General features: G+C 43.9%; 2 protein-coding genes across 7 annotated transcripts; one reads left to right on the top strand and one right to left on the bottom strand.

Moving 5' to 3' along the window:
- Positions 1-640: 640 nt before the first annotated feature.
- On the bottom strand, positions 641-18,176 carry CCNE1 (cyclin E1). 3 transcript variants are annotated; one of them, XM_060254479.1, is made up of 12 exons: positions 18,052-18,176; positions 15,058-15,113; positions 13,809-13,899; positions 13,610-13,678; positions 9,721-9,866; positions 9,494-9,629; positions 8,293-8,439; positions 4,232-4,327; positions 3,231-3,365; positions 3,041-3,152; positions 2,788-2,945; positions 641-1,267 (listed from the first exon to the last, which is right to left on the bottom strand). In XM_060254479.1, the coding sequence occupies exons 2-12, from the start codon at positions 15,069-15,071 to the stop codon at positions 1,145-1,147; spliced, it is 1,227 nt and encodes a 408-aa protein (XP_060110462.1). In that variant the 5' UTR covers positions 15,072-15,113; positions 18,052-18,176; the 3' UTR covers positions 641-1,144. The 3 variants fall into 3 exon arrangements, with proteins under 3 accessions (XP_060110462.1, XP_060110463.1, XP_060110461.1); XM_060254480.1 differs by lacking the exon at positions 18,052-18,176 and adding an exon at positions 16,170-16,273; XM_060254478.1 differs by lacking the exon at positions 18,052-18,176 and adding an exon at positions 15,977-16,176.
- LOC132582767 (uncharacterized protein F13E9.13, mitochondrial-like) lies at positions 16,066-52,084 on the top strand. Of its 4 annotated transcripts, XM_060254483.1 has the most exons (8): positions 16,066-16,109; positions 21,435-21,510; positions 23,974-24,056; positions 37,944-38,124; positions 47,472-47,622; positions 48,296-48,423; positions 51,120-51,401; positions 51,467-51,523. In XM_060254483.1, the coding sequence occupies exons 2-7, from the start codon at positions 21,438-21,440 to the stop codon at positions 51,317-51,319; spliced, it is 816 nt and encodes a 271-aa protein (XP_060110466.1). In that variant the 5' UTR covers positions 16,066-16,109; positions 21,435-21,437; the 3' UTR covers positions 51,320-51,401; positions 51,467-51,523. The 4 variants fall into 4 exon arrangements, with proteins under 4 accessions (XP_060110466.1, XP_060110468.1, XP_060110467.1 ...); XM_060254485.1 differs by lacking the exon at positions 16,066-16,109 and adding an exon at positions 20,518-20,681 and having other exon boundaries at positions 51,120-52,084; XM_060254484.1 differs by lacking the exon at positions 16,066-16,109 and adding an exon at positions 21,046-21,314 and having other exon boundaries at positions 51,120-52,084.
- The last annotated feature ends 18,970 nt before the right edge of the window (positions 52,085-71,054 follow it).

A 71,054-nucleotide genomic window follows, 5' to 3' on the forward strand; every position in this document is an offset into this window, starting at 1 on the left:
AGTTACCCACCCTCAAGAGTAACCAACTCGAAGAAGGTGCGGCCAGGGGTACACGTCAAGCGAAAATGCAGCAGCAGTCACATCTGTCCTGGGGGCTTTTAGGATTCACCCAATCCAATTACACTTTTTATACAGATTCTGCTTTATGGAGCAGAGCAGCCCTAAGGGCAATATGCAGAGCACTCCAGAATCTACAGAAGTGTCATTTTTTGAGAGACACCAAAATGTGAAGGAGAGAGACAGACACAGAGTTTGTACTAACATAGCTATGTAGGGAAGCCCAGTATGTTACACTACCCAGTTACATTGCTGGAAACTAGCAATACCCAAGGCAACCTTGGAGACACTACAATGGAAGTACTTTTTCTCTTAGGAGAAGAATTGCAGATTTACACCCCACCCTTCTCTCTGAATCAGAGACTCAGAGCTACAATCTCCTTTATCTTCTTCCCCCCAAACAGACACCCTGTAAGGTGGGTGGGGCTGAGAGAACTTTCACAGAAGCTGCCCTTTCAAGGACAACTCTTGCGAGAGCTATGGCTGACTCAAGGCCATTCCAGCAGCTGTTCTTTTGAAGAAACAAAACCATTGCTCCTTCTAACCCTGAAAGCTTTTTTTTTAAAACAGGGGACACTGAACATTTGCCTAACCCAGCAAACAGCACTTTATTTAAAAATCAAGACACGTCATAATTTACAAAAAGGCTTTTTAGAAATAGTACCAACCTGTAAACTAATGGTCTGAAGAGATGCTTGCTCTTCCACAGCTAGTTCAAGCTAAAGCATCTCATGTTCAGAGCTAAAAAAGCAGCAGAAGGCAGAGCCCTTCTCTTCTCAATCCATTCGCACATCAAGTATCACCTTCCTTAGCAGCAACTCAAGCAAATGCCTGTTTAGGGGAGTGGTTGGTGAACTTGATCAGTTCATTTTTTAAAAAAGTGTTCAATAAAATACTTCTCATAATGCGGTTTTCTTCCATCATTTTTTAAAAAAAAGAAATGTAAAAGTTTTCCTTTGTTTTAGGAATTCTTAATGTTTTTCAAACATCGGCAGCATCTCCTGGTAGGGGAGAACCAGGAACTGGCGAAAAAGAGAGATGAGGCACTTCAGCCAAAAAGGTCCTTAAGTCTGGGCAGCTTGCATGGTCACAGCTGCTGAGATGTAAAAGATAGTTTCTTACTGCTCTGGGGTGGGGTGAGGACACCAATGGGTACAGGAGATATCTGGTTTCTTGCAGCCACCACAGCTCTTTTTGCTTCAGCTCTATCCTAGAAGAGAAGAATTGCCAAGAGTGAATATCTGACAGTATAGACACGCTTGATTCAACTACACAGAAGGCTTGTTTTCTCTCATGTTTCAGGAGAAATCCTGGAACACAAGATATATAAAAGCTGCACCAAAGGAGAACACGCTTACATGTATCCCCATATATGCATTATAGTGTGCAATCTATGCATGTATATTTGTTTGGTACATATCATTTTAAGCACATGAAACCAAATCCAATCCTGTTCTTTTGTGCTTATGTGTTACAAAGCCTGCCAAATACACATTTCAGGGATGTGCATCCAAACACACACACACACTTTCCCATCTTTTATATAGTGAACACATACAGCTACCTTTCACTCTGTCAGACCACTGGTTCATCTAGGTCACTACTATACTGCATACTCTGACTAGCAATAGTAACAGCTCTTCAGGGTCTACAGAAGAGAAAAGTATTTCCTAGTATCTGTAGAGCAGAGTTTAGATTTGAAAATGGTCATTTGTATTTTACGTCCCAGTGCTTTAGACAATTCCAGCGTGGCTCAATTAACACAGACTAAATCAAGAGATAAATCATCAGTTTATCCTATTTACATTATTTATCTCCCCCTTTCTCTAATGGAACTGTACTTCTCTTTTCTGCGAATGTGATATGTGAGTCTCCCCCTCCTTTGTTTTATCCTCACACTGAACTTGTGTGATAAGCATTTCTAGCTGTCCTCCACTAGAGCCTGGTGGAACTCTCTTCCTGGTGATATTTGTGCCCTACAGGACCTTGCTCAGTTCTGTGGGGTGTGTAAAACAGATGTTCCACCAAGCACCCACGGCTGAGGACAGCAACAGCTCACACCATGGCTCTTATTACAGCTTCCTCCGTTGGTCGATCCCTGATCCACTTGAAGGAGGGAGTGAAGTGCAGTTTTAGGCCATTGTTCTGTTTTTATTGAAAACAGAAATGGATTTTCTGTGTATTTTAACTTCTGCACCACCCTGAGCCCTTCGGGGAGAAGCGGTCTATAAATTTAATTAAAAAAAATAGGTCAGAATGAATTAGCACAAGGTCACTTCCTGGAGGAGTGTAATCTTGAACCTAGGCATTTTCAGTCCTGATTTGATAGTAACCAGTGAATGTATGAAGCTGCCTTCTACTGAGTCAGTCCATTGGTCAACCAAAGTCAGTATTGTCTAATCAGACTGGCAGTGGATCTCCAGGATCTCAAACTGAGGTCTTTTACATCACTGGTAAACTGGTCCTTTTAGCTGGAGGTGCCAGGGATTGAATCTAGAATGTTCTGCATACGAAACAGAGGCTTTACCACTGAGCTACAGGCCCTCCCCCTACAGTGGTTCTTTGGTAGCTTTTTCTAGCAGCTCAAGAAGGTATCTTCTGTTCTTGACAGCTCTCCTCTTGTGTTTCAAGAAAAAATGTACACATAATGGATTTGTCTGCATGTGTTTTCAAGCTCTAAAAGAACAAGATCACTTTTGCCTCTGACAGGCTGCACAGTGTGAGGCTTACCAACAAATCAAAGGTGTTTATGTGCATTTGTATGTTGTGCAAATCTTCTTCGGGGACACCTTTGAAATGCTTGAGTGCTGAGCTCCCCACCTCCCTGATGGCCAGTGCAAAAGGAACCATCCACTTCACACAATCTTCTATATCACACAATTCATAACCTAGGACAAAAGACCTCATTTGTAAAGTCATGACTCAACTCGATCAACATATTAGACCTGACAAGTTAAATTAAACAAAAAAAATGGCAACTTACCCGAAACTTTCTGCATCAGCTCATAAGAAGAGAAGTGATACAAGGCAGAAGCAGCAAGAACACCGTATGTATATTCCAGACAGCCAATATCTAGCACACAAAGGTCCAAAAGCTGCAAAAGGAGGCAAAAAATTAACAGAAAGCACTTCCTAAATATTTCCTGCCATGTTAAAAAAGCACTCTCTCTCACCTCTGCTATTTGCACAAATATTTGTTGGGGATATTGTGGTAGCAGCACTTCACAAATGTCATTTAGGTAGGCAACTTGCATGTATATGTTCAGCCAGGATACAACTGTCAGGGGACTCAAATTCCAATTAAGCGCCTAGAAAAAAGAACATGCACAGAAATCAGAGTATCTCCTATTATTTAAAAGAGGTGCTTTCATCCCCAACCTTGAATTAAAGAGTTCTCAGGACTTACAGAATAAAAGCATCTATGGGATTTTTTAGGACTGAAAGCCAGCGGTCCGTTTTCTACTAACACAAAGCATGACTGAGAGCAATCAACACATTCGATAACTGGAACGGTGACCCTTCATACAAAAATCACCACATGGTCTGTTGCGGCATGCTTTCATCTCATGCAAATTTTACAATGATGTTCAACAAATAAGCAATGGAGCTGACCATCCTAAGGCCTATCTGTGCATTTATAAGCATGCTTTAGAGATGCACTTTTTCTAAGGCCAGTTAGGAGCAGAGCTTAGGACAATGGAATTGTTTGCACAAAACGAAACATCCAGAGCCTGTTTGCTCATCATAAGCCTATTTCAAAGCTTGGAACAGCTCGCTCCCCTTCCTTTTCCTCATGTCACCCCCTTTCTTGCTCTTTATGGCAGTGGCAGCAAACGGTGGGCAAAGAATCTCCCACCTCTCACTTCCCCAGTGCTTTGGATGGGGAGGCATGCCAGGCACCCTGGGAAATGTAGTCTCAGGGTGACCTGGTATCTCCCAAATCTCCCCAAGAGCATCTGAGATAGTGGCAAATCTAAATATAGTAATGATAATGGAAAACAAATGGAAGATGTAGTCAGCTCCATGAAAGCCTACCTAACTTGTGCGCTTTCAGCAACACGGGAACTGAGAGCCCTGGGGAAGGCTTTGCATAGGGTCTTGAAGGGTGCTACTTTTAAGACCAGAAAAACACCTTTCATACAGTTACTTCCTTTTTCATAAGAGCCAAGCCTACCTTCATAACAATGAGTTCCATGCTAAGGATTTCATCTTCTGTACAAGCTCCATCCGTAACATATGCAAACTGATGCAGCTTTGGAGGATAGATTTCCTGAAATATGAAGGAAACATCGATATGTTGTCAGAAATTGTGCTAATCGCAAAGCCAGATGGTTTCAGATGCAACGGCAACTATCACAGTCTATATTTTGGGGGTAACAAGACTATTCCGATCGCTGAGGTCAGGACACCTCCCTTCGTGTCAACCAGTGCAAACATCACATGATAGCAGCTTCACACATTGGAGACAGAGTTCAGTCATCAAGGATCATGCCCCCTTGTGTCAAATGTTGCTGAAAGGGCAAGCAACAGCAAGCACTGCTGAAGTTTGTGTGTGAAAACACATCTTTCCGCAAGGTTCCAAGCCCGTATTTGTTCGCTTCTCCTACGTTTATAGTAACAACAACCTTTATACTGCTGACTAAGCCTCTCCAGTCTCATTCAGCTGGAACAGGATTTAGCTGACTCTTCTCCTCTCATCGTTCGCAGGACTATAAGCTTTGTTGCTAGTTCAGTGCTAGAAGAAGATGAAGCAACACCTGTTTCTGAACTATTTGCAAAAGTAATGAAGAGGACAAACAGAACAAAAATAGAGGATGGGGCAGCCCTTAACTTTAGTACAGGGGAGGCCAAACTTGCTTAAGAACTACATAGAATATGCATCAGATGTTTGAGAGCCACAGGACAGGAAGGCAAGCAGGTGTGCAAGTAGGGAGAGAGGGGTGGAAAGAAAGCAACTTTAACTTGAAATGCATTATCCAAGCTGCCAGATGGCTTGGAGAAGTGACTGAAAGAGAAAAATGCCTTCTCAGAGCCAACTGGCAGACCAGTAGGGGCTTCAAGACCCACACAATATGTGTGAAAGAGCCACATGCGGCTCCCGAGCCACAGTTTGGCCACCCTTGCTTTAGTGCGTACTACATACCGTAAACATTATGTATTAAATACTCCAATATCTACTGATACATTAATTAAAAAATTAAGGTTCTGGTTTCAACACACAATGTGCACAAATTATTCCTCCCTATACACCAAGGTATTAACAGTTACCCAACATCTGCCAGCATTCCAGCTCTAATGGGGGACTTCTTTTGATTCAGCAAATGGGTCAATCTCTGGGAAAATGTCCAGTATCTGGCACTGGGTTCTTAGATTACAGCGACTAAACTAATAGAACAGGGGCTGTGGAGAGTCAGAGAATATGGCAAAAGTTGCTCTTTCGCCCTCTTGTGCCTGTGTAAAAGTTCAATGGATCCAACCTATTGTTCTTTCTACATGTTCCTAGAACGCTTGTGGTGGTTTCAAGCAGACAGGCAACTTTCTAAGTGTGTGTATATGCATCTGTGTAATCCCTCCCCCCCCCCCCCAAAAAAAAAGGAGTTCAAGAAAGCTTTTTACAGAAAAGTAGAGTAATTTTTTAAAGTCATCTCAATAAAACTTTAGCTAGAAATAATAATAATAATAATAAATAATAATAATAATACTTTTTATTTGTATCCCGCCCTCCCCGCAAGCAGGCTCAGGGCGGCTCACAACACGTAAATACAATGTACAATAAAACCGTATACAATAATTACAATTTCAATTATAAAATCATCCTTAAAATCATTAAAAATTACATTAAGATTAACATTATGGTGCTATAGTTAAGATCTTCCATAAAATCCAGTGACTAAAACATATCCAGCAGGACTTTCTTGGCTCGGTATTAAGTGAAGGCTATTTTAAAGAGGTGGGTCTTGCAGGCCCTGCGGAATTGGTCTAAACATCGCAGGGCCCGTACCTCCTCCGGGAGTTGGTTCCACAGTAGGGGAGCCGCTATGGAGAAGGCCCAATCCCAGGTGGTCTTCAATCTGGCCTCCCTTGGCCCAGGGATATTCAGCTGGTTCTTTCCAGCTGACCTCAGCGCTCTCTGGGGTTCATACGGGGAAAGACGGTCCCTCAAGTAGACAGGTCCTCGGCCATATAGGGCTTTAAAGGTAATAACCAGCACCTTGTAACGAACTCAGTAAACCACCGGCAGCCAGTGCAGTCTGCGCAGCCCTGGCTGTATGTGCTCCCATCTTGGGAGCCCCAACAACAGCCTAGCCACTGCGTTCTGCACCAGCTGCAGCAGCCGAGTTCGGCACAAGGGCAGCCCCATGTAGAGGGCGTTACAGTAGTCCAGTCTCGAGGTGACCGTAGCATGGATCACCATTGCTAGGTCCTGGCGCCCAAGGAAGGGGACCAACTGCTTTGCCCGTCGAAGATGAAAAAATGCGGACTTGGCAGTGGCCGCTATCTGTGCCTCCATTGATAATGAAGGCTCCAGAAGAACCCCCAAGCTCTTGACCCTATGGGCTGCTTTCAGCGGTACACCGTCAAAAGCCGGAAGGGGGATTTCCCCTCCCAGGGCACCACGGCCCAAGCAAAGGACCTCTGTCTTCGTTGGATTCAACTTCAACCCACTCAGCCTGAGCCAACCTGCCACGGCCTGCAATGCTAAGTCCAGGTTTTCCGGGACGCAGTCAGGCCGGCCATCTATTAGTAGATAGAGCTGGGTGTCACCTGCATATTGGGGGCACCCAAGCCCAAACCTCCGGGCAATCTGGGCAAGGGGGCGCATGTAGATGTTAAATAACATCGGAGAGAGAACTGCACCTTGTGGCACCCCGCACACTAGTGGGTGCCTCCGGGACAGCTCTCCCCCAATTGCCACCCTTTGTCCCCGACCATCAAGGAAGGAGGAGAGCCACTGTAAGGCGGACTCCCTAATCCCTGTGTCGTCAAGCCGGCAGGCCAGTAGCCGATGGTCGACCGTGTCGAACGCGGCCGACAGATCTAACAACATCAGCACCGCCACGCCGCCTCGATCCAGATGCCGCTGGAGGTCATCCACCAAGGCGACCAGCACTGTCTCTGTCCCATGACCTGGACGAAAGCCGGACTGGTGGGAGTCTAAGGCGGAAGTGTCATCCAGAAATCTCTGTAACTGTGCCGCCACTGCCCTCTCAATAACTTTACCTAAAAATGGTAAGTTTGAGACCGGTCGGTAATTCGCCAATTCGGCCGGGTCTGCTGTACTTTTTTTCAAGAGAGGGCGGACCATAGCCTCTTTCAAAGATGTTGGAAATTGCCCTTCCAAGAGGGATCTATTTATGATATCCCGTACAGACTATCTTAGCTCCCTCTGACAAGATTTAATGAGCCAGGAGGGGCATGGGTCAAGATCACAAGTTGTAGGGCGCACAGTAGAGAGAATTCCGTCGACTTCCCCTAAGCTAAGTGCGTCGAAGTGATCCAAACTAAAATCAGAAGACAGGCACGGAGCCTGGAAGATTTAATGAATCTACCTGGAAGATTTAACTACTCAAAAGTGGCAAACCCAGAACATGCTTATTCAAAATGGCCTCAACAATGAGGTTAGAATTGAAAAACATTACTAAGCTATTCAAGGATTACAAGCCCTTTTCATCTCCCTTAGGATGGATTGTCACTAACAGATAGTACTACCCAACTTCTGTGTGGGTGTATAGTCCAGTGGTTTTCCTTTAGCACTTGCACTAGGGTGGACTATAGTCTAAAGATGTTACAAGCACATTAACATACTGCCAGCCTGGGTCACCTTGGCACATAACCAGAAATAGTTTCTGGTTTTCAACAGCCAAACTCCAGCCTCATCAAGTAATGATTTTCAATAATGTTGAGGTTAAACTAGGCAAAATATTGGTAAATCCATAACCAGTTTGTGGTGAACATTTTTGAATTCGTAAACACCCCCTTCCCCATTTGTGTCCTAGTCATAAGGGGATTTCTCCCCCCCCCCTTTCCTACACTTCAAATAGATCTCCAGAGTTTTATGTTTCCCCAAAATTGGGCAAATAGTTTGGGGAGCATCCGAAGCCTAGAAAGCAAGGTATATGGGAGAATTAACTCCATCTTGGGAAATATATAAGCAATAAACATTTATTACTATTACAAAATATTTACTAGGCATTTTGCAGCTTTTTAAATATTTGAACACTAAAATCATCTCACCTCCAGCTTTGCAGCTATAAATAAAGATGAAATCCCAATGAGTTGCAGAAGTGTCTTTACAACATTGTGCTGTGTTGCCATGAAGCGATCAAAGAAGTCTTGTGCCAAGTAAAATGTCTCTCTGTGGAGTTTGTAGACCTCGCAGACCTGCAGACAGACAGAAGAGCATTATTCTGTCTCTTTGCATCAGTCCACAATGGTTTACATTTTGCAGGACTGCCTTCTCAGAAGACAAACGATAATCCATATTCACCTGGTTGACAACGCAGCTAGATTTTGCTATCCTAATGGATATTTTTATCCTTTGCTGTACAACATGGCACTCTTGAGTTGCTTAGTGAATGAGCAAATATTTTCCCTGATTAATCACAGAGCTATTTGAATCTGGAGTACCTTAAACTTTTGTTTTAGAGAATTTAACTGTCTCTAGCAAGCTCAATCACTACTCAAGGTTTAAAAAGCGCAAAAAATCTAGGAAGGGGGGGGGGAACCCTCTATCTTTCAAGACACACACAGAGCAATATTCCTGAGAAGCCAAAAGGCTACAATGTTCTTTTAGAAGCCCGCCACTCAACTGTGAGAGAGACTCAGATCTTCCATATTTCCTTTGGGAGGCTATTCCATAGTATGGCAACTCAGTACCCACTGTTAGGGCAATAAAAACTAACAACCACCAACCAGAGATAAACAGGAGTTTCTGAATGTGTAGTAGAATTTCTGGGGTTTTAAAAAAAAGTTTAAGAGTTATGGGTGTTTGTTTCTCTCCAGGACCCACAAAATACTGAGAGTCAGGAGTGGCCTGTCTAGCCCTATAATCTTCTAGCATTCTAAACAGCACGTGGTACACATCCCACAACAACTCTTCCTCTCTTAAAACTCATTCTGCACGCTACAGGAAAAGAGAGGTAGAAAGACCTCCTTTATTCCCTGAGCTATACTATTAAATAAGCAGTTTCCTGTTGACCTTGCCCCAAGTCTCACCAACTGTCCCCACAAAATGTTTGTACTACCTAGCCAAGGGCAAAGTGCAAGTAATTAGTAGCTTCCTATTCTATCCTCAGATAGCAGATATTTTTATTCACAAAAAGGAAACTTCAGTTGTTTGTGATGTGCCATGCCCTTCCTTCTGCCTAATAACTTGTGGGGCCAGTTTGCTGCCAACAGAACTTGGACCAAAGCATATACAAAAAGTAAAACTCACCTCCATTAACCAGTCGAGGAGAATTACCCGCATTTTAGGCTGCAAGAGAGGGTGCCTTTGCATATACTGCTTGTCTCTCACATACACCTGTTCTTTAATGATCATGTTTTTCCATACGTCATCTCTATTTGCCCAGCTAAAGGGGAGGAAGGAAGATATGTTAAATCTAGCTTCAACAGAGACCATTACTGCACTGGACTATGAAATGAAGGGAAAAAAAATGTTACCCCAATGCAGGCAGTGGTGAAGCTCTAGCTGAAACAAGCCTCTGATGCATGAAAGAGGAGAAGTTTGGACTCGCCATTTCGTCATCTTTGTCTGGTGTTGGGATCAACATATGGGGATGTGTCTGTACCTCAAACCTGGAGGACAGCTATTATATGAAAAAGAAAGGGGAAGGATATTAAGGATGCCCATGCTTAGCCATATATGACCAATTTACACTTCATGTTGCTTTTTGAAGAGCTATGGTTATCAAAGGAAAAAAACAAATGGTCACAAATATAGAAAGTAGTCTTTCTACACCAGCAATTCCTGTTTCTAAAACAGCAATTTGCTCTTCCTGGGCAAAGATGCCAAGCTCTCAGCTTCAGAACCCCATCTGTTCATTGTCCACCGGATGGTAGCATTCTTGATGGCAGAAACCAACAAAGAAGGAGATTGAGACTTCAGGTGGGGAGGAAACAGACAGAACTCCCAAACTAATATTCTGCTTACTCAGAATTCCTCTATAAATGAATGTACATACACCCCAAAAGAGAAAGAAGCTGGCTTCCTTAAAACAAAACAAAAATGTTATTACCCAGTGCATCCTGCAGACAAGGATCACTTTGCTACTGAAACATCTGCATTATGGAACGGTAGTCTCTAGAAAGTAATTAGTTAAAGTTTAAGTATCCAGCACTCATGGGGAATGGGGTTGCTCGTTAATCTAAGGCAGGGGTGTAAAACATGCAGTTCGGGGGCCGAATCAGGCCCCCAGAGGGCTCCTATCAGGCCCCTGAGAAACTGGCTGTCATCTGCTTCCTTCTCCCTCTCTCTTGCTTCCTTATGCATCACAGCTTGCTTTGCTTTCTCAATTGCACAGCAGAGCTACTAAGCCAAGCCTCTCTTCCTTCTATTGGCTGAGGCTCCCCCCAAGTTCCCTGGGGAAGGAAGAAAAGAGCCAAAGCTTCCTTTGCCCAGTTCCCTGGATCCCATGGGAGAGATACAAAGAAAGGATCTTTAAGACCAATGTGTGTTGAAGTTTTAAGCATGTTTTAAGTTTTTTAAAACATAGATTTGTGTTTGTTTTCTTTATAAAATTTGTATCTCTGCTACCTAATCTTAAATAGGTACACATATGGCCTGGCCCGACATGGCTTGGCCCAACCAGGTCTCATTTATGTCAGATCCAGCCCTCATAACAAATGAGTTCGACACCCTTGATTTAAGGTGTTGCATACTCAAGCTTATTGCTCTTCCCTGCCTTCCCCTGAAAAATCTACAGCTATCAAACCCCAGCCTGTTGGTGAGCACCATGGCAACAGTTCCTATACCTGGGTGGACACTTTCCCTTCTCCACTACCTCCCCTACAGAGCAGGCAGGCAAGTGGGTCAGTTTGTCCAGAACTTGCCCCCCAACAGAGCTGGCTCCGGACAACTTAAGGCAGGCTGAGCAGGAAGGACTGACCCAAGGATGAAACCAACCAGTAAGGAGAGAAGAAAACAGAGGAAGTTGAGGATATGGGGGCTGCCAGGAACAGAGAAATAAAATGAAGAGTTGGACACAGAGGAAAGTGGTGTGCACCCTATCAGTCCTTGCAGGTTCCCCACCATACAATCAGGCTCAGCCTGGCAACCAGGCTGGAACTAAATAACTGGGCCAGACTTTTTCCAGAAGGGAAAGGGAAAGCTGCAGACATGAGGGAAAGGCAATAAAGGTAGGTTGGCTGGTGGGTCGGAAGGAAGCAGGAAAGGTGAAATAGTGGGAGAAGGGAAAAGAGATGCCTCCTGCACGTCCCTGCATATTCCCCACTTATCTATTCTAAATGTACAAGGTGCATTTTACAACTTGACCACAAAGCCAAAGGCAGAATTTCAGCTGCCCCATAAGTGTCTTGAGAGCTAAAGAGGCACTTGCTGAAACACTCTGCTTCCACCAGCTGGGCTCTATAACTATCCTTTTCATCACATAAAAAGTGTAACTGCCTCACAATTAAAAGCTTCAGCTTTACATTATGCTAAAGCCACTAATGAAGAGTACTCATGTGGTATGCAAAACTGAGGTTTAGCTATCTACCAGGTGTATAGAGAAGCACAACCATCAAACAATCTCTTGTGAGGAAGAGTCTTGGGGTGTTTGTGATCTTTTCTTCTTTGCACCTTACTAAAGCTTGTATGATTCTTACACCTCTTACTTTTTCTAGGCATGCTGCTGCTAAAATGGGACCCATTCTTATTAATGGCCAACACTTTGTACTAAAAAGTAGCTTCCTATGATATTATGCTATGGATTAAAAGCTACCAAAATTTTGGCAATATTAACCTACAAAATAATTACTGTGATATATCATGGCATTACCACTTTATATAGCATCAGATGCTGTGGTATTGGCTTTATTTCTGAATATGAGCTATAGAGCTAATATGTTTTATACAACAGCTTTTTTTGTGTGAGTATTGGGAACCTAACCATGTAGCTGTCTGAGCTCATATACTATGATTGGCATTCTGATAACTACTGGAAAATTTTCCAAGGATGTGACAGACAACGGTGGTTCTACTCGAGACTAAGTAACACCTGTAAGCATGGCACATGTCTACTCCAGGGCCCATCTATCTTTCTCCCCTTCCTTCACACTTCCACACAACTATGTTGTTTGTTGTATGCCTCATTTGACTACATTGTCTTATGCTGTATAGAAAATTTAAACTATGAAGAAAACAAATATCAGTAACCTTAAAATCTGTCACCATATAGTCTCTTGATAAGCAAATGGCAACCTCTCTGCCCAGGGTATGGATACAACTAATATGTCTGTAAAACACATATTTTTCCAGTCACATGTTATCCATTTGTATGACAACACCCAAGGCATTTTATTTGTAAATGTAAAAATGCAATCTATGAAGGCCCACAACAAGAGTTGGGAAAGAAAGGAAAAATATCAGAGTGAAAGGTAGGCAGCCTTCATTGTCAACTGAGAAATACATTTCATGTAAGAGAACAAATACAAAGGAAATGTCTTTTCCATGGAGTGTGGGTGTTTATGAAGTAACATGTTTACAGGGTGGATAACAACTGAAACAGGAATTCGCAGCACACAGAGTCCATAAAGGGAGCCCATCTGCTATGACCAGGGGTGGAATTCTAGCAGGAGCTCCTTTGCATATTAGGCCACACACCCCTGATGTAGCCAATCCTCCAAGAGCATACAAGGCGTTTTTGTAAGTTTTGTAAGATAATAGTCATGGCCAGAACAAGGAATGCACATGAAGCTGCCTTATATTGAACCAGACCTTTGATCCATGAAGGCCAATGTTTTCTCAGTAGCTTTCCAAGGTCTCAGGCAGAGGTCCTTCACATCACCTACTACATGCTCCTTTTAACTGGAGATGCCAGAGATTGAACCTGGGACCTTCTGCATGCCAGCAAGGGGCTCTTCCATGGAACCACAGCCTGGATTAGCCCCTATATTAAAAAAACAAATCTGCATTTCCTGATCACTGACTTTTCCAGTTTAAACTAGTGTCTGAAGCACTGTGGTATGAATGACGATGTATTCTTCACAACATCAGCCATGCTTCGGCTTTGTTTACAAGGGCTCTACAAGACTCATTTTTAAACAAAAAACACTGTGTTTCATACAGCCCCATGTATTTGGGCATGATCAAGAAATGAACAGGGACTCTCAAACAAATGTGAGATATTTTTGTTTTCTATTATAGAACGGTGGTAGTTGCCAAGATTTCATTTGAACCTCCTGGTTTAGCAAAGAGGGTGGTTTCATGGAGATCATCTGGTAAGTACATGATGGAGGCAATAACAGCACAAAACTTTAAGTGCTGTATTATATCAGTCAGGACTCAAAGCAATTGTATTATTAGATGCTGATAAAATGGCAAAGGAAATACCTCGCTTTCATTCTGTTTCTTCTTAGACATTTCCACGGTAGAAATTTCTTCATCTGGATCATGTAAAAACTACATTAAAAAAAGACAATCAACACAGAGCTAAAACCTGTAGCAAATTAAACAGAGGCAGCAGCTCCAGATTTACACTCCTTCCTCAACCGTTTCTATGCTATCAAAGACCCTAAAACTTTGCACTTACAATTGCGACATCAGCTTTTCTTTTGCGAGCTCGGGTGGCCAAGTCAGCACCCCCCTCGTCCTCTGGGGGAGTTTTCTTGTCTTTGTGGTCACTGTTAAAGAGATTTAAAAAACTAAGGGTCTACCATCACACACCAGCTCTAGAAACTTATGTGTGTGTGCTCCATGTTAATTTGTTCAGAACTGGTGCCAACCCCCAATGCAAATTACAAGCTTTCTGCTTCACTTTTAAGGGAAAAATTACAAAGTGGGAAGAAAACATGTTTCCATCCAAACTGCCAGTAACTGCTGCAGCAGCCGGAAAACTAGCAGGGCCATACTGCAGTTAAGGTAGACAACCCATAATGCGTTAATAGTAGTGCACTCTAAACCCAATTCAAATCAGTGGTTAGAAATCTTCAATGCTCCAACTGGCTTGGGACCATACCTATAGATCAGCTCTACCCAATCAATTTGTATAAGTCCTAAGATCTCCCAGGTAGACTTTCTTGAGGGAGCCCAGCCTTTCAGAAGCACAGCAATTGGAAACTTATGGAAAGGTCCTCCAAGCTCCAGCTCCTAAACTGTGGAACTCCTTCCCACAGAAAGAATATTTAACACAACTTCTAAAGGTCTTCTGGCTTCCTTGGTAAGCTTACTCAATGAGTAAAGCACTGGAATAGTAGCCTAGAAATGCGCTGGAGTTGGGATCCCCATCCTTTTTAAACCTGTGGCCATGTTTGTAATTCTGACAGGGGGTTGTGGTGCTACCATAAAATGGCTGCTGCACAAGGCCGTGCCAACCAAAAAATGTCAGAGAGTGAGGTTGTGTATAACTCTCCATAGCAACTCTTAAAATTTCAGGCAGAAGCTGTTTACCTGCATGCCTTTTTAAATGAACATATTATGCGAAAGATGTTTCTTGCATACACACAACACAAGTAAACCTACTGAGCTAAGAAATCCCCATCTGGCAGTATCTGTGCTCATTTTGCAAGCATCGAACCTGGCTTTGCATGAGCTGGGAAAAACCCTACCTAGACCTTCCCACTTTCTAAAAAAAGTAGGCCTCATGGCATTCTCACACACCCCTTTGAGGATTGCTGCAGTACACAAACAAATAAGGTGATTCAATACTTATCAATCCATATTATGCACACTTGAAAGCATGGCCTTGCCAGAGGTACCTCTGAGATCTGCCAAAAAGAGCCCCAGAGGCCTACAGGCTCCTTCAGCAAGAGGCCTTGATAAGGGAGAGATATGAAACTCACCTCTTGCTAGGCATAGTAGGAAGCCTGGAAAGGTCAATATAAGGCAGGCTCAGGCCCTGGAAGGGGGGAAAAAAGTAGCAAGGATGAATGATAAATGCTCCCAGACCTGGGAAAGCCAACTGTGATGGAAGAATAGTCATTCTTAGGAAAAGAAAATCCCAATTTAGGAACAGCCAGGACTTGAGAAGGCTAGAAAAAGAGATAAAGTATTGATATGCATAACAAGAAAGAAGAAAACACCCACACAGACTACAGACCTAAATTAAATCAGCCATATGCAAAAAGAAAGGAATGTATGTATATATATATATAACTCAAATACATATAAAAAATAAGCATAAACTACATATTGAAGGGTTTCAACAAGGCCCCAAATTGGGGCAGGGGGAGAGGCACAACTTTTTAAACCATATAGTATTCTCGCCCCACACATAATTTTTCATGATTGCCCCTCTACCTTCCCCCAACCTCAACTAACCTGCCCCCCCTCTAAGAGCAATGCAAGGAGTGCATGGAAGAGCTGCCAAATACATGCATGCATGCATATACACACACACACACACACACACACACACATATAAGCGCATATATATATATATATATATATATATATATATATATATATATATATATATATATATATATATATATAAGCACAAACCCCCACACTGAAGGGTTTCTGCATACAAACTAGGCCCCAAATGGGGGGGCACAACTTTTCAAACTATATATTCTCACCCCACACATAATATTTCATGATAGCCCCTCTACCTTCCCCCAACCTCAACCACCCTGCCCCCCTCCAAGAGCAATGCAAGGCCAATCCTCTACCCATTTACAAAGCAGATCCCCCCCCCCCCCAAAAAAAGAATTACTCTGAACAGAACTTATCCCACAAACTTTCCAAAAATCAAATTACCAGGATTAAACCAAGGGGGGGGCACATCTTTGACCCCTCCCTTGGTAAAAAAAAATAAAAGCCTTCCCCCAACCCTACACCTATGGGGGGAGGAAATACCACCCCCCCAGCCACACCGCAGCAGGAAAGCCAGGTGGGTCTGCTTGGGAGGGAGGGAGAGCGAGAGAGAGAGACCCCCCAGCTTGATCCTCACCCTCTGCTGAGGAGGAGGAGGACCTTCCCCGAGGCGGCCCGGCGCGAGAGTGTGTCTGTGGCGGCGTTGGCGGGCGGGACTGAGGAAGGCGGGCTCGCCGTCTGCCGCCCTGGGCTGGGCGCCTCCTCAGAGCAGAGCAGAGCGCGGCGGATCCCGGGCCCAGCCTGGCCGGCCCTCTTTTTTTTTTTTGGCGGGCCCCCACCCACCGGCCGGGCCCTTTAAGTCTTCCGCGGGGTGGCCCCCGCCTCGCCCCCTCAGCCGGCCGCCCCCGGCCTCCCCTCACGCGGCCCTCAGGGACCCCCATCCGCCAAGGTGAGCCCCGCAGGCCACCCAGCCCAGGTCGAGGGGAGGGGGGGGGCAGCTCCAGAGGAAGGGGTGGGGCCGAGGGAGGGGCGGAGCTTGGGGAGGCGACGTCGCTGAGCGGGAAGAAACAGGCGGGTTCTCTCCCCCAACGGGCGAAGAGGCTGGCCTGCGGCGGGGGGAAGATTCCCTAAGGAAGATTTTGGGGCAAGAATACCTGGTGGGGGTGCCCATTTGCCCCCCCCCACTCTGAGAATACAACCCACGTTTGCCCCCTCAGTCAAATATGTGGGGGTCAACACCAATGATCCCTCTAAGCTGTGGAGTGTTGTGAGCAAAAATGTAACTTTGTGAGTTAATGGCATTAAAGTTGTGAGCGAGCAATTCAGCTACTGCATAAGTCAAGTCAAGTTAGCCTTTATTGGCATAAAATATATAGAGGTATATATCAGAGCAAATTGGTTAAAAAAAAAAGATAAAATGGAACGATTGCATATATATACATCAGGAAAAGCATAAACATAAACTATTTCTAAGCTGTGTTGTCTTGTGAGCAAAAATTCTACTTTGTGAGTTACTGGTTATTAAAGTTGTGAGCTGCTGCATGCATTAGTGTGCTCTGGGGTCATCCTTCCTGAGCTAAGACAAAAATGTGTGAGCCGGAGGCTAAAAAACCTGACCTAGCTCACGCTAACTCAGCTTAGAGGGAACATTGGTCAACACATTCCCTCTAAGCTGTGGAGCCTTAGAACAAAGTAGGAGTCAAGCTGCACCTTTAAGACCAACAAAGTTTTATTCAGAATGTAAGTTTGCATTCTGAATAGAAAACTGTTGATCTTAAAGGTGAAATTTGACTCCTACTTTGATCTGCTGTTTCAGACCAACGTGGCTGCCCACCGTGGAGTCTTGTGAGCAAAAATTGTACTTTGTGAGGTTCTGGCATGAAAGTTGTGAGCTACTGCATCAATTAGTTTGCTCTGGAGCCATTTTTCCTGAGCTAAGACAAAAATGTGGGAGCCAGAGGTTAAAAAACTGAGCTCACACTAACACAGCTTAGAGGGAACACTGGTGGGGGTGGGAAGGGAATGTTAGGAAAGGGGGAGAAGTTGGATGGTGTGCCTTGGGGTTGCAAACTGGGCTGTAGGAAATAGGGTTGCCAGCCTCCAGTTGGGGCCTGGATATCTGCATTTGTTATATATATATTTTTTCTAAATTAGGGTGCAGTAATAAATAAAGGAAAGGGGAGATTTGTATTGCTCATAGCAAGGCCATTCATATTGTCAAAAGCTAGGGTTGCCAGCCTCCAGATGGGGCCTGGAGATCTCCCGCTTTTACAACTGATCTCCAGCTGGCAGAGATCGAACTCCCCTGAAGAAAATGGTTGCTATGAAGGGTGGACTCTGTGGCATTGGACCATGCTGAGGCCCCTTCCCAAACCCTGCCTTCTCCTGGCTCCACCCCCCAAAGTTTCCAGGTATTTTCCAACACAGACCTGGCAGCCCTATATGTCATCTCAGTAGCTATTAAGGCATATATTTATCAGAATAGGAAATACTATAGTTTTTATTCTATTAAAGTTTACCGTTATATTGAGATCTCCTGCATTTACAATTGATTGCCAGACTACAAAGATCAGTTCCCCTGGAGAAGATGGCTGCTCTGGAGGGTGGACTTTATGGCATTCTACCTTGCTGAGGACCCTGCCCCAAACCCACCCTCCCTCCTTCCACACCCCCACACACAAAAAAAATCTCCAGTTATTTTCCAGCCTATAGCTAGCAACCCTAGGATAAAGATATCTTGGCAGTTGGCATAACTAATTAATTACAGAAGCTAAATTGGACTTTATTGACCAGTAGATGTTGATCCCCATGCTCTGAAAACATTCTGTTGTCCCATATACTAGAATCACTGTCCTATGTGGGGGCCCTGGAGATAGAATTACCACAGATCTCCAGACAACAGAGATAGTTTTTCTCAGACCTCAGATTCAATGGGAGCTCACAGGAGCACAGCTCCTGAACCTTTCTGAGAGTTCCACTTCCTCCTTCTGAGAGTTCCACCTCTTTGTCCATTGAATAGTATTGCAGCTGCATAACAATCCCTGGATGAGCTCCACCACCTATTTCTGTACAAAACGACCCCTGGTTCTTCTGGTGAAAATGACTACTTTGGGGGGTGGATTCTAGTATTATACCCCACTGAGCTCCCACCCCAAATCTCCAGACATTTCCCAACATAAAGCTGGCAACCCTATCATAGCTGCACATGAAACTATTAAAGGGACAGCATATTTTCCAGGCCTGTTGGTCTTGAGGAGGAGCAATGTGGGGGCATCTCTTGGGAGGGCTTGGTAGATGAACTTTAATTCACTGTAAAGGTTGTGGAATGGGTCACCTGAGGGTGGTTTTGAACATAACATAAGAGAAGCCATGTTGGATCAAGCCAATGGCCCATCCAGTCCAACACTGTGCCAAAAAAACTAGGTGCCATCAGGAGGTCCATCAGTGGGGCCAGGACACTAGAAGTCCTCCCACCGTGGCCCCCCAAGCACCAAGAATACAGAGCATCACTTCTGACTATACTCAGTTCCAACAATATGCTGTGGCTAATAGCCATTGATGGACCTCTGCTCCATATGTTTATCCAATCCCCTCTTGAAGCTGTCTATGCTTGGATGTGTGGGAGATTTGAGAGAGCCCTTTGATGGAGGGGATGCATCCCCTGGAGGGTGGGAAGGTTAGGACTTGGGGGGACAGAAATTAGATGGGAACTTCAAGGATTGCCAACTGACCTGGAGAAAAAATGCCCTATTCCTTTAACAGAGGTTGAATTGGATGTTATTGGCCAGGTGATGTTATTTATCTCCATAAACTGACAAGCTTCAGGTGCACACACAGCCTCTATTAAAGAGATAGGACACTTTTCTGCAGGTCTGATGTTCCTTGACGGGGATTGGTGTTAAAGTGTCCCTTGACAGAGTGAACATCTTGGGGATATGGGGGAAAATACTTGTCAATTTTTGGGTACAGTTGGGTTTTTTGTTTGGTTGGGGAAAATATGAGATTTAGAACTTATGATGCCCCTTACATTTTACTTATCTCCTCACTGTCTTCCATTTGTCTTGCTACCTCAGTTACATATGTTCTCAAATATAAAGGTTCATTAGTTTGTGCTTCTGACTATACTCTTTGAATATGGCAGTAACTCTAATCCAAAACCCATTTTCATGTAAATATATCTCATTGGATTTGCTATTAGATGCATAGGCTTAGATCTTTGCCCAGTAAAAATAAAAAAGGTACTAACCTGATGTGAGGTCAGTTAGATCCCATTGTAAGTCATGGAAGTAACAACCGCAACAAAAACCTTGAGGTTTTCACTGAGCAAGACACCAGGTGCAAAGCAGGAGGGGGAGAAGTACAATTATGGTGCAACCCTAAGGAGACTTTCCTGGAGGAAGCCTCACTGCGTAAACTTAAGCAAGATTCTCAGTAGACCTGCTTAGGGTTGTACTGACAATTAACTTTTATTTCAGTAATATAATAACAGAACAGCTTCAGAAAGAACAAGGAGAAAATACAAGAGAATTGTTCAAAATGTAATTATTTTATCCTATATTCTCACTTCACTCTCCCATTCAGTACAATTGTGAGATAAAAATGATCCTAACACCATCAGAATGTATACTGACCTCATTAAGCTTGACAAATATGCAGATTAGGGCATTGCAGCAGATTCAAAACAAATTTTATCCCCCCAATAGTTTTACTACACTTTAGTCATTATGATTAGATTGTAAGTGACAAACATGTTATTTATGTGCAAGTGTAACTTTTAAACAATAATAAACAGCCGCCTATGGCAGGGATTTTTGCTAAAATGGTAGCCATTTTTAGAGAATTTGTAGGGAAAAAATTATTCAAGGGACAAATGGCAGTTCTGAATAAATCTGATTTGTGGGTAATGAATGAAAATAGGTGGTGTTTAAATTCAGAGTAGGTAGGACAAGTTATACTATAAATGTAAATGTGACGGTTGATTCTACATTGGCAGCCAATCAGGAGCTGGCTTTTTGGGGAGTATCCAAATGACATCACACCAATTGTCTGTCCACTGCTAGCAGCAACTGTTTCCTAATGTGGCTTGATTCAGTCTTTTTTTTTAACAATTGGAGTCAAAACACCTTTGAATACTGTCCTGTCCACATAGGTAATATTTTCCTTGTCTCATCCTGTAGGTTTGCTTATTTCTCCTCATGCTGCCAGAGGGCTTAAAAAAGAAACAGCAATTGCTAGATCTATTGCCACGATCTGCTGGTTTCTCTGAATTGCTTACCTTCATTTTTAAAAAGGTCTCTTGCCCTTTTTGTTGAGGAGCTACAAGGGGAAATGGCTAGATACTTTATTGCTCTTCAGTGGAAAGGGCTAGATAATTATTTTTTTCTTAAATAAAAGCTAGGGATTCAGAAGTTCTAAGAGACTGTACCAATAAATTGTTAGAAGCACAAGAGCAAGGGGGCGGGAGTGGTGTGGCAAGAAACAGGGTGAAATTACCATGTGGATATTCTGTCACCATTGCAAATTCCTCTACTTTTACAGCAATGATGATGAAAGCTACATGGAGAATCCATTGTTGTGTGGAAGCAGCATAAAAGAGAGAGAGAGAGAGTCATTGTCAATTAGAACTGGAAGCTCTGTGATAGATGGAAGATAAAGTTAATGGAGAATTTACTTCTCAGTCCTTGGATTGAAAGTGGCATGGAAAGCATTGAGGAAAACCAGCATTTTTTACAAAGAGCAGATTGCTTTTTTTGTTTTGTTTTATCTGCTCTGAATTATATAGGTGATTTAAAAAAACCTTGAAAGATAATAATGTATAAAAATAAACCAAAGAATTAACAAACAAAAAGTTCTCATTCACCTGAAATCTTATTTTTCTCCCCCTTTTGTGCCTCCCGAGTAGATCATGAAGTTTTTGCAACTTTTTGGACGACTGAAATCAGCTGTCGTAGGCATGGTCCATGTGAAAGCACTGCCAGGTAAATAGCTTTTCTCTTCTTCTTTTTAAAGAGCAGAAACTGATCATTAAGGGATGCAAGATGAATTTGCATTTCAAGATAAAATCACTATGATTTAATGTATATAAACTTAATACTGACCAATGTTCAAAGCAGTTAGAGATTTAGACTTTACTTAGGACTTAGTTGCCAGGACCAGTTCTAAGCTGTGGAGTCTTATGAGCAAAAATACTACTTTGTGAGCTTCTGGCATGAAACTTGTGAGCTACTGCATACATTAGTTTGCTCTGGAGTCATTTTTCCTGAGCTAAGACAAAAATGTGTGAGCCAGAGGCTTAAAAATTGTGAGCTAGCTCACACTAACTCAGCTTAGAGGGAACACTGGCCAGGACTATTATAATGTCTTGCAACTAAGAGAAGAGAATGCATTAAAGGTTTTCACTGGAATTCTTTAGGTTGGATCCAACTGACTTTTCTGCTAGCAAAAAAAAAAAGGAAGCATCCCCTTTGACCACCAAAAACCCGATTCTAGAAATCATGGGACCTGCATATACAAAAGCTGTGTGTGATGGGGCTGTAGTATGGTGCGGAATTGGGCAAGGCTGAGTGAGAAAGCTGGTTGGACACAACCCTTTGATTTGGCTTTGAGTTCAATATCTTTTTATATCAGGGGTGGGGAACCTCCATCCCAAGGGCCGTATACGGCCCTCAAGATCACTTGGTGTGGCCCTCGGAGACTGCTGGGCTGAACCGAGCCATGTGGCAGCCTTCCTGGGGCCTGGCTGGCCAGTGAGGATCATGGGGCCCAGCCGCACTGTGCAGCAGCCTCCTCAGGGATCACAGGGCCCAGATGTACTGTGCGGCAGCCACCTTGGGGCCTGGCTGGCCAGCTAGAATTGCTGCAGGGCCTGAAAAAGTTACTGTCACAGTTCAGGTAAGTTTCCCCCTCATTTCTTTATTTCCCTTTCTTTCCATTTCTTCCCCCATTTCTTTATTTCCCTTTCCATTTCCCCCCCCCCTTTGTTTACCTTTATTACTCTTTCTTCCCTCCATTTAATTTCCATTTCCCCCCTTTCCCCATTTCTTTCTTTCCCTTTATTTCTTTTTCTACCCCCTCCCTCCCTCCCTCCCTCCCTCTCTCTTTGTGGAGCCTGTGTGGTGGGCATTGTGAAGGACTGCTGCTGGGGTATGTGGGTGCCTTTAAAGGTCTGCTGGGGGCAGCTGCAGTTTCCGCATGAAGGGAGGGAGGGGTGGCAGGGGTGGAGGTGGGAACCAGCTACCACCAGTTCAATTTGCACTTGATTATCCCAGATGGTGTGGCCTAATATGCTAATGAGTGTGTGACTTAATATGCTAATATTAGGGGATGTAGTCTAATATGCTACTGAATTCCTGCTGGGCTTTTTCTACAAAAAAGCCCTGGACCTATGCATTTGCCTAGGGCGGCAGGCTGTGTGTATGTGTGTGTGCCAGATTAGACTCTCCCCACATGACTTCAAATAGAAAAACAATTATTTGCATTAATCTTGGCCTGAATTATTCTTCCTTGACAGAGCACCGTTTTTTAAGTTGATAATTTTTTATTGCCCGCGAATGATGTTATAAATATCCATATGGTCCTAGGCAGAAAAAAGGTTCCTCAACCCTGTTCTATATTATGCTCAAACAACAACTAGTCCATTCTGGTCACTTGTTAAGATATATTCTTTATTGGTGATTTACCCCCATTTTAATGTTTAAATAATGCTACTTTGTAAGGAGATTTTATGATGTGATTCTAGAAAGGGTAGTAAGTGCCATGTGAAGATTATTTGGACATGTGACCGGGAGTCTGCCTTGTTACCTGTTTCTAGTGACTCCAAATGCTACTGTGTGGATTTATGTATATGTATTTATATCCAAAGAAGCCCCATGGTACAGAGTGGTAAGCTGCAGTACTGCAGTCCAAGCTTTGTTCACAACCTGAGTTTGATTTTGGCGAAAGCCGAGTTAAGGTAGCTGGCTCAAGGTTGACTCAGCCTTCAGTCTTTCCGAGGTTGGTAAAATGAGTACCCAGCTTGCTCTGGGGTAAAGTGTAGATGACTGGAGAAGGCAATGGCAAAGGTAAAAAAAGGTAAAGGTAGTCCCCTGTGCAAGCACCAGTCATTTTCAACTGTAAACTACCCCGTAAACAGTCTGCCAAGAAAACATTGCACTGTGACATCAGCCTATGGATTGATAATGACTCCGTGCTTGCACAGGGGACGACCTTTACCTTTTATTTATACCCAAAGCTGCTTACAATTTTGTGTTGTCCTTTCCTTTCCTTCATTTTTTCTTCACAGCAATCCTGTTTAGGTATAGAGAGAGAGAGAGCAGCCATAAGTAACCAGGTGGCCTCCTGTAGCTGTACTGAGATTTGAAACTGGGTCTAATCCCACATCCTAGTCCAGAACTGCATCATGGACTATGGTGGACTACAGAGACATTTTTATTTTTTTCCAGGAACACCTAGGAATACTTTGCCAGTGGCTCAGATCACCGAAGAAGCTTGTCGGGAAGCTGAAATTTACAGGGCTGCAGGAGTTGTAAGAAATGCCACACTCATACATGTTCATGTTCTGTTGTCTCTTTGTTACTTTCAATATTTTATGTGGTTAAACTGTGTGGAGAATCAGGCATCTATACAAGACGAGATGATGGCACATTAGGAACTTTTAACACAGGTTAAAACTTTTAACACAGGTTGTGCAAATATTAATCTAGAACAGTCAACTTGTTCAAAACTGGAAGACATACTGGAAGCTTGGCAAAATCCCGAGAGATGCATCTAGTCAGTGCCTGGGCTGCGTGCATTCTGATATAATTTATCTTGTTTGTGGTGGGTAACATGCAGGGCTTTTTTTGAGCAGAAAAGCACAGGAACACAGTTCCAGCTGGCTTGGTGTCAGCAGGTATGACCTAATATGCAAATGAGTTCCTGTTGGGCTATTTCTACAAAAAAGCCCTGTGCAGAACAATGGTGTCATCATGGGTGTGGCCTAATATGCAAATGAGTTCCTATTGGGCTTTTTCTACAAAAACAAGCCCTGGTAATATGACATGCATGAAATCATTGTCTGTAAAGGTGTTGCATGGAGCCTGTTAACAGTTTTCCTCTGGAATTGCTATGCTTCCTGCAAAAACTCCTAATCACCCTCTCTCAAAATCTTTAAAGGAGTTTCTAAATTGTAATGTAATTGGACTACATATAGGGCACTTTCTCCTTCTGATTTATGAGACTTATCAAGTTGCAATTATATTTTCCAGCTGATTTTTGCAATCCATGGGTATGTGCAGGCTACATCCAATAACTTTCAGCAGGGCCAAAAAATAACTTTAATTCCAGGATGCTTGGCTCAGATTTCCAGGAGCCCAAACGAGCCCAGTATTCCCAGCACTGTTCCATATGCATTTTTTAAAATGGCTATTATGCTTTGCACAGTCCATGAGGTGAAAGTTTTAATCAGAAGTTGTATAATGCTCCTTTCTGGAACATTCCATATGCTTGAAACTCCTAGAACATGGCATTTATGAGCTGGAAGATATGTGAATATTATCCAGCCCATCTTTCTGACCTTCTTGACCTCTTCTAGGTATTAAACCATGAGCACAATGCACAGTGAAATACTTGAAGGTTACACATGTTCACCAGCTCAAATGTAGCCTGCTAAATGCAGCTAGAATGAATATGTATCAAAGAACAGTTTGATGAAATAGTTCAGATGGGTCAAGCAAGTGACCCATGTTTCAATTACAGGCCAAGCAGCTTCAGCCTTCTCTCACACAGATGACTGGCCTCAATGGGAAACTCTTTTTTCTCATAGTGTCTTGTTAATGCAGTTGAGTGCTCTGTTTTGATGATTCAGAAGAGATGTATAGAAAATATCCAATGAGAGCTCCTTCCTCTCTGACAGAGCATTTGCATTTACATGCGTAAGTCTCTGTGTTCAATCCCGGGCTTCCCTGCTTTAAAAAATTACAGCAGGTATTGGGAAATGCTTTTCTTTGCCTGAGATAGCAGAGTTCTGCCTGTCAGAATAAACAGAATGGGCCAGCGATGAGACCATGAAAGAAGGCAACTTCATATGTTTATAAAGAGCATGTTATGTTTGTGGTGCATTGTTCAGATTTTGTGAGACAATTAGGGGCATACCTGCCTCAGAAGTTACATGCCCAAAGTACAGCTTGCACCTTTCTCTTCAGTTTCCCAACGACTGCTCTCCTGTGAAGTGTCTTTCAACAGCAAGCGCTCTTTTGCCATGCAAGTATAGAAGGCGAGACCTGAAAGGCCACTGTCAGCCAGAGGCAACAACAGTCAGGTACCCAGCAAGTTGAATTTCCATTGGCCCTTGGTCGTTGCAGTAATTTTCATAGGTCGGCAGGTTTTTTAACAAGGTGCATGTCCTTTTAAAAGGTCAGGGTACATTTTACACATTCCACTGCACCCATATCCCCCTGTTGCCACACATTTCCCTCTCCAACCTGCCTGCAGTGGAAAATATAAATTGCCGGTATGGCAGCGATGCAATGCCCTAGTAACTAGCCTTCCAGTAGGGCTTAAACGGACCAGTGGTTTCTGCATTTAGTATTATTTTCAGGCTGATTTTTATTGGAGCAGATTATTTTTGTCATTAGACATTCTACATAGGTTCGTAAATTCACACAGCTTTACAACTGAAATCAGGCTGAATCAAAGGTCTAACTTTAAAGCTGGCGAAAAGACAAAGTTCATCTGAAGGGGGAGTGCAAACAGACAAACTGGTGAACTTGGAGAGGGGGAAGTTCTTGGGAGACGTGGTTTCGTAATAAAATGGAAGGGCGGTAAAAACCGGGAATCAGCTCTGAACTGGAAACGAGATTGTTTTGCTTGTGGCTGTGAAGTTCAGATGAAGAAAAGATGATGACGATTTAGGCATTTAGTTCTGCAAACCCATCTGACTACTGCCATGTAATTTTGTTGTTGTTGTTTTGTCTTGTTCTTCCTCCTGGCAATTAAGGAATGTTCCCACCAGGGCACTGCTTAGTGCTAGACTCTCTTCAGCTTCAGCAACTGAAATGTTTCATGTGCCACCAGTGCCAGATTAAACCCTGTGGAGGCCAGTAGGCGGTTGAAATCTTGGGGGCCCCCTCGCAAATTATCTCCTAATATCCTGCAGGCACCTTCTCAAACTGGAGAGCCAGTTTGGTGTAGTGGTTAAGTGTGCGGACTCTTATCTGGGAGAACCGGGTTTGATTCCCCACTCCTCCACTTTCACCTGCTAGCATGGCCTTGGGTCAGCCATAGCTCTGACAGAGGTTGTCCTTGAAAGGGCAGCTGCTGTGAGAGCCCTCTCCAGCCCCACCCACCTCACAGGGTGTCTGTTGTGGGGGAGGAAGGTAAAGGAGATTGTGAGCCGCTCTGAGACTCTTCGGAGTGAAGGGTGGGATATAAATCCAAATCCAATATCTTCTTCGAAAGCCTTTTTGGCAAAGCTGCAGGGGAGAGGCAGAGAGAGGCAAACTGGTCTGGAGCCCCTAAAGGTGTGGGAGCCCATAGGCCAGTGTCTACTCGGCCTGTTTGTTAATCCAGCTCTGCGTGCCATTAGTCCACACTCACTCAGACTATCAGGATTTTACAGACCTAGTGTCTTATCCTAATAACTTGTGTCTTCTTTTCCTTGTGTATATTTCATCAAGTCTTGCTCCAAATACTGCACATTCTAAACTATTGGTAACGTTTTAAAAAGCAGTGGTAATGTGTGATCCCAGTATGACTGCCAACAATGTTTCTTCAGAGAGAATGCCTTTTATGGGTGGATTCTGTGACCCTAAAGCATTTACTTATTTCATTTATTTATTTAAAACATTTCTACACTGCCTTTCCCCAAGGGAGTACAACAATGGTTTTTTTCTTATGGTATATCTGCCTACAACAAGTTAATTACATCAGAGTAAAGCCCTGGTTTGGGTGATAGCCCAGTAAGGCTCGAAAACAAGAAAGGGTTAAAACTTTGGGGCAGATAAAGACAGTCTACGGGATTTGCAAAATGCAATTAATAAAGTTGGCATGTGTGCTCTCAGAGACGGCAGAGAGAGATGGGTAGGAAGGGCACAGGACATGAGGACCAGAAAAGGAGGACACATGTTGCAGAAGATCTGCTTATTTACATACAAAATCAGCTTTTGATGGAAAACAGCCATATATTTCCTAATTTTTTTTCCAATAACCGTGAGGACTTGATTTTTTAAAATGAAACCTAAGGCTCTCAGGGATCTATAAGGCAACTGATTTTGAGCTAGAGCATGTTGCATACCATTATGGGTAAATCTTTGCAGTGTTGTGGCCAGTATGGGGGGGGGGGGGAGAGGGAATCATTCTTCCATTGTCTCTATTGATTCCTTTTGGACTGTTATGGGGGGGAATCTATGTTAATGGCACTGGTCTGTGAACAGCTGTGTTTTTGTAGGTATACCTCTGGCCCCTTTAAATTTTCCTGGCTCCTTTACATTTTTTGCTGAAACTGTGAAGTAGCATAGAAAAGATTGCAAGTACGCCTTCCCATTTCAAAAGTGGTATGCAGACATGACTGATGAAAGCAAATCCTCAGGTTTTTTTTTAAGAAGGTGGCTTGTCTGCTGCATTAGTGATTTTTTTTTAAAGACAGAAACATAATAAATATGGAAGATTTATAATGTTGGAGCATATTAATGAAAACAAGTGAATGCTCAGACATGATGCCATCTGTGCTGAAAAACTGTAGCTGCTATATGCTTGTTTTGCCAAACATAATCAAATTGCCATGACAAGCTTATATGCAGCAACAGATTCAAAGACTTTAGAACCCTCTACATTTTGCTATGTTCTGCTTTCATTTTTTAAAAAGGGGAAATATAGCAACATTATTGCTCTTATACAGGTGTTGAACTTTTTGTTCCATATTTGCTCTTATAAAACATTTGCAGCAAAGTATCAGTTTCACCAGGGAGCATGGTTTTCCCAGTAGAGGTGGGCTCTGTCCCCTAAATGACCCTCATTGTTTCTTGATTTTTCCCCCCATTTAAAATTATGATTAATGTGGAAAGAAAGAAAGTTTTCTTTCACTACTGGAACTCTGGATCACCCAATGAAGCTGATTGACAGCTGGTCCAAGATTGTCTAGAGGAAGACATCCTTCACATAATGTACCCTTTAATTCAGGGACTGCACTGCCACAAGATATGGTGATGGTTACTAGTTACGATGGTGAATAACCTGGCTCATCTTTTGAAAAGGATTGGACAATATCATGGAGAATGAACCAATTGACAAATATGCACACTATGGTAGCTAACTGGAAGTCCGTATATGCAGGGAGTTATTAAAAACAGGAATGCATAGGAACATAGTTCCAGCTGACTTGGTGTCAGGGGCGTGTGTCCTAATATGCAAATGAGTTCCTGCTGGGTTTTTCCCACCCAAAAACCCTGCATGACACTATGGTGATGTCTGGGGGTGAGGCCTAATATGCAAATGACCCCTGCTGGGCTTCTTCTAGGAAAAAAAAGCCCTGCATATATGGAAATAGTACAATTTACAATATCGCATGCTGTGGCCAGTGATTGGCCACCAGTTTCATGCCCTCCTTGTCAGGCCTTAAAGACATCTGGCAGACCTTTAGTAGAGTCAGATTACCGGACATGATGACCCTTTGCTCTGATCCAGTAAGCAAGCCTCTTGTCTTTTCTAGACCAAACAGCCATATTTTCTCAATAGTGCTTATTAGTGAAATGAAAGCCAAATGCCAGTGTTAATGAAATGAAGGCCAGTGCAGTAATCTTGGACCAGTCACACACTCTCAGGCAAACAACGGCTCAACAGTAATGTTTTTCTAAGGATCCACCTGAATAACAAAACAGTATGCGGACATTTTAATTCTCCAGAACTTTGTATCAGGCTGAAGGGTTAAAGATAATGGTGCATAGGCCTCTTATATGATGCCTTTGGTGAGTGCTAAGTAGATCTGATCAGACAGAGCAGTGCTGGTATCCACTGGCTCTTTTGGTTTACCCAGAAGAAGGTAGAACAGCAGCCTCCTACTGAAAATTCAAAAAACTGGGGTTGAGCCTGTGGCTTTCTGGTTTGTCTTCACCTGGTTTGTCTCCTAGCACTGGTAATCAGAACTTTGCTGCCACTAAATAAGAGGCATATAAATATGGAACACGGAGCCATTGATTTTAAACAATGCCCTATTAAGAATAAATAAGAACAATCCTAATCCGGTCTAAGCAGCCCCATGGCGCAGAGTGGTAAAGCTGCAGTACTGCAGTCTGAGTGCTCTACTCACAACCTGAGTTTGATCTCAGCAGAAGCTGGGTTTAGGTAGCTGGCTCAAGGTTGACGTAGCCTTCCATCCTTCTGAGGTTGGCAAAATGAGTACCCAGCTTGCTGGGGGGAAAGTGTAGATGACTGGGGAAGGCAATGGCAAACCACTCCGTAAAAAGTGTGCCGTGAAAACGTCGTGATGTGACGTCACCCCAGAGTCGGAAACGACTGGTGCTTGCACAGGGGACTCCCTTTATCTTTTTAAAAATCAGGTCTACTTAGAATTCTGACATGGGGTGGTAGGCAAAGCCACAAAAGGGCAGCCGCAGAAGGTGGAGCCAGCCAAGAAAGGACTGCTGCACCTTACCTGCAGGCCACAGTGAAGATTCTTGTGCCATGGTGGTGGTGGCTGCTGCCAAAGCAACATTTTTTTTTTTTAATCTGTACATCCATTCAGTTTTCCAGTGACCAGTCATAAGCCTTGCTGTGCAAAGGCTCCATCTGGCTCCACCCACTTTCTCAAAATGCTTGGTGGGCACAAGGAAAGGTTGATGGGTCCCATGGTGCCAATGGGTACAATTTTGAATACCCCGACTTAGAATCTCACTCCGTTTATTCACTGGGGCTTACTATCTGGAAAGCAAGATTGTACTTCTTCACATAAGACACACAAAAATTTTGCCCAAAACACACAAGTTTTTCTTGGATCATTTTCCTGCAGTTGAAGAATCCCACTCTCTATTGGTTAGATTCAGGTATTTCCAGGTTAGATGGAGGTGGCAATAAGTGTTTTGGGACAATCCTGTGCTGAGTTAGAGTGGAGTAAGATGAGAATCTATCCTAAAGTATTTAAAATGGGTCATTTTGTAGAAAAAGAGGTACTGGAGCTTATTAGCACAACTCATTTCCGTATACCACAACCCCCTGACATCACTGGAAGGTGTACTAAATTATATCAGCTCAGCATCTGCCTTAAATAATTGAATTATAATTGCCATGAGGAAATCTTACTCCCATCATACTTTTAAAATTACTTTCTCCTCTGTGGCCACAGTGGCATGATGAAGATTTCCATCTGTCTGCTTTATATGTTTTGATTATTTTCCCATTTTTTGTGGGGGGAAATATTTATTTATTTAATTTATATCCTGCCCTCCCCACCAAAGGCAGGTTCAGGGCGACTCACAAACCAAGGGTCGACACAAACACATTAGTGTGACCGATACAATAAGCAACAATAAAAACAATTTAAAACATTTGCATGTGCTACAATAATAATTTCAGGCAGCAATTTAAATTCTGGTGGTTAGCTATACTCAGAGGTCTCAGGACCGCCATAGCGTAGTGAAGTAGGCCATTGGTGGTGTTCTTATGGGCCAGTCCCATTGCTGCAGATGTTACCATTCATGTAAATGCCTGGTGGAAGAGTGCCATTTTGCAGGACCTGCAGAACTGTAAGAGCTGTCGCAGGGCGCTAACCTCCTCCGGCAACTCATTCCACCAGCTAGGGGCAGCAACGGAAAAGGCTCTGGCTATAGTTGTTTTGAGCTTCGCTTTTCTGATGCTGGGAACTGTCAACAGGTTTTAAGACCCGGACCAAAGTGCTCACTGGGGCAAGTGCAGGGAAAGGCAGTCCCTAAGGTATGCAGGACCCTGACCATATAGGGATTTTAAGGTAATGACCAGCACCTTGAAACGAATCCGGTACCCTATCGGTAGCCAGTGCAGCGCTTTCAGCGCAGGCTGGATGTGTTCCTGTAAAGGAACTCCCATTAACAGCCTGGCTGCAGCATTCTGCACTAGCTGAAGTCGCCAGATTTGGGACAAGGGCAGCCCCATGTAGAGAGCATTACAGTAATCCAGTCTCGAGGTGACCGTTGCCTGGATCACTATTGCCAAGTCGTCGCATTCGAGAAAAGGGACCAATTGCTTTGCCATCCGCAGATGGTAAAAGGCTGACTTGGCAGTGGCAGCTACTTGGGCCTCCATTGTTAAAGAGGGATCAAAGAGCACCCCTAAGCTTTTAACCTTGGGCGCTAGCGTGAACTGGGCTCCGTCGAAGGTCGGCAAACGGACCTCCAGTCCCGGACAGCAGCGACTCACATACAGGACCTCTGTCTTCGTCAGATTTAATTTCAGTCTACTCAGCCTGAGCCACCCTGCCACAGCTTGCAATGCTGCGGACAGATCTTCTGGAGTGGAGTCAGACTGGCCGCCCATCAGCAGATAGAGCTGGGTGTCATCTGCATACTGGTGACAACCCAGCCCATACCTCTGGGCAACCTGGGCAAGGCGGAGGCATGTAGATGTTGAATAATGTCGGAGAAAGAACCGCTCTCTGTGGCACACCACATATAAGTGGGTGTTGTTGGGATAGTTCGTCTCCTAGCGCCACCCTCTATCCCCAACCCTGGAGGAAGGAGGAAAGCCAGTTCAAGGCCAACCCCTGAATCCCAGTGCCAGCAAGGCGACAGGTCAGTAGCTGATGGTTGACAGTTGTGTCGAAAGCCGCTGACAGGTCTAACAACATCAGCACTGCCGAGCCACCTCTGTTCAGGTGCCAGAAAGTTTGTCAAATCTTATATCAGAAAGTTTATCAAATCTTAGAGTTAGCAAACTTCTCACAGGAGGTTTGAACCATGCAGCCCAGAAGCAAGTATTTTTTGGGGGGTGGGGTGGGGAGGGGAGAGACTGCTCTTGTGAGCTCCTGCCCAAAATGAGGCCTGATTAAAAACAACATATATTTAAACATTTGAGCAAAGGAACTTCTGTGGGCAAACAAGCATTCATTTCTTTGATTCGGCTTATGTAGTATAGGATCTTTCTGCTGATGAAAGAGACCGCTACAGCGATAAAACGTAAAATCCTATTGATTTTCTAATGGGTCTATAAATAGTACACACAATTGGCCGTACTCAGAAGGATATTGTCAAAGGCTTTCATTTTCAATTTTTTAATGGATAAGAAGCATTTTTATCTTTTTTTCACCTAAGTGCTGCCAGAAGAATTTAAAGACCTTGTGAAAATAGTGATGGTTTGCTTTTTGGCCTTCCAGCTGTAGAAAGCATGTCTGTATTCTAAATCATTCAGGACATGGTGCTGACTTATGGAAGTCAGTAAAAGGCACAGAGTCTCCATCCTGAATTCAAATCTGAGTTCAGTATCAATATATGGTAAGGTTGCCAGGTCTCCCCTGGCCGCCAGTGGGGGATAGGGAGGTCGGGTTGCCAGATCCAGGTTGGCAAATTCCCAGAGATTTGTAAATAGAGTCTAGGAAGGACAGGGACCTCAGTGGGGTACAATGCCACAGAGTCCACCCTCCAAAGCATTCATTTTCTGCAGGGCAATTGATCTCTATAGTCAGGAGATGAGCTGTATTTTGGGGGGATCTCCAGGTCCCACCTGGAGAAGCAGCATGGCCTGGCAGCAGGTACTATTTGAACTGGGTTTGAAGTTTGAAAGTCTGTTGAAGTGTAAGGTCACCACAAAGCGTTCATATAGTGTAGGCAGCTCAGGGTGGGGAAATAATACCTGGAGATTTTGGGGGTGGAGCCTGAAGAGAACAGGGTTTGGAGGAGGATATTGGATTTGTATCCCACCCTCCACTCTGAATCTCAGAGCAGCGTACAATCTCCTTTACCTTCCTTCCCCACAACAGACACCCTGTGAAGTAGGTGGGGCTGAGAGAGCTCTCACAGAAGCTGCCCTTTCAAGGACAGCTCTGCGAGAGCTGTGGCTCACCCAAGGCCATTCCAGCAGGTGCAAGTGGAGGAGTGGGGAATCAAACCCAGACTCCCAGATAAAAGTCTGCGCACTAGACCACTACACCAAACTGACTTCCTGGAGAGGGGAGGGACATCAAAGGGATATAATGCTATACTGTCTGCCTTCCAAATCAGCCGATTTCTCCAGGTGAACGGATCTCTGTCACATGGGGATTAGTTGTAATCCCAGGAGATCTCCAGCTACCATTTCGAAACAGCAAGCAACTCTAATAAAGTTGCTTTCTCTTTTTATCTCAACTTTTAAAGATACGGTAACCTATCTCACAGTTTGGGGATGACAACAACTGAGTCAATTATCCTAAATTTGAGTTAATGATTATAAATAACTATTGCCAGTTTATCCATTTCTAGTATTTAACCCCCACCACAACAAAATGCCTCCAAGGTGGTTTACCAGATAAATCCATTTTATGATTTTTTAAAAACAACAACAACAGCAAAACACTACAACACTTTTTTAAATGCTGCAAAGCAAAGTTTGGAGAAATGGTTGAACGGAGACCACTTCACAATTCCAGGAGGCCTCTTCTCAGTGGAATCCAATACTCAGGAAAATGGCTCCTAGAAGAGTGTCTCAGCAACTGAACTTAAAGTACTACATGAGAAAAGAGCCCAGGCTGAGTAAAGCTTTCCATGTCAAAACCTGGCAGTCCACAGTTTGAGTTGGACCTGGAAGTGAGCCAGAAATGAATCTATCTAGGGTAGTCAACACTGAGTTGGAAAATTCCTGGAGGTTGGAGGTGCGGGGCCTGGGAAGGGCAGGCTTGGGGGCGGAGAAGGACCTCAGCAGGGGTATTTTCCCCCCAGGGGAACAACCATTCCCTCCCCTAGCAGCAATTTTCTCCAGAGGAAAAACTTTCCACTGATTATTGATTCAGAGCATGGCAAGACCATTGAAAATTGTCACTTGGATGTGTGAAATGAGGGAATATAAGTATGACCTCGTAGCTGTGTTGTTGTGTTGTTGGAACTGCATTTGGATTTGGAAAATATTCTGGGACTCCAGGCAGCTTATTTGACCCAGGATCTCTGCAAAACTGGAGTGCTGAATGCTTGTAAATGAACGTTAACTTACACTTTAATTAGATAAACTTCGGTCCTTATATATTAGATTTTGTTCCAAATGTCAGGGTATGTTTATAAGAGTGTTGTTTAATGAGAGTATATGGATATATTGTAATTTTTTCCTATTTGATTGTAATTGGTGTATTTTTTTAGGCTGGTTTTCATGGAAACCTTGAGTTTATCTCCAGTCACTCACCTGGAGACAGGCAACTAAAACTATGACCCATCTTTGCCAAAAGACTGATGACAGCTCATTGAACCAGTAAAAGCTTCTTTTTATTTATTTATTATATTTATGTGCTGCCTTCTCAGAGTTCTGCTCAAGGCAGCTTACCATTTAAAACCACAATATCAGAACATCAGAACACAAGCTGTAAGAGCACAAGCCCTGCATTGGGAAGCATCCAAGTCTCGAAGAAGAAGAGATTGGATTTATACCCCGCCCTTCACTCAGGCCGTTTTCCCACTTACCTTACCCCGGAGCGATGTCCCTCTTCACCGCGCTGTGTCTGCGCGGATTTCGCACAAACTGCTGCGCAGCACCAGGAAGAGCCGCGTAGTCCCGGGGCTTTTGCGTCGCAAATGTAAACTGCTTTTTGGCGGTTTACATTTGCGATGCAAAAGCCCCGGGACTACGCGGCTCTTCCTGGTGCTGCGCAGCAGTTTGTGCGAAATCCGCGCAGCGCGGTGAAGAGGGACGTCGCTCCGGGGTAAGGTAAGTGGGAAAACTGCCTCAGAGTGGTTTACAATCCCCTTGCCTTCCTCTCTCCACAACAGATACCCTCTGAGGTAGGTCGGTCTGAGGGAGCTCTGAGAGAGCTGTGACTGACTCAAGGTCACCCAGCTGGTTGCATGCGAAGGAGTGGGGAATCAAATGCAGCTCTCCAGATTAAAGTCTGCCACTCTTAACTACTGCACCAAACTGGCTCTCTAAGGCATTGGTAACAGTGGACAAGTCTCCCTCTTGCAGCTGGTGAATCTGTGAAAACTGGAAAGTACACTCTTGTTCCACAGCCACCACCCCAAAGCCCAGTATTCCTGGGGCTTGATTTATTAGCCTTTTTGTTGGTGGAATGTGGGAGGGAGAACAGAAATTCCAGTTATTTCAAACAAGTATTTTTCTGCCCTGATCTGTATTAATTTCTTTTTGAGTCTCCTCAAATTGAAACCAATGCTCCATATAGCACTGGAATAATTAAGGTTTGACTTGATGGCACGTACTTGAAAATCAAGGTTACAAATTAATGTTTCCTTGCTCTTTACATTTTGTCCAAAATTACTCTAATTTAACTTGAGCTTAATACCTTATGTGATTGCTTTACAAAAGTCACGCTTCTGATCAAAGGTTTTTTTCTTTTTTATAAACCAAACGGGTATTTGTACTAACGCACTCTAGCTAATAACTTTTGCTGGTGAGGAAAAAAAGTAGTTCAGGCTGTGTTCATGTGTGTTTTAATACGTATTACTCTTTGTCTTAAAGTTAATCTTGTGAACATAACTTGCCAGCATGTTTGGACTGTGGTGGTCTTGCTCTGGGACTGTAGTTTGTATTCCTCAGCATCTAAGGCAAGGGTTCCTTCCTCAACATAGTGCTCGTGGGGCACTGTGGTGCATGCTGAAATGTTTCCTGCCTGTCAAGAGATTTTAGAAAGTGGTGGGGCCAAGTACGGATCCTGCCCCACAGAGTTTCTGATTGGCCATTGGAGTTCTGATTGGCTGTGCAGATTAAGAAGAAGAGATCGGATTTATACCCCTCCTTTACTTGGAGCCTCAGATCAGTTTACAATCTCCTTCTCTTCCTCTCTCCACAACAGGCACCCTGTGAGGTAGGTGGGGCTGAGAGAATTCTTTAGAGAACTGCTACTGAGAGAACAGCTCTGAGAGAACCATGACTGACCCAAGGTCACACCAGCAGCCACACAGTGGAGGACTGGGGAATCAAACCTGGTTCTCCCAGATTGGAGTCCATGTTCTTAACCACTACACCAAACTGGTAGCTGCCACTACATCCATGTTGGTTTTGTTCTCTTTCAATTCTCTTTCTTGAAGTATTTTTAAATATTACTTCTGTTGCCCTTTGCACTTGGGCTTGTTCTATATGTGTGTGTGTGTGGGGGGGGTCCTTCTCCCATAGTGGGCCATCAGTGCCCATCACCCTATGTCATTATTCTAAAGGTGTCCACAGGCTGAAACAAGTTCAGGCTATAGGGAAGTTTCAACAACCAAATAAGGTGCTGAAGTTACACCATTACAGCTGGTACTAGCCTAAATGAAATTAATGAAGACCAAGGTGAGGGTGGACAAAGTGTCTACATTTCTGAAAGAGTTTTGCTCCTTGAATACAGTGGAATCACAATGTTAGTATAACCAGCTGATGCATTTATTTAAATTACTTATCCCGGTCAGAGGTCAATTTGATTGGCTGATTGATTTTTGCCATCAAGGGGTTTCAAGTCAAGAGATGTTGAGAGGTGGTTTGCCACTGCCTGCCTCTGCATAGCAATCCTGGTATTCCTGGGAGGTCACCCATCCAAATGCTAACCAAGGACAACAACCCTGCTTAGCTTCCAAGATATGACCAGACTGGGCTAGCCTGGGTTTCCCAGGTCAGGGCAAGTTGATTTGTAGTTCAGTTAAATAACAGTGGAAGGCTTCTTTTGAGGAGAAGTAGAAGAAGAAGACCGTAGAATCAGAGTCTCAGAGCAGCTTACAATCTCCTTTATCTTCTTCCCCTACAACAGACACCCTGTGAGGCAGGTGGGGCTGAGAGCTCTACAGAATCTGCCCCTTTTAAGGACAGCTCTGCGAGAGCTATGGCTGACCCAAGACTATTCCAGCAGCTATAAGTGGAGGACTGGGGAATCAAACCCAGTTCTCCCAGATAAGAGTCCACACACTTAACCACTACACCAAACTGACTCTCTGTAGGTGAAGAAACCAGAATAGGAGGAAGGGAGATGTTTTCTTCCTTTATCCTTCTCCCCCATTCCTCCCATAAATTCCTCTGAGTTATCTTACAGAGAGATCCAGTGGTTTTATTTGTGAAGACTCGAAACAAAGCTAAGTTACGCAATCCTGTCTTTAATCAAGCATACTTGTGACTGAGTGGACTGTTGTTTTTGAGTAATGAAATTTGAGAAGTCTCTGGAGACCATATAAAAGTTCAGGTTCTGCACTAAGCTACATTATTACAATGCAAATTTTTAGCGCTTTATCTGCAAATCAGTCCTCCGTATGCAAAGCTCTCTATTTGTTTTTGGACAACTAATTTTAATAGGCTTTCTATGTATGAATTCCCACAGGATGGTTTGATTGTTGAAAACATGCACGATCGACCATACACCGTCCGCATCGGTGCAGAAATTACCGCAGCCATGACGGTCGTTTGTGCCGCCGTGAAGCAGGTGTGCCCGGCTCTCCCCCTGGGCGTTCAGATTTTGTGTGCTGCCAATCAGCAAGCTCTAGCTGTTGCTCTTGCCACAGGTGAGTGAAGCGGAGTGAGGATAGTCGTTTACACTTTGCACTCCTGGAGCTTCATCCAGTATGAGCGGGTTCGTCCCTGCTCTTGCTTATGGATCTTTCCTGTGAAGCCATTGTGAATTTTACAGTCCTGTCTAACTTTTTTGGACATGTATTAGGGTTGATGGCTCTGGACTGGGAAAGACCTAGAGATTTGGGGGTCTAGAACCTGGAGAGGGACCTCAGCAAGGTATAATGCAATAGAGTCCACGGAGAGCCAGTTTAGTGTAGTGGTTAAGTGTCTGGACTCTTATCTGGGAGAACCGGGTTTGATTCCCCACTCCTCCACTTGCAGCTGCTGGAATGGCCTTGGGTCAGCCATAGCTCTCGCAGAGGTTGTCCTTCTTCTTCTTCTTCTTCTACCTTCCAATGCAAGCAGGGGAACTGATCTCTGTTGCCCGGAGAACAGTTTAAAAAGTGGGAGATCTCCAGGTCCTACCTTGAGATTGATAACTGGATTAGTTACAGTTGGTCTTTCATAGAAGGGAGATGAAGGGTATATTGGAATGCCTTCCTGTGGGGTTATTTTGTACCCATTCATACTCTTTTTGGTAAAATTCAAAGAAAAGCAGCTCTATAACTTTTTCCTCTTATGTCATTTTCTGCCCAGCAGTTAACAATGCCCCCAAAGTACAGCCACTTACAGTTTACTTTCTTTAAAAAACATACCAGATAACATGCACTTTTGCCACCACGCCTGCTGTTGTATCCTTGAGTCAGTCACAAGTTCTTGCAGAGCTGTTCCTCTCAAGCAGTTTCTGTTAGAGTTCTCTCAGCCCCACCTACTTCACAGGGTGTTTGTTGTGGGGAGGGGAAGGGAAAGGAGATTGTAAGCTGCTCTGAGACTCCAATGGGTACTGAATGGCAGGGTATCAATCCAATCTCCTCCTCCTCTTCTTCTTCTGAAAAGACTGTATTTTTTCTACCCCGTGAGTTTATTGAGAAATCCAGGGAACAGTTTTTAAATACTCTGGAGAGATACAGCCCTTCCTGATAACCACAAACAAAATTATGGGAATTTTCCCACTAGGTACACTGGGAATTCAATTCAAGTCATTTATTATGATCAAGATCAGCTAAGGTACATAAAGAATTTGTTTTTTGATGGAAATAGATCCCAAACGCTGTGTGTGTGTTTTTAGAGGAAGGTTTGAGTTTCAAATCCAAAAGAAGGAGGAGGTAGAATCCTTGAACTGCTTCTCACCCACTTACAAAATATACCCAATTCACTAACCACGCTTTCTTTTCTTATTGTTTGTGAATTTCCCTCACTCTTTTCTTTTAGGAATTAACCATGCTGTGATGTGAAGTATGCACCAGTGTTAATGCTAACAATGTCAAGTTTTGACCAGGGTACCCTGGTTGCAAACTCTAGTTCAAAACTAACTGTAGTTTGTGTTAACACTAGCACTTTTGAAGCTGTGAAATAAGTAAAGATGGGAAGTCACATTTAAGAGGGAAGGAGCAGGGAGCACATGACATGCTCTCAGTCTGTTAATCATGGCAAGGAGAAAACACTTTTGTTAGCAGATGCCGCTTGATGACTATTAGGGATCTTCTGTTTTGGAGAGGAAAGCAAGTTACAAGTTTTTGTTCTGTCTTGAGATGGGCTTCCTTCCCATAATCATATTAACAATCGCTTTACTTCTCTTCATGATAAATACCCATTTGTGGCTTTCCTCCCTACACCTTAGTTCAGTGTAATGGTACTAGGGATTAATTTGACTCATTATAACTACTGATCTAATTCCAGTTATACCTCAGGATATCGCTATAATCTACCGTAATGAACTATTATATCTCCGTCAAATTAATTAAATTCATTTAAGAATAAATTAAATTAACCTGAACAATGAGAGTTTCTGTGGCCCATTGGATAGTATGTCAAGTTTAGATCTAGGTTCAGATGTGAGCTCATATATGCAGTCATCGAGAGACCCCAGTGATGGGTTTTGTCTGTTTCTTGCCTGTAAAATGGGAATAATGGTGACCCTACCTCATTTTATAGGGCTGCTGTGAAGATGATAGAAACACATGCCGTTAAGAAAAGTATTTTGATTCTGGTTAACTGTGTCCATTAAAGTCTTTGTGGGCCTGAAAAATAACACTTTGCTTTAATAGTATATTTCAAACAAAACATATTGAGAACAAAAAAAAAGTTGACTTGCCTTACTGCTGAAAGCATCAGTAATACAAAATATGCCAGCACGGGTTTTTTTTAGTCTGCTGAAATGCTGGTTGAAAAATTTTAGCATTTCATTTTATAGTGTGCCTGATTTAAGAAAGATAGGTAATTAATATTGAAAACAATACATTATTTTTATACAATCCCTTTAATGCATCTTGATGCAAACTGTGACAGATGAATTGTCTATTATGCCTCACATCTATTTCCCTAGATTTGGCACTACTTTTTCATATTATATTTTATTTTCCGAAAACTATAATGCTCCCCCCCTTCTTTCACCGTTGCAGATGAATGCTTTGGTTTACTTAAACTACCAGGCTCTTCAGTCAATAAGCAGAATTGATTAGACAGCAGATCTGTCTTCATATGAAGGAGCACACTATAATTTCAACTGTATTTACTCTTCTTTCTCTTTAACATTCTTCCTATGGTTTTTGAAAAGACTCTTTGAATGATTTTGTCCTTTTTGTTCTCTTGGATAGCATTCTATTCTCCATTTATTTTGAATTAATTTGGCCTCTGAATAGCTTCTCAGCATCATCTCATAACTTGGATTTATATTCAGATTTCTAGCAACCCATTATGACCCTTCTATTAACCAGGGAAACCACACCCAGTATCCATACAGTTGTCTCCTAAAGCTGCTTTTCTCTGCAATCATTAGAAAAGGTGGACCTTAAAAAGTGATGCATTTTCAGGATTTGGGGGAGTCTGCTGGGTGCACTAGATAGGGTTGCCAACTTGCCAGGTCTTATGTTGGAAAATACCTGGAGACTTTGGGGGTGGATCTGGGAGAGGGCAGGGTTTGGGGAGGGGCCTCATCATGGCACAATGCCACAGAGTCCACCCTTCTCCAGGGGAGCTGATCTCTGCCAGCTGGAGATCAGCTGTAAAAGTGGGAGGTCTCCAGGCCCCCCCTGGAGGCTGGCATCCCTAGCACTAGACTTATATGCCAAAAGTCAAACTGCAATCCATTGTTATGGGTCACACACAGACACACCTGAAAATTATATTTTCTTGTCCAAACAGGTTTCTCGATGTAAGTCTTCTCAACCTGTGACTACAAATAAGCCTTGTTTATCCTCTCAGGTTCTCTTTTGCTAGAGAGAGGTGATGCATAAAAAAAATGCATTAGGGTTGCCAGCTCCGAGTTGGGAAATCCCTGGAGATTTTGGGAGTGGAGCCTGGAGAGGGCAGGGTTTGGGGAGGGGAGAAACCTCAGCAGGGTATGTTGCCTAAAGATCAGTTGTAATAGTGGGGGATCTCCAGGTACCACCTGGAGGTCAACAGTCATATACGTAGAGAGATCTGACTGGATGTTTCAAATAGATCTGTGGAAAAAAGAGTGTCCCATTTATTATAAAAGGAGGGTGATGCCCCTCATTTGATGGGAGAAAGCCCCCAACTCTTACTTTTCTTCACTTCATTCGGAGCCTACAGTGCTATTAAATAGGGACCTCAACACAGACTAACAAATAAAAATTTCATGACCCGCTTTTAAAGAGAGCGCAAGCTTGTAGCCTTAAAGCTTTCAAAACCCTGGACCAGCTCTCTCCTCCAGCCTGAGATATGGGACGAGGGCAGTTAGAGATGGTAGCTGGAGATCTCCCTGAATTACAACTGGTCTCCAGGTAGAAGAGATCAGTTCACCTTGAGAGAAATGGCTGCTTTGGGAGGTGGACTCGATGGCCTTATAACCCACTGAGGTCTCACCCCCCCCCCCCCAAATCCATCAGGAATTGTCCAATCCAGAGCTGCCAACCCTATAAGGGAACAATCCTTTTGTGCAACACATGGCCATTATCCTCCTTTTCCCCTTGCATTCTCCTCCACTTCCTCTTCCCATTTTTCCTCCTCTTAAAAAAAGAAATGGTGGGACTGCTATAATCTAGCTAGGAGTGTGAGGGAGAGGGGGGAGTGAGATGGGGAGAGAGAGATACAGAGGGGGCCGATATTATTTAAGTACGAATTCAGCTGTGAACAGCTGTGTTCATATTTTATTCCTAACTCTGAAAGAATACCCACAAAATACAGATTTTTTTTTAATGTTCCTCTTAACAGAAACTTGTATAAACTTGACTCAAGAGAAAATTACTCTTACTTCTCAAGAATGCCAGCTCGAAATTGGGTCTTAAAATCTTGACTGGGGCTTTTTCCCCCCCTCCTTAAAAAGGAGAATTTTGTATTAACAAATCTTTATTGAACTATGATTTGTTTTCAGGGTTCTAAAATGCAAAACTGCCACTTTAAAGGCTATCCTGCTGTCTGGTTAACTGGCAAGCAAAGCCCGTTTTCATTGCTGTAGTAAAGCCACAATGTAAAACTATTACTGTTGTAAAAACCTACTGTGGGGGGAAAAAATCCAGTTTTCTTGTAGGTATCTAAGTGCCACTTAAACTGCTTTAGGTGTTTACGGAGTGTCAGCCTTAATTGACACTGGCTGTTTCTAAGAGCCTGAATCATGCTTGCACCGTTGTTGCAGGCTAATGTGCTTCTTGTTGTAAGATGGGCCTTCAGTTCAAATCCAGTATAACTATGAATCATAGAATTGGAAGTGGCCATACACACCACCTTGTCCAACCCCCTGCTTAATGCAGGATCAGCCTAGAGCAGGGGTGCCAAACATGTGGCCCAAGGGTCAGATCAGGCCCCCAGAGGGGTCCTATCAGGCCCGTGAGCAACTGGCTGTCATCTGCTTCCTTCATCTCTCTTGCTTTCGTCTGCATCACAGCTTGCTTTGCCAGGCTTGCTCAATCGCACAGGAGCTATGGAGCAAAGCCTCTGTTTTCTCCACTGGCTGAGGCTCCTCCCTTGGGGAGGGAGACCTTGCTGTGTCAGGCGCTCTCAAGCGCACAGCAGAGCTACTGAGCCAAGCCTCTCTTCCTTCTATTGGCCGAGGCTCCTAAGAGCAAGAGTTGTCGGTTATCAGAGACTGTTAAATAAACAAATTATTGCAAGATTGCTAATGTTTCAAGCATGTTTTATTTTAAGTATTTTTTAAAAATGTTGAATTGTGTTTGCCTGTGTCCTTTATAAAATTTATATCTCTACAACCTGGCATTACAATTTATGACACGCATGGTCTAGGCCCACAAAGTCCCATTTATGTCAGATCCACATTTATTTAGCCACAGTGTGTATGTGTGTGTGTGTGTGTGTGTATATATGTGTATATATATATATTTGGCCACTGTGTGACACAGAATGTTGGACTGGATGGGCCATTGGCCTGATCTAACATGGCTTCTCTTATGTTCTTATGTTCTTATCCGGCCCTCGTAGCAAATGAGTTTGGCACCCCTGACCTAGAGCATCTCTGACAAGTGTTTGTCTGGCTGCTGCTTAAAGACTGCCCATGAGAGGGAACTCACCACCTCCCTAGGTAGCTGATTCCACTGTTGAACAACTCTTACTGTAAAAACGTTTTTCCTAATATCCAGGCGGTACCGTTTCTGCCCTTAACCATTATTGCGAGTTCTGTCCTCTGCTGCCAACAGGAGTGGCTCCCTGCTCTCCTCTAAGTGACAGCCTTTCAGATACTTAAAGAGAGCAATCCTGTCCCTCCTCAACCTCCTCTTGTCCAGACTGAACATTCCCAAGTCCCTCAGCCTTTGCTCATAGGACTCAGTTTCCAGGCCCCTGATCATCCTTGTTTCTCTTCTCTACACCCGCTCCATTCTGTCCACATCATTTTTACACTGGAGCCTCCAGAACAGCACACAATCCTCCAGGTGCAGCCTAACCAATGCAGTGTACAGTGGGACTATGGCATCTTACGATTTGGACATTATGCCTCTGTTGATACACTGCAAGATCGCAATAACCTGTTTTGTTGCTGCATCACACTGGCTGCTCATATTTAACTTACAGTCCTCCTCCCAAGATCTTGTTCACACACAATGCTGTACAGAAGTATGTCCCTCATCCAGTGTGCATGTTGCTTATTTTTATTACCCAGCACTTATCAGCACTTAGCCTTGTTAAATTGCATCCTGTCCACATCCTCCCACTTTCCCACTGTGTTCAGATCTCATTGAATTCTATCTCTGTCTTCTGGTGTGTTCACTGCTCCTCCCAATTTGGTGTCATGTGCAGAATTAACAAGTAGCCCCTCCAGATCCTCATCCAGATACTTATAAAAATTTTGAAAAGCACCAAGCCTTGTGGCACCTCGCTGGACGTCTCCCTCTATTCAGGTGAAATGCCATTGAAAACTATTCTTTGTGTGTGGTTCTCCAACCAGTTCCCTATCCACCTAACTGTCCTGGAGTCCAATCTGCAGCCCTCTAGTTTACCCAATTTTAAATGTATATCTATTCAGGGCTTTTTAAAGCAGGAATGCATAGCAACGTAGTTCTGGCTAGCATGGCACCAGGGGGTGTGGCCTCATATGCAAATGAGTTCCTGGTGGACTTTTTTCTACAAAACAAGCCCTGTATCTGTCTATAAGTTGGCAAGTGCTTTGAGAGATCACGGTTGCACACTCTGAATTTCAGGGACAGCTTTAGCTTTATAGCATAACATGGGGTTAATATGAGTTACCATGGGTTTTTTGCTTTTTGAACAGCAAAGAAAATAATTTATGTAATTCATCTTGGCTCGAACCAGTTGCCATCTTGCTTGTCCCTTGTTTCTGTGGGTAAGAACAGCAGCGTTCTCCCTTGTCTGAAGCAGTTTGCCAAGGTTTGTTCACAACTGCTTTCATTATTAACAGGTGTACTGCGCGTTCTTTAGTGGTGCATAATTTCCTGTGCATAGATCCTGATTTAATTAACTACATCTGTTTGAGGCTGCACTGAACGATGCATATTACTGACTTTCCGGAACATTTATAGAGGTGATAAAGATACAAATGCAGGTGCTTTTTTACACTGCAGCTATCACTTCATTATCTTCTTGGTAGCATTCAGGAGCAGTCTATCCATGTCCACAGAAGTTTGGGTTATATTTCCCTCCCCCAGCTTCTTTTGCTTCTGATTTCATGATATAACGATTAGTGTGGAAGTTTAGCATTGCTGTGATGCAATTTGTATCATCTCAGCCAAGGCTTTTTTGGTAGAAAAAGCCCAGCATGAACTCATTTGCATATTAGGCCACACCCCTGACACCAAGCCAGCCGGAACTGCGTTCCTGCTTTAAAAAAAAAAAAGGCCTGCCCTTATTGCAATGCTTCAAAGGTAGGGTTGCCAGATTCCCCCAGCCACCAGTGTGTGTGTGTGTAAGGTTGCCAGAGCCAGGATGGGAAACTGCTGGAGGTTTTGGGATGGAGCCTGGGGAGGACAGGGATTTCAGTGGAGTACAGTACCATAAAGTCCACCCTCTGAAGCATCCATTTTCTGCAGGATAACTGACCTCTGTGGTCTGGAGATGAGCCGAAATTCCAGGAGATCCCCAAGTCTCACCTAGAACCTGGCATCCCTGTTCATAAGTAACTGGTTGTTTCATTTATTTGTAGTGTGCTGCTGCTAAAGTTGAGTCGTGGATTTGCTCCCCAAAAAGTTCTGCTTCAGGCCATAACTCCACAATAGAGGACATGCTTTGTCTATCGAAGATCTGTGGTTGAATCCCTAACCTCTCCAGTTGAAGTTCTAGGAACACTCTGCAGAGATTTTTGCTAATCATGCAGTGCTAGATTAGATGGAGCAGTGGTCCTTATCTTTGCGGTGCAGCATCTTTTTTTTTTTTTAATTTCAAAAGTTTATTGAAAGTTTATTGAAAATTGCAAAGATAAACAGAACAACAACAGTTATGGATGAGCATTATGAGTACAGCTAAAATTACTCAGATACAGACTAGAAAATGAACTAAAAATGAACTAAAAATCAATACAAAGAATGAATGCTGCAATAAAAATGTAGAACATAATTAACCAAGTAAATTGAGAATTCCACAATAAAATTAACAGATATAATACTAAATAGAATACTAGCAATAAGTTATTCTAGGGGTGCCAACAGTAGCTCTCCAGATTTTTTTGCCTACAGCTCCCATCAGCCCCAGCCATTGGCCATGCTGGATGGGGCTGATGGGAGTTGTAGGCAAAAAACATCTCGAGAGTTAACGTTGGCCACCCCTGATTATTCCATTAAAATTTTCACTCCTGTGTCATAGCAAAAGAAGTCTTGTGCAACAGAAAAGATAGAAAAGAGTTAAATGTATTAAAAACAGAGCATTGACATGTGAGATTGACTATAGGGAGGAATCTCCTGTGAGAAGATGTACTTTTCTGTAAAATAGGAAGGTGATGAAGGTGATTCTAAGCGCTGTAGATGGCAGCATGTATTATATTGACAAATAATAATATAAAGTAAAAATTGGCAAGTGTAACTGTAAAAAGGTGAAGGTAGTCCCCTGTGCAAGCACCAGTCGTTTTTGACTCTGGGGTGATGTCGCATCACGATGTTTTCACGGCAGACTTTTTATGGGGTGGTTTGCCATTGCCTTCCCCAGTCATCTACACTTTCCCCCAAGCAAGCTGGGTACTCATTTTACCAACCTCGGAAGGATGGGAGGTTGAGTCAACCTGGAGCCAGCTACCTGAACCCAGCTTCCGCTGGGATCAAACTCAGGTCGTGAGCAGAGAGTTCAAACTGCAGCTTTACCACTCTGCACCACGGGGCTCTTAAGTGTAACTGTAGCCAGTCGCAAAACATACACAAACAAAAAACCCTCTGCATATGGGCCAGCAGAAATTCTTAAAGAGAAAAAACAGACATTGTTTCCTATGTGTAAGATCCTGTTTGATGCACAGTTCCTTTTCTCTTTTGTTGCTCATCATATCCTAATGATGTGGTATTCCCTCATCTGGGGCAATTTGTCCCTTGGAAAATAAGAGGACTGTCATCACTGTTTCTGATGCTGCAGTTATCTTTTAAATATATATATATCTGCACGGTAAATTAGGAGGGAAGATAGTGAATAGGTCAGTCAGTAAATACCATGGCTGAGTAGTCATTTAAATTCTGAATCTTTTAAGTACACACCTAACATAGCAATGCACTGCTAACCATTTGCAAAATATCCCTTTCCGTTTTGAGGGATCATCTTGTAGCGAACCATGATTAACTGATTCTCACTGGCCTTCCACTGAACGCTATCACTGTAGGCTTATTTTCATTTGCAGGTCTTGACTTTATTCGAGCCGAAGGCTTTGTTTTCTCTCATGTGGCAGATGAAGGGATTCTAAATGCCTGCGCTGGAGACTTATTAAGATACCGGAAGCAAATAGGAGCAGATCGTGTTCAAGTTTTTGCTGACATTAAGAAGAAACACAGGTAAACAGAAGCGGTTCTAAAAATGTGCTGTTGGGTATGTAGTTTGTGAGCAATGAGAACTATGGTAAAAACTGGCTTCAGAAATAATAATCCAGCTTTTCCTAGCCAAATTTCCCCCCCACCCTCCAGTGATCATTAAATGCACACCAGCTCACAGGTGATAAAAAGCCCACTCTCTCACTAAAGGCTACATCCACACATCACTAGATAATTCAACCATCTGCAACTGGATCGGCTCGTCCACATGGGAAAATCTAGTTGCAAATTATTGTATTAACAGAGTGATAGCCCAGTATCCAAAGATTATGGTGGATGCAGCTTGAGTGAGTCTTCCAACAAGTTACACACTTGCAGGCAACAAATAACCAGGCCTTTTAAAGTAACAGAAACGTTGAAGAACGTACAACGTGGAGGACAGTGCAGTGCTTTCTAGGATAACCTCTGGGAATGTCCAAGGAGCAATTTTCTTACTGTCTGTGCTTCAAACTTTTTTTGCTAGGCACAGAGAATGCCTGTTATGAGTAGATTCATGAAGGTCACTGTAGCTTAATGGACGGGTATTCCAAAGCACACTGATAGATTCGCCAGGCTGCTCAGCAAAGCCTGTGCATCAAAACAGAAAACTACAGGCACGAATGCCCAAAATCACAAACGGTGTTCCTGCTGTTTACAGTGCTCATGCTCTGACAGCTGATGTCAGCGTAGCAGAGACTGCTAAGGCTGCTGAATTCTTTCTGGCGGATGGAGTCGTGTTGACAGGAACTGCGACCGGATTGGAGGCGGATCCCAAAGAACTGGAAGGTGAGAATTTGGGGGCTTAAAGATACACCATTGCTAGAGAGGAGGCGTCCTTGTTAGGTTGTGAGTTCTGATATCAACTCTGTTACCTGTATATTACCCATGATTCAAGGTTCTGGTTGGATGTTCACTCACATCCTTTGTTTCTTGGCGGTTTCTTTTGGTGTAGCCAGTTTGCTGTAGTGGTTAAGTGTGCGGACTCTTATCTGGAAGAACCGGGTTTGATTCCCCACTTCTCCACTTACAGCTGCTGGGATGGCCTTGGGTTAGCCATAGCTATTGCAGGAGTTGTTCTTGAAAAGGCAGCTGCTGTGAGAGTCCTCTCAGCCCCATCCACCTCACAGGGTGTCTGTTGTGAGGGGGGGGGGGAAGATATAGGAGATTGTAAGCCGCTCTGAGTCTCTGATTCAGAGAGAAGCGCGGGGTATAAATCTGAAGTTGTCTTCTTTTTATGGTGTGACATTAAAGAGGTTTCAAAAATCTGTATTTCACATGAAACTGATTGTGCCCTATCCCTTTGATGTTACATAGCATGTGGACGTTATTGGTACTGTCTTGCACCACTGCCGCCTATTGGTGGTGGGAAGTTCCGTCAAATTGTTACACACTCATAATGGCCCTATAGGGTTTTCGGGACAAGAGACAAGCATAGACAGTTTGCAATTGCCTGACTCTGCATAGCAACCCTAGCAGGGCTGGCTTGCCCACTAGGCAAACTGGGTGGTTGCCTAGGGTGCTGGGAGGGTGGGTGCGCCAAATTGGGCTCCCCCCTACTGGTGCCCCAGGCAAGCGCCTAGTTTGCCTGCGGTCACCGCGGAAGCCTCCTTTCCCTTCCCTTCCCATCCCCCTAGCATGCCGCCTGCCACCCGTGCCTCCTCCTCTGGGCTGCCACTACTGCCACCCGCCCCTCCTTTCCCTTCCCTTTCATCCCCCCCCCCCCAGCGCACCGCCTGTAACCCGTGCTTCCGCCACTACCGGTGCCGCCCGCGCCTCCTTTTCCTTCCTTTCCCTTTTGCACACCCCACCCCAGCGCACCACTCGCCACTCATGCCTCCTTCACTGGAGGGGGGCAGGCGCAGTAGCACGGGGGGAGGCAATGGGAAGAGAAAGGAAAAGAGGGGCGGGCGGCGCCAGAGCAGGCGGTGGCTGGCCGGCGGAGGACACATGGGCGGCATGCTAGGGAGGGTGCAACAGACGCTGAACCCTGGTTTCCCATCCAAGTACTAACCAGGGCTGACCCTGCTTAGCTTCCAAGCTCTGACAAGATCAGCTTAGTTTGGGCTGTCCAGGTTAGGGCTGCCGGCTATTACTGCCTGGTATAAGTAGCTGTCATGGTAAGGCAGAGAATTGCATAAGTGGACGTGCCTGATATTTCTCATCTTGACATCTTGTTTTCAGTTTTTTAAAATAAAAAATGAAAGGCTTCATTTTTGTATAGCTGTAGCTCATGAATGATGACATTCTTCCTAACCTTTTAAAAAGGTTATTACTAATGAAGGTAAATTAAAAACATAACTCTTAATAAGGGAGGGAGCCGGATATTTAGCTTGTGAACTGTTACATTCCAGCAGGGAAAACATTTGCACAGGCAGAGTGCAACCAGTAACTACTGGACACAAGTGAGAATCCCCGTTTGCTAGTCCTATTACAAAAGCTTTAGGTTATTTTGAGTACATATGTTTTTTAGGATGGAGTTGTTGCACAGGAGACCTTTCCTTTTCCTTGTTGGATTAATAGGAGTGGAAGATGCCACTCTTGATGTGCGTTCATTGGAATTATCTTTGAGAATCTTATTTGATCTATTACAATTCCTTAACAATGGTTGGGTACTTTGAAGCAGGGGTGCTCACTTACCCGCCAGCTCAGCTTACATCTTGCCCAAAGGTAACACAATCTTCAGAGCAAAACGTTTTTGCTACTCATCTTAGTCCGAGTAGCTCAAATGTGTTCAGTTTCCAGGGGAAATCATGCACAGAAGGCTGTGACCGAAGAACATGTCATTACTTGTGCAAGCACAACACTGCTCAGCGTGGCATTTGAGCTGAAGTTGTGTTTGCACAGAATTTCTCAGTATTTTACACTGAAACATCAGGCATTGCATTGCATCTAGAACTTTGCTGTCTTCCATGGTGGAAACACTTTATATAAGTAGAGCTTGCTGGATCTAACCCGTGATCCATGTAGTCCAGGACACTGTTTTAGACAGTGGCCAGCAGACATAGCCAAGGCCTTCCCGTGATGTCTCCTAGTAGTGGAATTCAGAGGTTTGCTGCCTCTGAATATGAAAGTTTCCTTTTATTCACTATGTATAGTAGCCATCAATGGATCTTTCCTCCCTGAAGGGGACAATTCTCCTGCCTCCAAAGACTGGAAAAAACCAATAGCTTCTCCAGCATGTGTTTCAGGGCCACCAATAATGGAGATTCTTCCATTATCCTCATCAGCAATGTATTCAAATACGTCTCTGTTTGGAGTGAGATAACCTTTATTTTCTGTAAGTTATCACTTTAAGATTTGGTGTGCTCACACAATAGTGGCTTATAAAACCAGCTTTCTGTATCTCTGGAATGTTTGAAACATATTCTTAAAGTAATTACATAACCTCAATGCACTGTATTTTGTCACTTCTACCAAAATCGTGATCCTGACTTACCTGCTTCTCAAGGTTAATGATAAGATTCCTATTTAATTTCCTCTAGAAGTCGGGCGTGCTGTGAAGATTCCAGTGCTGATTGGATCTGGAGTGACTCTGGAGAATGTGAAAGACTACTTGGGTGCAAATGCCTTGATCATTGGTTCACATTTCAAGAAAGAAGGGCACTGGGCAAACAGCGTTGATTCAGATCGTGTGAGGTGGTTTATGGATCATATTGGTAAACTCAGAGAGAAAATTTTTTAGCATCATCTGCCACTATGGTTCTGATTGGGTTGTAATGTACAGTATAGTCTAATTTTCCAAAATTGTCCACTCCTGGGGACAGGTGGGAATTCTTTCCTTCACTCAGAAATAGGTTTTTAAAAATGTTTAGAAAAATGGTTCAGAAAGAGCCTTCAGAGCACCTCACAAAAAGAATAAAACAAGCATCAAAAAGCATATTTAAAACATGCGTGAAAACCTGTATTCAGAGCAATCAAAACCTAAGTTCGCAAGTTACAGTGAACACATTTACAATCCATGTACATGTACATTGATTTTTCTTCATATAGACACTGAGCAATTCTCATGTTAAATTCAACACATGTACAGCTGTAATTTAAGCCCTATATTTACCCAGGTACCAGTCCCCAGTTTCATTTGTAAGCTGAATCTGTATTGCATATTTCTTACAGACATATGTATCTGCAGAATGCATGTTCATTAATGCCCATTAATGTAGAAGTTGCAAATCAGCATATTTACATGGGCACCTGCACTGAGGGGGAAAAAAGACATGGGTTGCCTGGATGTTTTCAAGCCCAGTTCAGGGGCAGATTTCAGTACAGAAACCCCTAAACCAGAAGTGTCAAACTCATGTGTTATGAGGGCTGGATTTTACATAAATGAGACCTTCTTGGGCCAGGCCATGTGTGTCATAAAATGCAATGGCAGGTAGCAGAGATAGGATACAAACACAATTAAAGATTTTTTTAAAAAAAATTAAATAAAATATGCTTAAAACATTAACACTTAGCAATATTTTGTTTATTTAACCGTCTCTGATAACTGACCCCCTTTGCTCTAAATAATTGCATCAAAATCTGGAAACAGTGTCTGTGCTGTAGCAATCTTGAGTATGCTGTTCAGGTGTGTATCTGTAAGTTACAAACCTACTTTTGATTTACTGACATTCATTACAGAAATCTCATGGTCAGTGCTTTGAGCCTAAGGTGCAGAGAAAAACATGAAATGGCTGGGTATTGCATGTAAGTTGCTTCATGTACTGGTCAGCCAATGGAGACAAGAGAGGCTTTGCTCTGTAGCTTGACTGAACAAACCTGGCAAAGCAAGCTGTGATGCAGAAGGAAGCAAGAGAGGGGGAAGGAAGCAGGCAACAGTGAGTTGCTTGTGGGAGTAATAGCCCCCCAGGGGCCTGATCTGACCCTGGGCCACATGTTTGACACTTCTTCCTTAAACAGCCTGGAGCATCACCTGCCCAAAGTTTAAGAACTGCCATTGAAGTTCTGCATCAAGTGGAATCCAGGTTGGCTTCCAGACCAAGCAGAATTTTCTTGATTGTCATCCTGGATCTTTCAAATTCTCTCCTATGAAGTAGGTTTAGGTGGGGTAGCCGTGTTGGTCTGAAACAGCAGAACAAAGTTTGTGTCCAGTGGCACTTTTCAGATCAACAAAGGTTTATTCACTTATACTTTTTTTTTAATCACTTATATAAAGCATATACGGCGAATAAAATTTCATTGGTTTTAAAGATGCCACTGGACACAAACTTTGTTCTTCTATAAGCTGTTCAGTTCCTTTTTTCAGGGAATTCAAGGAACAGGTAGAGACTATTCTATTTAATTCTGCTTTTGGAAATCAGACCTTTATTAGTTAGTTTTTAAACTTTGGGATTAACTTTATTGTGTAATTTATAAGATTTTGTTTTGTTTTGGGGAGAAACAGCTGAAATGATAGAAATGTTGAAAACACATTAAAATGCAGGGATTTTTTTACCAGTATCCCACTCATTTTACAGTACAGGTTTTTAAAATAAAAAAGGATCAAGAAAACGGCAATGTTTTGTGTTTATTTAAAACATTAATTTTCACATTCTACAATCGGGAAGAAGCTTACTACCCTTCTGCAACCAGAGGTTTTTTCCCTCAGCCACTTCAGAAGTTACTAATTCTTGTCGCACTGCACATTTTCTAATGAAATCATCACCAGCTTTGAAATTGCGTTTTATGAAATCCGTGGCGTTAGAACCCAGAACATCGGCTAATAAACATTCTAATGTTTTTCAAGTGTTACAAACACAATTCTAGGAAAGCATTTAGAAAGTGCATTAGAGACACTGATAATGACTGTTCTGGGAGGGATGAGAGTTGTGTTTTTACAGATGCTGTCTTGCTAGGAGTCGCATTCATTCATTACTGGGAAAAGTGAAACTATAATGTGTTACTACAGAGATACAAGCTAACAAGAAGGAAAAAATAAGATTGCTTGATTCTCTCCTTTCAATCCATTTAACTTTCAGAAAGTGTAATCACTGCTGGTGCCTTTGGAGTTGGGTAAAGGTAGAATGGTTTGAGCAGAGCCCAGGGCCAGATCTAGAGGGGGGTGCTTGTCCCGGGCACCAATGCGTGGGGGGGGGATGCCAAATTGGGTATGGAGTCCATTGTATTCTATGGGCCCATAAGATAGAATGGGCCCATAAGGGGGCATCATTTTTTAATTTTGCCCCCTCCTCAAAAAACATGTCGATCTGGTCCTGGCAGAGCACAGTGTCTTCATTGGTTTTGTTTATGAACAAGTGTCCAGAAATCTGCTCACCACTTCTGAGCTCTCCCTTGGACTGTAGTTTTCAAAAAATGTATTTATTTTTTAAAAATTATATCCTTCTTGTCACTATAGCTCCAAATACTACAAGTCTGAAAGTTAGAATAAGCATACAATCATGTACACCCGGTGCCTGCAACAAGGTGGCTCAGTGCAGAACCGAAGTGTGTCTCTTTTTAAAAGAAAAGGATACTTTTGGAGTTCATTGAAGGGTAGGGTCGCCAGCTTTGGGTTGGGAAATACTTGGAGATTTTGGGGGTGGAGCCTGGGGAGGGTGGGCCTTGGGGCGGGGAGATACTTCAGGAGGAAATAATGCCATAGAGCAGGCATCAAACTCTGACTCTTTCCTTCCTTCCCCAGGAGACCAAGAGGGGGAAGGAAGAGAAGCTTGGCTCAGTAGTTCTGCTGTGCGATTGAGATAGACTGGAAAAACAAGCTCTGCCTTCCTCCCTTCCTCCCCAAGTGAAGAGCCTCAGCCAGTGGAGAAAACAGAGGTTTTACTCGGTAGCTCCTTTGTGATTGAGCAAGCCTTGCCAAGCAAGCTGTTATGCAGAAGGAAGCAAGAGAGAGGGAGATGGGAGCAGATGACAGCCAGTTGCTTGGGGGCCTGATTCGCCCCGTGGGCCACATGTTTGACACCCCTGGAGCCTGCCCTCCAAAGCAGCTGTTTTCTCCTGGTAAACTGATCTTTGTCACCTGGAGATCCATTGTAATAATGGGAGATCTCCAGGTGCCACCTAGAGACGGGCAACTTTGTAAGGGGTAGGTAAGAAGTTAGAATAACCAATATGTGGAGGAAATAGCAGGCAAATATTTTTGTGAGACTGAAGGGCTTTCTTTACAGCAAGGGAAATAACAGGCAAATGGTTGCCAGTATTCCAAATGGCAGCCATGTACAGATGTATACCAGAGCATTAAAACCATCATGCAGGGTACATCTGTGTATATTTCTGACCTATTGTCAGACCTCACAAGTTGCCCTTGCTAATACAAGAACTGCATCAACCAGTATTTGGGCTACAGAAATGTTATATAGTATTATTATTATTATTATGGGTTGCTAGTAATGTTCAGTTGTATATTTTCAGTTATCCAAATGGGTTTTCTTATATTGGCTGTTTTTTGATCCCTTGCTCTGAATTCTGATGTAGTTTGGCTCTTCAGTTATAACAAAGGTCACACCATTCAAAGAATGTGATTTCTTTTCCTTGTCTTTCTTAGCTTATCCATAACAACACATGAAACACAGCCATCCTTTCCCCTTCAGCATTCTGAAGCACAAAAGGCTTGAGAGAAAAGTGTCATCATATTTCACCAGCCCTGAGGTCCAGACAAGAATGTCTCAACTTTCTTACACTACAGCACTCTTTAATAATGTATTATCATTGAAGACAATATAACATATTGATTGCATATTAATTTAGGTTTAAACAAAAAATGAAAATATTCTATATTTTCTATATTTACATCATTAGGGATTTTTCCCCCTGAGTTCCCCAAAATTTTGCAATTTTTCCATTGAAAAAAACTGAGAAAGTCCTCAAACATTTTCATGCTGTACATTTGGGGAATGTATTACATCCTCGTAGGGAAAGTGTTTTCTCACTGGAAAAAAGGAAATATTTCATAGAGGGTTTTTTTTCCTTTCAGCAAGCCCAACATTTGCCCAATTTTGCCACTGGAAAATATTTTTTTTTCATGCTGTGCATTTTGAATATGAAAAACCTTGCCCTAAGAAGCATTTTACTGATTCTAAAAGAAAATATTTTCAGTGGTGCCCAATTTTTTCTAATTCTTCTATTTTTATTAGAAAATAAAACATTAAAAAAATAAAGCTTTCAGGAAAAGTTTTATTAATGACTGGTAATGGAAGAGCTCCTCAGGAATCTGTTTCACACATGCATTTCATCTCTTGATATTGTAGCCAGTTAGCAATGAATGAGAACATTTGAACATATCCTAATGCCTGTTCTCTTCTCACTTCTTTTAAGGAAGGAAAAGACAAAGCAAACAAAAAATACCCCTTGGAACTTTGGAAGCATCTTAAGCTCTCTCTGGGTTTGGGGAGAGGCAGTCCTTTTAAGAATGAGAGACCTGGACCGTGGTGGTGGTGGTGAGATGCAACCCACTTATGGGTACCCCATAGGGTTTTCAAAGCAAGAGATGAACAAAGCAATAGCTGAAGTCCCTCCCCGGTGATCTCCCATTGGGGTTTGCTGGCTCTGGTTTACCAGAATTGGGGGTCTCCCAGGGCTTTATTGTAGGAAAAAAGCCCAGCAGGAACTCGTTTGCGTATTAGGCCACACCCTCTGGTGTCAAGCCAGCCGAAACTCTGTTCCTGTGCATTGCTGCTCAAAAAAAGCCCTGGGGTTTCCTAATATTTTGGGTGGGAATATTAGCTCCTAGGGGAGACTGGCTAGCAAGAGTCTGTAATGGGATGTTTACACAAATTGTATACCAGGATATTTCCGTAGAGAACTCTCAGGATTAACCACTGTTGCTTAACCAAAGGAGGTTTTATTAATAGAGAATAATAAAATAATGCACACATGCAGAGAATAAATGCACACAGAAAACCAAACACACATAAATCCCACAAAAAATACAGGGGGAAGAGGGATTATAGCAGGGATCTGGGGGAGTGGTCCATGGAGCAGAGGATGTGAATATGGAAAGTGACCCAAACAGAGTTGGGAGGGGGAGGGGTGCAAGTCTCTAGCAAGATGACACAATGGGAAGTGCTAGTCTAGATATAGGCTAAAACATTACCTGGGGGCATTCTGATGTACCTGCCCACTAAAACAATGTACTGATGTGATTAAAAAGGTAAAGGTAGCCCCTTGTGCAAGCACCAGTCGTTTTCGACTCTGGGGTGACGTTGCTTTCACAACATTTTCATGTTAGATTTTTTACAGGGTGGTTTGCCATTGCCTTCCCCAGTCATCTACACTTTCCCCCCAGCAAACTGTTCTTCTATTGGCTGAGGCTCCTCCCCCTCCTGGTCCCCTAGGGAAGGAAAGAAGGAGCCACAGCTTCCTTTGCCCAGTTCCCTGGAAAGCACCTTTAAGACCAAGGAGTGCTAATGTTTTAAGCACGTTTTATTTTAAGCTTTTAAAAAAATCTTTGTGTTTGTCTGTGTCCTTTATAAAGTTTATATCTCTGCAACCTGGCATTATATTTTATGGCACACATGGCCCAGCCCGACAAGTTCTCATTTATGTTATATCTGGTCCTCATAACAAATGAGTTTGACATCCCTGCCATAAAGGCTTCAAAGGTTACCTTTTTGTGAGGCTCCCTTACACTTAGGACAGCTTAATGTTGGCAAATGACAGCACTTTAAGTTGAGTTTTCCTTTCATGGCTTCTCCCATAAAATCCTACACTCTGTAGCATGATAATAGTGCAGAGAGTTGCTTCCCCCTTACAGATTTTCAGCTCCCCACAGAGGGAGAAAGACTAAGCCACTTTAAACCCGTGGCGTAGATCTGTCTTAAAAAAGAAAGGAAAGAAGGTGTTTTCTTGTTGCAGTGCCATTTGAGTGAGCGGCAATGAAGCTGTGGGGGAGGAAACACCTGGAACAATATCCATCTCCTGAATGTGCAGGGTATTTAGAATGCACCTCAAATGCTTCACAGTGTCTCCGTTCAATTACGGCAGTTCCACGTACTAGATCATAGTGCTTTAGAAGCAGAGGGGAAGGAACCATAATTTGGTCTTAAATTATGAGGCTCGTGCGCACGCACACACGAGTGACGGTGGGATTTAGCGGGCCAGCATCAAAGTAAATCTGATTTTAAAATCCACTGGGGGAAGATTGATTGCCTCTCCTTGATCATGTTTGCGGCTGCCAGTATTTGTGTAGTTTGCGTTAAGCATCTGCTTGTCTGTCGCAAGCAGCTGCTGTAAGTAGGATTTGACCTTTCTGTTTTGGAAAATTGCTTGAATGTTTAATGTTAAAATATTAAGTTATCAGAAAGACTCATCTCTCTCTGGGAGAGGAGAATGCTCAAGTCTTACACCGTCGCCTGTTCTTAAAGTGCTGCGGAAGGCTGAATAACTTCAGAGGAGAACAAAGCAAGCAGTGCTAATGTGGAGAAACTCTGGAAGTAAATAACAGCTGTTCAAGGAGACATCTCTTAAATATGTATTAATTAATTTTGAAGTGCACCTCTTAAATATGCAAAGAGATTTCAGCATCTTAATTTACATTAAAACACTACTGCACTTGCTCAGTTCGCTATAGTATCCTCAGCCGATCCCACCCCCACCCCAGCCTACGCAGCAGTATTTTGTGGGCCGTTGATTGCTTTTGATTTGCCTTTTTAAAAATGTCAGATAACTGCCTCTTGTCTGGTAGGATCTGTCTTTGTTCTTGCTTTTCAGTCTTGCCTGGTTGCTGTCATTCTAGTGCAACATGGGGTCCAAAAAGAGGTGAAATATCTGGTAAGAGAGGTATCTGTGGGTTGGGTTGGAATCACAAAGGTGCACACAATCCACAGAAAAGAACTTTGTGTTGGTGGGAAGATGGCCTGGGGAGGAAGGAGGGGGTCACTTTTGCGCGTACCACTGTGGAACTCAGAGTTGGTAGAAATAATAGTGAACAGGGCCAGCTGTAGACCGTCTGGCACCATAGGCAAGACTAACTTCTGGTATTCCACCCTCCACACACACACTGATAACGTCACCAAGTCACATAGGAGGCGCCCAATTTGTCGCCTCCAGAAGACCGGCACCCTAGGCAATCGCCTAGTTTGCCTAGTGGCAGGGCCTGCCCTGAGTGTACTTCCAAGGTAAACCTCTTATCAGGACTTTTTTTGTAACAGGATTTCCTTTGCATATTGGGCCACACACCCGATGGAGCCAATCCTCCAAGAGCTTACAGGTCACTTAGTTAAGGGTTTACTGTAAGCTCTAGGAGGATTGGCTACATCAGGGGGGTGCGGCCTGATATGCAAAGGAGTTCCTGCTACAAAAAAGCCCTGCCCCTTATCATGGAGTTATTTGTTTATTTTAGGCAGGTTTGTGGCTTCTGTGGGTGTACTGTGTACATTTCCCATTGTCCATTGTTGGACTGCACTATCTAGCAGATTAAAGGTCCCAAATCATACATGATTAGTCCTTTTTTGTTGTGTGCACCTTATTTTGTTGCCTAAAACAACTGCCTTATTCCCTCAATACTCTTCTAGGCTTCAGACGTCTTCCTGATGAGCCATGCATGGATATTATTTTAGTGGGTAGCTGGGTTGGTCTTAGGGTTGCCAGGTCTCTGACTTGCAGCGTCATGTCTGTGTTACTGACCACATGAACTAAAAGTGATGTCATCACTTCCGGGATATCAGGGTGAAGCTCTGGTATTTGGGCGAAAACCCTAGCCCAGGGGTGGGGAACCTTTTTTCTGCCAAGGGCCATATGGATATTTATAACATCATTCACGGGCCATAAAAAATTATCAACTTAAAAGACAGTGCTCTGCTGAGGGAGAATGATTCAGGCCAGCAAAATTAATGCAAATAATTGTTTTTCTATTTGAAGTCATGTGGGGAGAGCCTAATCTGGTGTGCACACACACAAACACACTCGGCCCCCCGCCCTAAGCAAATGCATAGGTCCAGGGCTTTTTTGTAGAAAAAGCCCAGCAGGAACTCAGTAGCATATTAGGCCACACCATCTGGGATAATCAAGTGCAAACTGAACTGTGAAAGTAACTTTCCCAGGCCCTTCAGCAATTCTGGCTGGCCAGCTAGGCCCCAGGGAGGCTGCCGCACAGTACATCTGGGCCTGTGATCCCTGCCTGGCCCTGGGGAGGCCACCACACAGTGCGGCTGGGCTCCACAATCCTCGCTGGCTAGCCAGGCCCCAGAGAAGCTGTCACATGGCTCGGTTCCACCCAGCAATCCCCCAGGGCCAAACCAAGTGACCTCAAGGGCCATATATGGCCCTTGGGATGAAGGTCCCCCACCCCTGTCCTAGCCCATTTGATGTAGTGGTTAAGTGCGCAGACTCTTATCTGGGAGAACTGGGTTTGATTCCCCACTCCTCCACTTGCAGCTGCTGGACTGGCCTTGGGTCAGCCATAGCTCTTTTAGGAGCTGCCCTTGAAAAGGCAGTTGCAGTAAGAGCTCTCTCAGCCCCACCCACCTCACAGGATGTCTGTTGTAGGGTGTGGGGGGGAGGTAAAGGACATTGTGACTACTCTGAGATTCAGAGTAGAGGCCAGGATATAAATCCAATATCATCATCATCTTCTTCTATGGTAAATTTGCCTTCTACCATAGAGTTTTTGCCCAAACATCAGAACGTCGCCCCAACAACTGGGACGTGATGATGTGCAGGAATGTAGACACATCACTGCACATCAAATGGATCTCCCTCTTTTTCAGAGTAAGTCCCCCCCTGCTGGCCAGCTGATCGGTGTCAGAGCAGTCGGCCCTGGCAATGGGGGACTCCTGCCTCCACCAGGGGGTCTGGCAACCCTAGTTGGTCTGCTGTAAAAGAGCTAGATCTGAGTCCAATAGTGCCTTAGAGACCAACAAGGATTTTGGGGTATGAACCTTTGAGATTCAAAGCAGTGATGAAAGGAGCTTTGACTGCCAGAACCTCGTATCCCCGAAATCTCAGTCCCTGCAGTGCTGCTGGATTAGCTGGGCATGAATCTAGCCTGCTTGCTGTTGGGGACTGCATTTGTGAAGTGGGCCAAGAATCATGGAAGTCCAGGTAATTGCATCCTGACCACCTCTCGGTTTTTGGCCTAAACTGATAGTTTCCTCTCCAGAGAATTATATTTGTTCTCTAGTTTATTTTTCCATTGGGAGCACACAATCAGAACTGAGTATCAAGATTCAGCTTTGCTAGACAGCTGTGGAGCAGGAGGCCTGCCACAACCCCTCCCCCCAAAGTTTTCTCGCTTTGCTGCTTCTTTTGACTGTTGCTGCTTAATCACTGCTTTCTCTGGACAGAAGATCTGCATGTGTTATTTCTGTCCTTTGCAGGGGTGGAATTCTAGCAGGAGCTCATTTGCATATTAAGCCACACACCCCTGATGTAGCCAATCCTCCAAGAGCTCACAAAAAAGAGCCTTGTAAGATCTTGGAGGATTGGCTACATTAGGGGGTGTGATCCCTTGTGTGCCCAATATGCATCCCCCCCTTTTTCTGCATGTGTTCTGCTTCCTCTAATGATCGCTTTGATATTTCATCACTGTGTCTCTGCAAACACTTTTAAAGATCATAGAGAATCATAGAGTTGAAAGTGACCTCCAGGGTCATCTAGTCCAATCCCCTGCACAACGCAGGAGACTCACAAATACCTCCCCACCACATACCCCCAGTGACATTTGCTCCACACCCAGAAGATGCTTAAAAAAAAAATCTCCAGGATCCCTGGCTAAACTGGCCTGAAGTAAAATTGTTACCTGACCCCAAAGCGGCAATCAGCATTTCCCTGGGTGTGTAAGAAAGGGTCACAAGAATGAAGCACTGATGCAACCGGAGCCAGATTAAAAGAATAGGCCAAGTAGGCACTGGTCTATGGGCCCCCACACCTTTAGGGGCCCCAGGCTGGCTTTCCCCCCTGGTTTTCCCCCTGCTTGCAGCCCTCCCAACCTGCATGTGCAGCCAGCAGCTGAGCTGCTCTTTGCCTGACTTGCCTGGTGTGGCTGCTGCTGGTGTTGTTGCCAAGTTTGCCACTTTCTACCTCTCCCCCACAGCTTAGTAAAAAGGGCTTTTTAAGAAGATGCCTGAAGCGGGGGAAGTGGACGGTGGGGTGGGCAATCAGATGCTGAGATAATTTGCGAGGGGGCTCCCAAGATTTCGACTGCCTAGGGGCCTCCACAGGGTTTAACCCGGCACTGGATGAAACCCTTTCTTTCCTTCTCATTATCTGCCTAAGTTCACAGAGTGAGCATTGCTGTCAGATGGTCATCTAGCCTCTGTTTAAAAACCTCCAAAGAAGGAGACCCTACCATCTCCGTGGAAGCCTGTTCCACTGAGGAACTGCTCTAACTGTCTTCCTAATGTTTACTGAAAACTTTTTTGATTTAATATCAACCCATTGGTCCTTGTCTGACCTTTTGGGACAACAGAAAAGAACTCCACACCATCCTCTGTATGACAGCCCTTCAAGTACTTGAAGGTGGTGCTCATATCACCTCTTAGTCATCTCCTCCCCAGGTTAAACATACCCAGCTCCTTCAGCCTTTCCTTGTAGGATTTGGACTCCGGACCCCTCACCATCTTTGTTGCCCTCCCCTGGACACGTTCCAGCAAGCGCTTTTATAAAGTGCTCATGAATCAACCAGTGATACAGTGATGAAATATTGATGTGACCCCTAGAGGGAGCACAATGTGCAGAAAAGGAAAAAGACAAATGCAATATGAGCACACAAGCAATGAAATAATACATGTGAAAAAACCCCTAGAGAGACAGGAAAACGCTGACCGGTTTCCTACTAGCCTTATGCCGCTCTCACTCTACTCTTCTCAGCAGGGCTTCCATCAGATTTCACAGAATCTGCCCCAGGGCTAAAATTCGCTCTGTCTCCTTTGCGCAGCAAACAAGATCCTCTGAAAACCAGTTTCCTGGGGCAGGGGTAAGAGATGAGGTTGGCTTTGTTCCATCAAATTCATAGCTGCAAAACACAGAAGTTTGCCAGTTCATTGCTCACTGTTTCCTTTTATCCAAAGCAACAGATGACCCCTCTAGCCATACCTGACTTCTCAAATTCGTAAGCTGTAACATTTGGTACCCGTGAAGCTTCATATATTGCTGCAGATGCTGGAAAGAAAAACGGCAGGTCTGGTAGTGGTTTGTATTTCCAGCAATTTATCAAGATTTGAGAGTACAGATTTCCTTTGGGGGAAATTAGTTCTTAAGTTTACAAAGTGCCTCAGCTGTAAATACCCATAAAAATGACAATTTGGTGGATCATATTTATTTTTAAGCGGGTCAAAGAACGTTAGCGTGTTCAACTACATAAATCTGTTTGGGTACGGTGCAGAATTTTTCATGCCTCCAAATCACCAGAGGGCTTTGCATCCAGGTCTGTAGGAAATGCAAAAATACAGCCATCCAAGGACAAACAGAATGTGTATTGATCTCTGCATGGTTGTGGTTTCTCCTCTTCCACCAAGGACTGATGCACATGTTAAACTTATCCCATGGCAATTTGTTTCTTTTTGGCACCTCAGATCTTCTTTATGGTAGATATATTGTCGAATGCCTTCCCTTATAGAGGGAGATTATACTTTCTTCCAGGGCTTTTTTTATATAAAAAGCCCAGCAGGAACTCATTTGCATAGTAGACCACACACCCTGATGCCAAGCCAGCCAGAGCTGTGTTTCTGTGCATTCCTGCTCAAAAAAAGCCACACACACACACATGTTGAGAGAGATTATTTTCAATATACTTTCTAACTTCAGGTTTTTTCCTCTCCTTTTCATTCCAACTGCAGGAAGTCTTCCCCATTTAGGATTTCTCATGACAATGTTACTTTCACTCAAGCACCAAAACCCAGCCTGGGATTTTTTCACATGTGCTACACCAATAGGTAGGGCCTGCAAAGCAGAGTTCTTCTGCCAGGCCTTTAGTTGAGCGAACTAGAGGATCTTAGCGTACAGCTGTGTAAATAAAAAACCGCTAAGAGAAATGGTGTCTCTTAGTGGTTTTTTTTTATTTACGCAAGCCTTTACTTGAGGCAGTGGACATCATCTGCTTTTAGGCCTCCCTTTTCATTCCAGCAACTTGGATCTGAGTGGGCTTTGGACCCACAGGTCATTACTGTCAAGGCAGAAGTTTCTTAAGCCTAGTTTTAAATCAGGTTTTAAGTTTTGTCTGTATTTTTAGCCCTTCCATAGTGAAAATGTAACCTGCTTTTAATCATTTTAATTCTTTAGCTTCTGATGTAACCTGCCCTGAGCTTGCTTTGTGGGGCGGGCGAGATACCAACTGAATAAAATAATTTTTTAAAAAAATTAGGTATGAGAGGAAACAGGTACAGGGCTCGTGCCTTGGTTCTCACAGCCTTTGAGTGCGGTCGACGCGTTCACCAAGAAGCCATCCTCTTCCAACATCTGGACGTACCTCTAAAATCAGCCTCCAAGAAGAAACACTAATGATGCAGTGGACTTAATTAACACAATTCCTCCCCTCCCATTTCCTAATCCCAGAGCTATAGAAAGTCATTTGCTAGACTAGCCAATGGATCACAATTGGCTTTTCCCCAGTGACACAACAGTGGCAGAAATTGCAATCAAGTCGACCAACTCAAGGCAACCCCAGGACAATGTGGTTTCCAAGGCAAGAGCTGAGCGCGGAGGTGGTTGTCATTGCCTGCCTCTGTGAAGCAACCCTGGATTTCCTGGGTGGGGAGGGGAATCCAAGCACTGGCCATGATCACCCCTGCTTCCAGGCCAGGGGTGGCCAAACTTGTTTAATTTACAAGCCACACGGAATAAATGTCAGATGTTTGGGAGCCGCAAGGCATGAATTTTAGATGTTTGAGAGCTACAAAAGATGGATGGAAGGAAGGAAGATGGGAACGAGGTGGAAAGAAAGCACCTTTAACTGCATTCTCCAAGCCACCGGCTGGCTTGGCTTGGAGAGGTGATTTAAAGAGACAAATGCCTTCCACAAGCTGGCCGACAGGACAGTGGGGGCTTCGAGAGCCACACATTATGTGTGAAAGAGCCACATGTGGCTCCTGAGCTGCAGTTTGGCCACCCCAGGCCTAGGCTAGCAGGGCTGCTACAAATATTGATGGAAGTGGAAAATGCCATCAAGCCACAGCCAGTGCTCCCTTTAAGCTGTTAAGTCTTGTGTGCAAAAATTCAACTTTGTGAGCTACCGACATTAAAGTTGTGAGCTACTGGATAAATTAGTTTGCTCTGGGGCAGGGCTTTTTGTGTAGAAAAGACCCAGCAGGAACTCATTTGCGTATTAGGCCACACCTCCTGATGTCACCATTGTTTCACACGGCTTTTTTTGTAGAAAAAGCCCAGCAGGAATTCATCTGCATATTAGGCCACACTCCCTGACACCAAGCCAGCCAGAACTGTGTTCCTGTACGTTCCTGCTCAACACCCCCCCCCCCCCCCCCGCTCTGGGGCATCCTTCGTGAGCTAAGACAAAAATATGTAAGGTGGAGGTTAAAAAACTGAACTGGCTCGCTCAGGTTAGAGGGAACCCTGGTTATGGAAACCTTGTAGGGTTTTCAAGGCAAGAGATGGTTTCCCATTGCCTGCCTTTTTATGGCAAACTGGGACATTCTTGGTGGTCTCCCATCCAAGTAGTAATCAGAACTGACCCTGCTTAGCTTCCAAGATCAGAGGCAATACGGCTAACCTGGGCTGTCTAGGTCAGAGCACTGACATAATAGGATTTCTCTTTTTTCCCTTCCCAACTTGTACTATCATTTGCCATGCTGATAGAAGAACCACAGCCTCATCCCCCTTAATACACTCACACACAAACTGATATCCATTTGCTTTGCCATCTCGCCGCCTCTATCTAAAACGCAGGACCCTGATGGATGCCCTTAGGTAAATCAAAACATTTTCTGTCTGCCAAAAGAGGTTTTACAAAAGTTTATTTTGTGTCATTACCGGTTTTCCCCCCTCCCCTCCTCCCCCCGTTTCTAGCAGTAAATCAAAAAAGTATCCAACCCATTCATCCACTTTAAAAGTAACGCCTTGCCTTTGTGTAATTACCCCAGCCCAGTGGAGATCTCCACTCCACACACAGTAAATCTGTTCCTTTAAAAGGTTTCACTTTAAGTACAGCGGTGACATAAATTGGTGGAGGGCAAATTTATTTATTTAATAGGTTTATTCTGTTAACTGGCCTGATAACTGTTAAGACTTGCTGCTGTTTCATTTGGTGGGATTCTTGCTAATGCCTCTGATTTATTTCTGCGGCGGATATTTATGTAGGGAGGTCTAACTCTGTGCGAGACAGGGAGAAATTGGTGGACGGTTATAATTTATTCTCATTGCGAGCATACACTTAACTGGTGTTCAGGGGACATTGGGTGTCTCGACATGAACGTCATGAGAATTAAATACAGCCAGGGATTTTTTTGTAGCAGGAACTCCTTTGCATATTAAACTACACCCCCTTGATGTAACCAATCCTTCAAGAGCTTATAGTAGGCCCCGTTTGAAGAGCCCTGTAAACTCTTGGAGGATTGGCTACATCAGGGGTGTGTGGCCTAATATGCAAAGGAGTTTCTGCTACAAAAAAAAAAGCCCTGAGTTCAGTGTAGGGTTGCCAATCCCCAGGTGGCGGCAGGGGATCCCCCGGTTTGGAGGCCCTCCCCCCGCTTCAGGGTCGTCAGAAAGCAGGGGGAGGGGGAGAAATGTCTGCTGGGAACTCTATTATTCCCTATGGAGATTTATTCCCATAGAAAATAATGGAGATTTGATCTGCGGGTATCTGGGGCTCTGAGGGGGGCTGTTTTTTTAGGTAGAGGCACCAAATTTTTGGTACAGCATCTAGCCTCTCCCCAAAATATCCTCCAAGTTTCAAAATGATTGGACCAAGGGGTCCAATTCTATGAGCCCCTATGGAAGGAAGGCATTGAAAAGGTGTGCTGTCCCTTTAAATGTGATAGCCAGAACTTCCTTTGGAGTTCAATTATGCTTGTCACAGCCTTGAGCTTGGCTCCACCCCTAATGTCTCCTGGCTCCACCCCCAAAGTCCCCAGATATTTCTTAAATTGGACTTGGCAACCCTAGTACAGTGTGATGTCAAGACACAACCAACGCATAGTGACCCCATGAAGTTCTAGAGCCAGTTTGGTGTAGTGGTTAAGTGTGCAGACTCTTATCTGGGAGAACTGGGTTTGATTCCCCACTCCTCCACTTGCAGCTGCTGGAATGGCCTTGGGTCAGCCATAGCTCTCGTAGGAGTTGTCCTTGAAAGGGCAGCTGCTGTAAGAACTCCCTCAGCCCCACCTACCTCACGGGGGGTGGGAGGTAAAGGAGATTGTGACTGCTCTGAGATTCAGAGTATAGGTTGGGATATAAATCCAATATTGTCATCGTCTTCTTCTTCTACCTCATGGGGCTTTCAAGGCAAGAGATGAGCAGAGGTGGTTTGTCGTCGCCTGCCTCTGCAGGGTGACCCTGGGCTTGCTTGGTGGTCTCCCATCCAAGTACCAACCAAGGCCAACCCTGCTTAGCTTCTATACTCTGACAAAGTCGGGCTAGTCTGAGCAATTATGGCTAAGCATGAGGACTAAATGGCCTTTTTCTGGACAGCAGATGTAGGAAAATCCTAGCCTTGGGCAATGCTCCCTCTAAGCTGTGAAGTCTTGTGAGCAAAAATTCTACTTTGTGAGCTGTTGGCATTAAAGTTGTGAGCTACAGCATAAATTGAGTTTGCTCTGGGGCCATTTTTTTTTCTGAGCTAAGACAAAAATATGCGAGCCGGAGGCTAAAAAACAGTGAGCTAGCTCACACTAACTCAGCTTAGAAGGAACCACGACTTTTTTTGTAGCAGGAACTCCTTTGCATATTAGGCCACACACCCCTGATGTAGTCAATCCTCTAAGAGTTTACAGGGCTCTTAGTACAGGGCCTACTGTAAACTCCTGGAGGGTTGGCTACATTAGGGGTGTGTGGCCTAATATGCAAAGGAGTTCTTGCTCCAAAAAAAGACTTGGAAGGAACACTGGTCTTGGGACCATTGCACACTCACACTTATTGCAGATTTTCCAAGCACTAAATCTTTAAGCTTGACTTTGGATTCTGTGCCCAGTTTACGCACCATTCTTTTTCCTCTGGTGTATCTGTTCTGCCGCTACAATTTTTAAAAAGGCATTTTTCTAAATCAGTTTGGGAACATCACTTGTGACCTGTGGGGGTGGCATCCAAAGGTTTTTTTTTTTTAACTACACAATTGCCCTTATTCACCTGCATGGTAGTGTCCAACAAATGCCTTCCATGTAAATCCTTGTGACTTAAGTTTTGCCCATGCATTATAGCATCAGGTCATTGAACAAAATGAAGAAGAAAAAGAAGACCTTAGATTTATACCCCACCCTTCTCTCTGAATCAGAGTCTCAGAGCAGCTTACAGTCGCCTTCATCTTCTCCCACAACAGACACCCTGTGATATAGGTGGGGGTGAGAAAGCTTTCCCAGAAGCTGCCCTTTCAAAGACAACCTCTGCGAGAGCTATGGCTGACCCAAGGCCATTCCAGTAGCTGCAAGTGGAGGAGTGGAGAATCAAACCCAGTTCTCCCAGATACGAGTCCGCGCACTTAACCACTACACCAAACTGGCCTCTCATTGGAATAGGAAGGGACGCAGGCAAAATAGGAACCTGCAGTTGAAACCAACAAGATTTTCTTTTTAAACTAAACCCCCTTTTCTATATAATAGAGGTTTTGTTCTGTAGCTCCTGTGCAATTGAGCAAGCCTTGCAAAGCAAGCTGTGATGCAGAAGGAAGCAAGAGAGAGGAAAAAGGAAGTAGATGACAGCCAGTTGCTAAGGGGTTTGATAGGAGTCCTCCGGGGGCCTGATTCAGCCCCCAAACTGCATGTTTGACACCCCTGAATTAAAGTGTCAGGGAAGAACAACCACCCTCAAAATACAGGTGTTTTTCACAAAGGAAGGAGACCTTGAACAATATTTTGGTACAACGAAGATTTAAAAGAATCCATTTGTCATTCTTGCAAAAACCATTTTTATTTTATTAATTTTTTTTACACCCCTTATTTGTGACTTTCGAGGGTGTCTGTTCGGAAGCAGACAGCCTCCAGCTGGTGCAAACTTGCAAGTGAAATGCTGCATTTTTTAGCAGTTCCAAAGTTATTTTTAGAAAACATCTTTAGTTTTTCCAATAAATTAAGGCAGAAAGTGTCTTTTTTTCTTTTTTTGAAAAAGGGAAAGAATGAACAATACCAGAGCTACCACTGCAGCAGACTTGAAAAAAAAATGTGGGCACTTTGGAGAGGGTTAATTCTAGAGTTCTTTGGCCATATCACTTGAAACTCCTTCATCTGACAAAGGAAACGTTGACTCTTGAAAGAAGTTCACCAGATCCTCTTTGCCCACTGTTAGTTTTTTGTTTTGGTTTTTTGCAAGATCCAGGTTGGGAAACTCCTGGAGATTTGGGGCTGGAAGCTGTCAAGACCCCAACAGTTCAATGATCACAAAGAATCTATTCCATGAATAGCTATTTATTGATACATGACAGCCCAAAGCAGCACGAACCTTGCGAAAATTGGCTTTGGTGGGCTTTTGCCCTTCTCTTATACCCTGGCTTAAACAGTTACATTTTCAAAGGAAAGCGGGAAGCAGCAGTCCCTCCCCCCAAGTCTTTCTCAGGTCCCTTTGCAGGTGTGCACATAATTATCAAGAGTGACCTTGGTAACTCTTGAGACCAGGCAGAAAGGAATGTGGTAACTGTTACATAGAGATAGAAGCAAGGTGAAGCAGAGATACAGGAAAGTGTAGGGCTGTCAAGCCCCTGGTCCGGGCGGGGAATCTCCCACCCGGGAGGTTCTCAGTTTGCCAGCCCACGCTAGTGTGATGATGATACCTGGAAGTGACGTCATCAAAATAGCGGCACCCATGCTGGGCTGCTCTAGGCATTTCCAGGAAAACTCTATGGTTTTCCCGGACACTCTAGCCATTTGGGAGGTAAAACTCTATGGTGCAATAGGTACCATACAGTTTTAACTTCCCAAATGGCTAGAGCATCCGGGAAAACCATAGAGTTTTCCCAGAAACACCTAGAGCGGCCCCGCACGGGTGCCACCATTTTGATGACGTCACTTCCAGGTGATGTCATTTTGTCACGCGTGCATGCATCACACACGCAAATGTCCCCCATCAGGGGATGAAGAGGACTTGGCAACCCTAGGAAAGCGAAAGTACTTCAATGCAATAATGGCAAGAGTTACCTTGACAGAAGCCTGGGGAGGACAGGGACCTCAGCGGGGTACAGTGCCATAGAGTCCATCCTCCAAAGCAGGGGTGTAGCCAGGATTTTTTTTAAAGTCAAGAGCTTTTCCAAAATGCAGGGGGCACTCAATTTTTTTAAAAGCCCTCTGACCTTAAAAGGAAGGGCTGACAGGCCAGACCCTACTTCTTGCAGCCAGCTGGCTGTAAAAAACACAGATAGCTGCCATCTCCTTCTTGCCTCATCCTGTGTGACTGAGCAGGAGGGGAGAGAGAGGCGAGGCCAGCAAGCTTGGACTTCCTGCTTCTTGTGTTTGGCCAGCTGCAAGAAGCAGGAAAACCCGCCACCTTTCACTCTCCTGACCTGCTTGGCTAAACAGGAGGGGGAGAGAGAGGTGGAGCTGGCTCAGAGGCCCTGAATTGGTGGGTGCTCCTCAGGAAGAAGGGGTGGGGTCCGCAGAGAGCCCCCATGGCTACAGGCCTGTTCCAGAACATCCGCTTTCTCCAGCGGAAATAATCCCTGTAGTTTGAAGAAAAGATGTAATTCCAGGGATCCCCAAGTCCCACCGGGAGATTGGCATCCCTACTCAAAAGCATATCCTGGAAATAGCAGGGCTTTGTTTGTAGCAGGAACTTCTTTGCATATTAGGCTGCACACCCCTGAAGTAGCCAATCCTCCAAGAGCTTACAGGGCTCTTAGTACAGGGCCTACTGTAAGCTCCGGGAGGATTGGCTACATCAGGGAGTGTGGCCTAATATGTAGGGAGTTCTGGCTACAAAACAAAGCCCTGCTTGTTGATCTTTAAGATGCCACTGGACTCAAATCTTGCACTTCTACCACAGACCGACACGGATGGATACCCACCCCGAACTCCATAATTTTTGACACATATTGTTTGAGTTTTAATCTTGGCATAAAGCGTCCATTAATTTCCACACTCTTCTACCAGGAATGTAAGGACTAGCTCTTTTTAATGAAACGTGTACACATTCATATGCATGCATGTGGAGATACCATCTGTCATACAACACATACAAATGTATATAATTTTGCATGTAAATCTGACTCAAACTATTGGATTCTGCTTCTGGATAGTTTTTCTTTGCACATTTCTGAAACCATTCATTACCTACTCCATATGAAAATAGCACAAAAGAGGATCTGTTGCAAATGGATTTTGGGAGGGGAGGCCTATAGTTCTGCCTGACGAGAATGGATTTTCCATATTCAGGTTTCTTTCTGTCAACTGTAG

This window comes from Heteronotia binoei, chromosome 14 (genome assembly GCF_032191835.1).
Source record: "Heteronotia binoei isolate CCM8104 ecotype False Entrance Well chromosome 14, APGP_CSIRO_Hbin_v1, whole genome shotgun sequence".
Taxonomy (NCBI): domain Eukaryota; kingdom Metazoa; phylum Chordata; class Lepidosauria; order Squamata; family Gekkonidae; genus Heteronotia; species Heteronotia binoei.

Excerpts from the sequence above, each read along its gene's own strand:
- LOC132582767 (XM_060254483.1), top strand. The coding sequence starts at position 21,438 with ATGAAGTTTTTGCAACTTTTTGGACGACTGAAATCAGCTGTCGTAGGC. Across the intron at positions 38,125-47,471 it reads AGCTGTTGCTCTTGCCACAG|GTCTTGACTTTATTCGAGCC; the intron begins GTGAGTGAAGCG and ends TTTCATTTGCAG. Across the intron at positions 47,623-48,295 it reads GACATTAAGAAGAAACACAG|TGCTCATGCTCTGACAGCTG; the intron begins GTAAACAGAAGC and ends TGCTGTTTACAG.
- CCNE1 (XM_060254478.1), bottom strand. The coding sequence starts at position 16,003 with ATGTGCCCCCCCCTTGGTTTAATCCTG. Across the intron at positions 9,867-13,609 it reads AGAAACAGAATGAAAGCGAG|CTGTCCTCCAGGTTTGAGGT; the intron begins GTATTTCCTTTG and ends TTCATATAATAG. Across the intron at positions 3,153-3,230 it reads TATTTGTGCAAATAGCAGAG|CTTTTGGACCTTTGTGTGCT; the intron begins GTGAGAGAGAGT and ends CTCCTTTTGCAG.